This window comes from Melozone crissalis, unplaced genomic scaffold, assembly GCF_028551555.1.
Source record: "Melozone crissalis strain CALT ecotype California unplaced genomic scaffold, PUWL_Pcris_2 ptg000036l_1, whole genome shotgun sequence".
Classification (NCBI taxonomy): domain Eukaryota; kingdom Metazoa; phylum Chordata; class Aves; order Passeriformes; family Passerellidae; genus Melozone; species Melozone crissalis.
In genome coordinates this window covers 8,880,032-8,940,979 of record NW_026535814.1, presented here as the reverse complement: position 1 = coordinate 8,940,979, position 60,948 = coordinate 8,880,032, and the positions used below count along the sequence as shown (strand labels likewise).

The 60,948-nt window shown below is 43.7% G+C and overlaps 2 protein-coding genes across 3 annotated transcripts; both read left to right on the top strand.

Annotated features, from left to right (window-relative positions):
• The first annotated feature begins 6,423 nt into the window (after positions 1 to 6,423).
• Positions 6,424 to 9,886, top strand: RIMOC1 (RAB7A interacting MON1-CCZ1 complex subunit 1). Its single transcript, XM_054283509.1, has 6 exons — positions 6,424 to 6,493; positions 6,763 to 6,863; positions 7,254 to 7,397; positions 7,787 to 7,918; positions 8,107 to 8,221; positions 9,421 to 9,886. The coding sequence occupies exons 1-6, from the start codon at positions 6,424 to 6,426 to the stop codon at positions 9,708 to 9,710; spliced, it is 852 nt and encodes a 283-aa protein (XP_054139484.1). The 3' UTR covers positions 9,711 to 9,886.
• FBXO4 (F-box protein 4) lies at positions 9,536 to 18,555 on the top strand. Of its 2 annotated transcripts, XM_054283507.1 has the most exons (7): positions 9,536 to 9,613; positions 10,379 to 10,614; positions 12,270 to 12,490; positions 13,482 to 13,557; positions 14,059 to 14,237; positions 15,079 to 15,254; positions 16,283 to 18,554. In XM_054283507.1, the coding sequence occupies exons 2-7, from the start codon at positions 10,400 to 10,402 to the stop codon at positions 16,370 to 16,372; spliced, it is 957 nt and encodes a 318-aa protein (XP_054139482.1). In that variant the 5' UTR covers positions 9,536 to 9,613; positions 10,379 to 10,399; the 3' UTR covers positions 16,373 to 18,554. The 2 variants fall into 2 exon arrangements, with proteins under 2 accessions (XP_054139482.1, XP_054139483.1); XM_054283508.1 differs by lacking the exon at positions 9,536 to 9,613 and having other exon boundaries at positions 16,283 to 18,555.
• Positions 18,556 to 60,948: the final 42,393 nt, after the last annotated feature.

The window sequence follows — 60,948 nt, the reverse complement described above, 5'->3', positions numbered from 1 at the left end:
AACAGCAAGAAGTTCCTCTATGTCAGTCTTTAATGCTCCCCTCTTCTAGGAAGGTCACTTTAAAAGACAACAGTTCTAACATCAAAGTTCAGTGCATGCCACTTTAACAACCAGATATCAAACTGATAAATTACCTTCTATGTTCAGAACCTATTTCAGGTCCAGTACCACATTGTTCGAGTAACAGGCTGTAAGAAAGCAGCTGGTTCATATTTTGTCAGGGCACCACCTGAACTATAAATAAAATAGAAAGCAGGTAGGACAAAGAACAACCATATGAGATCAAGTAAACAGAAATATGACACACCTGCCATTTCTAATCATTGGCATTCATATGCCTGTCCAAAATAAATATATTTCATATCTATTGACACAAAGGTAAAATTCCATTATAGATCACCCTTATTCTCTGATGTTATGTTTGGCATGGACAATATGAATATCAAATGCTCTCACCTGGATATATTTCAGACTACACAGCCTAATTTTAAGAGGGATGAATGAATTTGATACTGTCCTTTATAATGTTATGAATAATCTCATGATATTATTCCATATGACTCTAGATTCTGGAAATCATTTCATAATCCTTAATCCCACAAACATGAAGGAAATATTTGGTAATGATTTTCCACTTCCTTAGGATTATTCTGAATAAATTCCAGTTTTACTCCCCTTCCCTGGTAATTTCAAAGCCATGAAGAAAAAGTTCCTTTTTTGAAAAGGAAAAAAGTTCCTTTTTTGAACTTGAAGAGTGTCTGAAAAGCAATTACCATACTATTGACCATCAGATATTATTAGAGATATTATTATTTACAACACACGAAGCTAACATACAGTAATAAAGACCTCTGTTTCATATTTTCAGGGCATAAGTACAAATATTTATTTTTCTTATATTCAGTAAGAGAAATATTTACTTCAAATAATACAGTGAGGAAAGACAAGTGGAGGACAAAATATTCTGCAACACATTTTAAAAAATTTAGCTTTACTCAAGTATTTTTCTAACCAAATCTTCTTGTACTCCTCAACTAATTATTCATGCTTGCAAAATAAGGGCAAATATTTATTTTTGAAATCACAGTAATTCCGTGCCATTCTAAGATGCTGTACCCTTTTATAGCTTCTGCCATTTTCTACAGGACTTGAAGCATGCTATGCTGCTTTATTTGCTACAAACTCAAACTAGCCAAATACATCTGTATTAACATCCATGATACTCCCCTTGTAGTTTAAAACACAAATTTTGACCACAGACTCTAAAACTGTTAGGCATCTGGTAGTTAAGGAATAAATCTAACAACTTTTGAGTCTTGTACGATCAGGTCTGATCTAATCTTTTTATCTTTCTAATTCCACTATATTTTTTCCATGACTTATTACTTCCACCTCCACACAATCTTTTTTTTCCCTTCTTTTTTTTTTTCCTTAACATGAGGAGTCTGTGGCAGTACCAGTTGTTGGTTTCTCTGGGTCCGGATTGAAGGCACTTGAGACAGTAATTCGTGTTCAGACTCAAGTGTTTATTATTTCTTATCAGTAAAACAGTCTCACTACTGTGGGTTCGACAGCTTTTCATTGGAAGGCACAAAATGGCCAACAATCTCTCGTTACAAGGTCTTTTAAGACTAAACTATCCAATTAAGAATTGACACCTAGATTATTTTCCCTTTTCTGCCCAATTACAAAATGCCACCCAAACCCAAGAAGAAGAAGAAGGAAGAAGCATGAAGAAGAAACACAGGATGACACCCTGTGCCCTCCATCTTGCTTCCATCCACAACATACTAAAAATCCCAAAACCAAGTGATACACCTACACTACTCTCTATAATCTACTTCACACTTTTGTGGATTCTAATCTATCTTGAAGTCTAGGAAACTTTCTCCATGAATGAGGGTCAAAGTCAGTGCTCCCCTGGGGTCAGGGCACCCCAGAGCAGACAGAGAAATATTCCTGGTGCCCTGGGTTTCCACAGGTCAATTCATAACCATAGCAAGCAGTAAGGAATCCAGTGATCCTCAGGCTTTGTATCCTCTGGTCAGAGGACTAGCTTGCTGGAAACAAATTAGCTTTTTTTCCAGAGAGCAAAAGAGTCAGCAGTCAGAAGGGGTGACTCACAGGAATCTGCTCCCTCCTAACCAGGGAGGGGAAGGTGCTGATCTCCTCTCTCTGGTGACCTGCATCAGGACATGAGGACATGGAATGAAGCTGCACCAGGGGAAGTTCAGGTTGGACATTGGGGAGTTGGACTTGCTGATTGTTATGGGTTCCTTCCAGCCTTAGGTTATTATAAATATTACCTATTTTAAGGGTCACAGTTTAAGAAAATTTGCACAATTCAAAAGTTCTTTAAACTGCTAATAATGATAAAAATTTATCAATTACTGCTTTACTTATCAAAGCTAAAGACATTTCCCTAGTTTAAATAACATTAAATACACAAAGGAACAACTCTCTTGTGTTTAAGCACTGTTTCTTTAACTTGCAATATAAATAATATATGTCCTAGAGCTACTGAAGCAGAGTAACTATGTATATCCAATACATGACTTATCCTAGTATGTTCCAAGTTTTCAGGTATTTGGAGATGTCAGGCTAGCCCAGTTTACATCAGGGCAGTTAGCAATTGTTGATGGAATACCACGGGACAAAAATAATTCCCAAGCGTATCATTACAACCAGCCTGTTCTCTAGCACCATACACATTTACGCACACACACCAGAAGGACAAGAGCATGTGCTTTGGAAGGAAAGAAACTACAGAATCCTATGTAGCAATCTACTTTAATTTGCACCATGTATATCTATATGCACATATACATAAAGACTAATTTATATACAAACCCAAAATATCAGAACTATAGCGGCAATTGCCCCTGAAGGACAAAATCATGCCAGCTTTCCCTCTTCCATCAACCACACTGTTGACACACATGAACAGTGTGCCTTCCTGTTGTTCTTCCATCAATTTAGGAACATTTGCTAAACAGCAAACACCTTACCCCATCCATACTGATAACAGTACCCTTAAAAACAGGTAGTGCTAGGCACTGAAAGAGCACAAATCCCACCTGAATTCCCTCACCAGAGATCATTTTATCTTAACTGTTCCCTGGAGTATGAAGTGAACAATTCTTCTGCCTCAACGGAATTTATGGTGTCATTCAGAGTTTCTTTTTAAACATAGAACTATTCAGAAAAATATTTGATGTCCCTTCATGTGAGGCTCTAGAAATTTGAATGCTACATTTCCCAAGCTCTAAGAAAAATGGTGAGAGGTAGCAAATCCTGAACCAGTCCACTCTCCTGGAAATAGCGGACAGAAAAGGATTTCATTCAAACAGGTTCTAAGCAAAACCAAAAAATAAGGCAAATGAGATCACCATGCCCTCAAATAAACAGACACCTTGTCTTTCACATTCAGAATGGTGCACTTTGCATGGTGTGAGGAAAAGGCTGGCACAGCAGCTCCATAAACTACAAAACAGAGCCTGGGGGTTTAGTGCCCAAGGGAATACAGCTTGGGGAAGGGATGGGCACAAGGCTGTTTCAGAGCCCAGTCCAGGCAGGAGAGAGGCAGAGGCTGCCTGGAATGAGGGCTTGCCAGCTGCAGTGAGGAGGCAGCACCCCATGCTGGCTCAGCCCCCCGACCCTTTTCCAGGCTCTGTAGTCTCTCAGTTACTTGCCCAGAACTCCTGTCCTCTCTGTTCCTCACAAACCAGCTCCCAGTGGGAGTGTGTGGAGTATGAGAGAAACAAATGTCAAGAAAATTGCCTCTAGAGATGTCTTCCACATTTCATGATAAAAATCAAGTTGGGGGAAATAAAAAACCAAACACTATAAATATCCCAAGAGAATTGTGTGTCACCACCTTTTTTAATCTTTGTAGCAGCTTTTATTTTACCAGCTTGGTATTAACAGAAACACACCTCTTTCATCTCAGCAAATGATAAGGTCAAAACCAATTTCAGTGGATATTTACACAAAGAGTGGATAACAATTTCTGGGAAAAAACAGTCACTGCACATACACACAGCTTTTAAAATGGATACAACAAAATTAAGCTGCAGCACTGTGTGAAGCAGGAAGAAAAAATGCCACTTCCTTTATCAGATGAGTCAACATACAACCATTTAGTGTTTTGTTCTGGCTTAGGTTGTTTGGGGCTCTTTATTTTTTTTTTTTACAGGAGACATCTTGAAGGCTGGGTGACATCTCCTTCATTATTAAAGACGGATGCACCTCTCCACTTGACTAGGTATGAAAAAAAGCAACACTTAAATCATAGCCAGGGATTGAAGAGGAGAGGTAAGGACCAAGCAAGCAAAGGATCTGAAGATGAGGATGTCTCAATCTCACAAGCCTTTTTAAGTCCCAAAGCTGACAACATGGAAAGTGCTGTATTTCACTTAAGCCATGAAGCACCCTCTCCTCCACTCACAGGTTAGCTACCAGAATACTTTTGGTATTCATAACATGACTGTTCCTTTGATGAAAAATTGCATCTGAGTATCAGCTGTGCAGGAATGAACAATACATATCCAATCAAAACACTGATTTCTTCTATAAATCAAACCATTTTGGGAAGAAAACACAATTTTTCTTTCTAGGTTCTACTTTTTTGTTATATTTAATCTGTTTGGAAACTCTTTCATAAGACATAAGACAGATAACAGCAAAAATAACTCTGCCTGTAAGTAGACAACTTTTCACTTCCAAAGTACTCTAGAAAGTGACACTTTCTTTTTGGGGGATGCAGGAAGAGGAAGGCTTAGTAAGTTTCTGCTTGCTTGCTTGCTTGCTTGCTTGCTTGGCTGGCTGGCTGGCTGGTTGGTTGGTTGGTTGGTTGGGTTTTTTTAGGTACTTTGGGGGAACATAGGCAATGACAGAATGAACAGCATATGACCTCAAAATGGGAAAATGTCCTTGGTCAATTATTCTTTTAAAATATTCAAGTTGACAAAATTGTCAATATTGTGTGAATTTGTTTTACGTTACTAGAATAGACAGCATTAGCTTTTTCCAGGCAGGTTAAGATATGGAGAAGGCTAGGGAAACAATATCATAAAATGTAGCACTTTTATAATTAGACAATACCAAGTATTTGATGATTGACCGTCAGATAGTAGGAAGATGTTGATAAAAATAAGAGGAAAGCGTACTGTTTTCCCCTCATATATGCAAACTCTATTATTTATGAAGTTCATTAAGAGTTTTATTAAAAGCTGAACAAAATGTTGGAGAAAGTGCTTCATTTATCTAATCAAAGATATTTAGTTTCAGGATTATTTAATGTATTTTCATGGCTGTACTTCTGCATTTTAAGTAAGTAAGTGCTAAAATGTAGTTTAAAAGAAAAAACAAAACCGTTTATTGAAAAGTAAGTGTGGGCTTGATCTTTGCTGCCTTTGTTTCAGTTTGTTTTATGGACAACACCTCTTTTGCAGTGAGGCTGGAAAGCATTCATTGCTAGGGGCAAAACTCCAGTCAAATTTTTGCGGTGGAAAAGGACCTGGGGGTGCTGGTGACAGCAGCTGAACATGAGCCAGGCTGTGCCCAGGTGGCCAAGAAGGCCAATGGCATCCTGGCCTGGATCAGCAATGGCGTGGCCAGCAGGGCCAGGCAGGGACTGTCCCCCTCTGCTGGGCACTGGTGAGGCCACACCTCAAATCTTGCTCTGGGCCCTGCAATTCAAGGAAAGATATCGAGGTGCTGGAACAAGTCCAGAGAAGGACAACGGAGCTGGGGCAGGGTCTGGGGCACAAGTCCTGTGAGGAGCAGCTGAGGGAGCTGGGAGTGTTTATCCTGGAGAAAAGGAGGCTCAGGGTGACCTTATCCCTCTCTGCAGCTGCCTGACAGGAGGCTGTGGCCAGGCGAGGGTCAGCTCCTTCTCCAGGCAACCAGCGACGGGAAGAGAGGAAATCGTTTCAATTTGTGGCATGGGAGGTCTAGGTTGGACATAGTACTGTTTCACGTAGTGTTTCACAAAACACATCACAAAACGTTGTTCCAAATTGCTTCACGGAAAGGGTGATTAAGAGCTTCGAATGGGCTGTCAGGGAGGTGGTGGAGTCATTGTCCCTGGAACTGGTCGACATGGTGATATTCGGTCACAGGCTGGAACGAGAGGTCTTTTCCGAGCTGTAAACTGGGTCTATAAATTCTGTAAACACAGGGTCTCTCCCCGGGGGACGAACAAGCCACTGCAGACGCCACACCCGTCTGTTATGAAAGACCTTTCACACCCACACAAGCCCAGAACTGCAATCCCAGCCAACAATGCGCGACGGGCGGGCGGGCCGGAGGTGTCCCGGCGGGATCGGGGGCCTGGTGTCCCGGAGCCAGGGCCGGAGCCGCTCCCCGCCCCCGGGGCCCGCGCTGCTGCGCCTGCGCGGAGGGGCCGCGCGCGGGCCCGCCATGGCGGCGGCGGCGCTGCGGCCGCGGGTGGCGGCGCTGGGCCAGCGGCTCGGCCCGCCCGGGGCCCGCGGTGAGCAGGGAGCGGGGACGGGGAAGGGGGCGGCGCGGGCGGCCCCGAGGGCGTCTTCGCAAACGGTGTGTGCGCTTGGGAGCATCAGAGCCTGGCCGCGGATGGCCTTAATTTAATCATGAAAGGTGCTGTCTGACAGATGACTGGCCTGCTTCAGTGCTGTATTATTATTATTCAGCCGCTCTTGAAGATGCCCCAAGGATGGATAGGAAAGCCATGTGGAAAAGAAGAGTGAGTAAGGCTAAGGGAGCTTTGTGTTCTTCCCTCAGATACCTTCTTAGCGAAAGGCTCTGCTAATCTGGACAAGCTGAAGGACCTATGCAACGAAGGGAAAGAAAATCCTTCCGCGCTTTTTCAGCTCTATACCCAGGTACATTGTTACGGACATCAAACTGCCTTTCAAGAAAATGCGTGTAGGGTGTGGGAGACGGTTTGGTGTAAAAAGGAGGGTGGGGCAGAAAGGCGGCTCAGTTACTTGGGGGTGTGTGGTGAGCGTCTCTGAAGCACTGAACCGCTTCGGACTTGGATAACTTGGAGTCCTTCGTGCTGTTACTTTAGGGACAGAAGGGGGTTTGGCCTGACAGTAACCATCACCAGTCCTTCAATACTTCCAACTTGCACATTTTGTAAACTAAATGTTAAAAAATACCTTCGAATTGTAGTGTTTTATAAACTAACAAGTTTTCTATGTTACAACACACATCCGCTTGATTATTTTGACAGGAGCATTTCTGCCTTGTATATGTTCTTGTTTTCATAGGCTGTCTTAGACATCACATATTTTGAGGAAAACCAGCTTGTGGATGAAGATTTTCCAGAAGAATCTGCCTTGCCAAAACTTAAAGAACTTATTTCTGTTCTTTCAGAACCAGAAGACCTAGTGAGGGAATGCGGCATAAAAGAAGTGAGTAGCCGGACGACGAATTATTTCATTGTTTAAAAACAAAAAATCTGAAATGGGACATAGTATTTGTATTTTTGATGGGCAGAATTTAAAGTGTTTTGAAGCATTTGGAAGTCTTTTTGGTATTTAAATAGGGATTCCTGAAAATATCGTTTCAAATGCCTTGTTGTGTGCTCAGAATTTCTCTTGCTATCATTTGATGATTCCACAGGCAGTTAACTCCTATTTGACCTACAGTGATAGGTTAGGCTAGCCTTGTCTCTCTGAGTGCTGCTGTCAAACACAGCCCCTGAAATAAGAGATTTACACATTTGCATGTGTGCCAGTGCATATAAGTAGTTCAGGTGGTTTATTTTTGTGTTAGACCCGTTTGTTGGATTTTATTTCAGCCCCTCAACATCCTTGGTGCAGAGTTGTTAGAATGTCTTTACTGGAGAAAAGGAGCCCTGCTTTACATGTATTGCCACACAGCAAAAGAAAGGAGTGAATGGGTACAAGAAAACATTGCCACGTTTAAAAAGGTACAGGAGATGAAAATGTTCTGTGGGCTTTAAAGTTTGACTCTTCACTTTTAAAATATGGCTGGGTTTTTTGTTCTGGTTTTTTTTTTTTCTTTAATTAGGATTTTAGGGCTTCATAGGAAGAAGTATTTCTGCGTATCATTAATTTAACGAGAACTTATCTTTTCCTCCTTTTTAACTGTACTCAGTGTCTTCATGATGGAGTTCAGTACTTGATGAAGATGCTTAGCTTTAGACGCCCTCTTCAGCTAGATGAAGATATCTCACTTCAGGATAAAGACACAGCTAGATTACTCAGTGAAGGTAAAAAAAAACCCAAAAAATAACTCCAGGAAACCTTTTAACCCACTCCTCTTAATAACTGGTTCACTTTATGAAATGCTTTTTTGCATGTGTTTATTGTTTGACCTAATTTATGTTCAAGACTTGACACTTTTTTGAACAAGAAGATAATAAATGAGGCAAATAAGCAGGCAAGAGTGTCCCCCCCTTTCTTTTTAAACTCCTGAATTTTAGGACGTGTCAGCGCTCATTTTCCTGGTGTTTTATGAGTGCACTGCAGGGAGGTGAACTGAGGCAATGAGGGTTTGATGCACAGTAGTGTTTTATGCTGGCAGTGTTTATGCACAGTATTTTATTGTGAACCATCCAGTTCACCATTGTCAGATGCTTAGGGCACAAATATGACTGCAGAGGGTGCCAGAGGTTCACATATTGATCTTCCCTTTTAGCTCTAGGACAGTAGGAGTACAAACACAATTACAGATTTCATACAGGTGTAAAAACTGGATGCAGAATTGGTTAAATTTGGCAAATGTTCTTTGTCCCCACTTTCTGTAGCTTTATGTAAGTTTCATTCCTGTTGAGCTTTTCTAGGAGGATCTGAGGCTGCATTAGTGTGATGCAGGTGGGGTGATTCCAGCTCTACTCTGACTGTAGCAGGATATGCAGCACCTTCTTGTTTAATTTCATCTGAAAGTGGCATTGCTGCTATACAGCTCCATAATGTAAAGTCAAGTTGTGGATTTATTTAGCAGGATTTTTTTTTTTTTGGTGAAAGACACACGTGTGCCTTTGAATTCAAATACTAATAAAGCTTCTCTGGTTAACCTGAGTTAAGATGACCTCAGACAGTATCTCTTAGGCTTAAACTGTGGGAGGCACAGAAATACTCCAGAGTAAATATATACAGTCATGCCTGTGCCAAAGAGGCTGTAAAGAAATACTGACACTTTATGCGATAATTAGGCAAACAAAACTATAGAAATAATATTTACATGGCAGTCTTAAAAGATTTTAACATTATGGAGGGCCAAACTGGACAGAGGAATGAGCACGGTCTTGATCCATGATTTTCTTCTGGGCATTATATATTTATATAATTATATACTTATGCTGTCTTTTTGGAATTTTCTTCCCCATTGTTACTGAAAAAGAATTAACAAGCTGTGTAATTTTCTGTAGCAGAACGATAAAGTACTTGATCTAAATTATTTTTGCAGGTATATTTAGTGACACACACTTACTGGCAATGATGTACAGTGGAGAAATGTGCTACTGGGGACTGAAACACTGTGGAGAAGGGAAGCAGGAAAGCCTTGAGTCAATAGATCCTGTGTCTAACAGTGACCCGGGCAGCAGATCACAGAGCATATCGCTGGATTTCCAAGAAACGGGGAGAAACATGTTAACAAAGTATGTGGCCGTATGTGAGGGACCCTTAAAAGGTCAAGGGTGGAACACAACAACTGCAAAACAAATGCTGCATTACTTTGTGAAATCTCACAACTAAGATCCACTGCGTCGTCTGTGCTAGAAGAAAACTCGTGACATAAGAGCAGTCTTCGTCACTGACTTATTTTCTTTTTGATTTTTTTTTTCCAACCGAAATGTATACTTCCGTTGCATTAAAAACTTGCTTTCCAAGGACTCCCGGACCGTGGTCCAAAGTGCAGTGCGGTGCTGGGGCGTGGGTGCGGCAGCCGCCGTGGGCAGCGCCGGGGCGCGGTGCCGGAGCGGGGCGCGGTGCCGGAGCGGGGCGCGGTGCCGGAGCGGTGACAGCGGTGCCGGAGCGGTGACAACGGTGCCGGAGCGGTGACAGCGGTGCCGGAGCGGTGACAACGGTGCCGGAGCGGGGCGCGGTGCCGGCGGTGCCGGAGCGTGCGCGGCGCTGCGCGGGGGCGGTGCCATGGCGGCGGCGGCGGAGCCGCGCGGTGCCGGCCTGGAGGCCGCGGTGCGGGGTGGGCTGCGCCTCCTCCGGGAGCGCTGGATGCGGAGCACCGCGCCCGCCCCGCCGCCGGCGCCCCCGGACGGCGCGGGGGGAGAGAGCGCCCTGCAAACGCTGCCGGTGAGCGGGGCCCGGTGCGGCGGGGAAGGGGGGGCAGAGCGCTGCATCCCACCCCGTCCTCCTGCACTGCTCAATTCGGGAGTTCTTAAACCGCTGCTCTCAATGGTTTTCAGATCGACGTGCAGCTGAACATCATGTCCTTCCTCTCGCCCCAAGATTTGTGCCGTTTGGGAAGCACGAGTTGTTACTGGAGGGCAGCTGTGCAAGACCCGTTGTTATGGAGGTATTTTCTCCTGCGGGATCTTCCCTCTTGGACATCTGTTGATTGGAAATCACTTCCAGATGAGGAAATTTTTAATAAAGCCTTTTCAGAGGTCAGCGACAATGAACTGTATGATTACATGGCAGTGTAAGTATCTCCATATTCTCTTACATTACTTCCAAGTGTGCCTACAGCAAGCAGTATATTCAGCCCACAGGCATGTTTCATATTTACTTTAGAAATAAAGTAAATATTTATTTTAGAAATAAAGCTCTGCTGTAAGCTGCTGTTTAAATGTTGATGTGTCTCAAATCCATTGTTTATTTTGGAAATACAATTTCCTGTTGCTCTATGGTCTGGTCAGCTCTTTCTGTTTGGAACTCAACAAGAATGTAAAACATTGTAAAAAAGACAACGGTAATGCTATAAAAAATTGCAGCTTTTTGTAAACTGTCTGTCTGCTGTGGCACAGAAATACTGCTTACTGTTGATCTTGATAAAGAAGTGTTCTTTGCTCTCAGTGCCATGGCAGTTATTTTCATAAAAGTGCCAAGAAGTCTTCAAACTACAGTGAGTGAAATGAATCTTCATTGTTTTTCATGTTATTTGGAAGACCTAATAATAAAAAAGTGCACAGAATGTGCACAGAATAACAAGTTGTATTGTTTTAGGTCTGATTGTTAAAGGCTGTAAGACGAAGACTGATTTCAGATAGTATAGGTGAAAAGCATAGCAACACAATAAATATGTTCGGATGACTGAGAAGAACTCTTAAAACAAGTTAGTTTGTGGTGATTTCTTTTCTAAACTTCATTTAGTTCCTTTGATTTGCAGTAGTGGTCTGTAGATTTGTTTGGGACTTCTGATTTATTTGCAGTTATATTTTCCAAAGGTGGTCCTTAACACGTTGCTTTGTGGTAAGTGCACTACATTCTGCCATCTCTGTGCCCTTCATTCTCTTTTAGTAGGTGGGAGCAGTACCCACAGAATTTGACCTGCAAAATATGGACTGATTTTGAAATTGGGTTTAAATCTGTTTAGGTGTGAATCACTAATTTGAAACCATTTGTCACTGATTTCCACTGTGTCTACACACACTTAGCTGTTTTGCTCATCTCAACTGAAACATTTCAGTGTGGTATAAAAGAGCCCACATATGATGCTTCCTTTAAGTGGGGTTTGTTCAGCAGCAGCCTACCATGGCTCCAGAAGCAAACTGAAACTGCTGCTCTAGGATGTCTTGTTTTTCTTCATCTCAATTACGAGTCTTTCCATGCCTTCTAGCATCCACACCAAACGAGCATCTAAGTTTGCAGACAACACTTGTGTCCTTCCACAGCTTGCATGCTTTCTGACTACAGGGAAAATGTTTATTTTCAAGTGGTTACTTACTATAAACACAAAATAATTTCATTAAGGTTTAAAATGCAATCAGCCGGCTCATTTTTAAAATTACATTTTTAATGTGACTCTTCTGCTTTGATGTTATTTTTCCTATGTTGTGTTTTCAGTGAGGTTTGAAAGTCGTGATTGTTATTTTATTTTTAAATAAACTGAAAGATTTGTAGATAGAAGTGTACTGAGGTCCAAAAAGTCAGTATTTGGACTTTAGAAGAACTGATGCTTTTGCCTGCTTTGTACTGCTGCTTGAAACCATCAGTTTGGAACTTTTTAATTTTTGACCTATGCTTTGAGTTGTACCAGTTGCAAAGCATAAGAAATGTGGGACCTAAATTAATTTGTTTGATTAATACCTCTTCTGTATTTTGTGTTTAATTTCTAGTTGCATCTATTTTAAACAGATATAAAAGGAGCTGTCCTGAGGGTAGAAGAAGTTTGAAATCGATCCGTCCCCGGTATGGGACTGTGACTTCCTTTTTGCAATCACTGGTCACTCAGGCAGAACCTCGCTTTGCTATGTTTGGGCCAGGTTTGGAAGAGCTGGACAACTCTTTAGTACAAAAGATGATGACATGCCCAGAAATTCTGCTGGTAGCTGGCCTACCTCAGAGACAAATTCATGGTAATGATGGTTTTGGCTTTTGGCCTTCTTGTTTCCTAAAAAGATATAACACAAAAAAACTTTGAGGAAGAAATGAAGAAAAGGAACAATTTTTTTGTATCCTTAAAATTCAGTAGAATCATGGTAAAAACAAACCAATTTCTGATGTGTTCAGATGGATAAATGCAGCAAACATTTGGGACAAATTAATAGCTTCAGTGAATTTATTATTAAATTTGGAACATTGTCTGAAGAATCCTTTTGCTCCTTGTACTTCTATTTTCATCCAAAATTCCGTGTCACTGCTGCTGTTGTGATCAATAAATGCAGACAAGCCTTTCTATCAGTACTGCTTGCAGTAAGTGGCTAAAAAAGACCTTTGTGACTTTACACAGGAACTCAAGGCTGATCCTTATACTATTCTGTATTCTGATATCAAATTATGTAAATTTTACTTAGAAGAGTTAGAGGAGCAGGTGGGGGATTTTCTATGTTTTAAAGAGTAGCTTTGAAAGTCTAATTTGACTTCAGTCCAAGCCAGAGACAAAAATGTGTTACTCTTTAACTAACAGTTATTTCATCACAGCAGAAGTCAAATAATTAAACTGTATTTATAGGAAGCATTACAATTATTTTTAGTGGGGTTTTTTTTCTCTCATATGTCCTTTCCATGTAGATTGTCATAAGCAGACTGGAGCCTTTTCTATGCCAGTTTCAGCTAATAAATACAAGTCTGGTTCCTTTCTGTTGTAGATTTCTAGCTCCAATTCTAATAATCAGAAATACGGAAATGGTTTTAATACCTTTGACTGGATTTTCATGAAATTAAAAGTCTGATCAATTGGAGCATGTATAAAGTTTAATTGTAAAATAGTAAATCTTCTACCCCTAAGAGTAATATCTAGGTTTGAATATATTCATTTTGTAGCACCACTGGAATTTTTGAACTACCACTTAGTTGTATTCAGTTGCCAAATAGCTGTAATCTCATAGATTCATTTTTTCCCTGTAGGAATTGGATCAGGAGTCAGTTTTCAGTTTAACAACAATCAAAAATTCAATATTGTGACATTGTATTCCACCACGAGGTAAGATAAGATCTGTTCTCCACCAAATGAACAGTACAGTTTCTAATTTATTTTAGAGTTTTCGTATTTTTGTCCTGTGACTTTTCATGTGCACTTTCTCATGCATGAATATCCTTTATAAATTGAAGTTTCAATGCATGCCTTTGATTTTCCTTTCTTTTTTCAACCACTGAGTTTTCTCATTGAAGTAAAAAGCTTTTCAAAACAGTCTATGTAGTAAAGGTGTTCAACATGCACATTACAGGTGTATCTATCCCTCTTAATACCTTGGTTGAGTCCCTTTGGAAACACTCGTATGCACTCATCCTGGAGTGTATTTTCATAAGCATCTCGCAGTTTGCCAACCATCTCTCAGAAAGAAAGGAGAGCAGGAAGGGGCAGGGAGAAATGAAACCATTTTTCTGGCTGAATCCATTTTCCTGTCCCTTTCCTGCACTGCCTAGACTTTCAAGATTCTCTTTTGGTGTTCTCAGCTAACCTGACCACTGAAATATCTTTCAGTGTGGAAAGGAGGAGAGCAAGGGAGGAGCAAGCTGTTGCTGTGAATAAGATGTTTTACCAAGAGAACAGCACAGTAGGGAACCAGCAAGCCATGCACTACAGTGTAATAGCTCAAGTGAGGAAGGTGTGCGAAGTAGTTGATGGATTCATTTATGTTGCTAATGCAGAAGCTCATAGAGGTAAGGAGTTTCTCTTTATATTTTGTGAATAACTGGTGTGTTAGGTTACAAAGAATATGCAATACATCAAAATCCATGTTCTGATCCTTTAAAAATCTGCTGTTTCTTCATGTTGAAGAGGTCTCCTACTCTAGACACTCTCATCAACATGTTAGGGATTGTGGCCCCTTGTTTTGTTTATGGCACATACTGATATGGTTGCTATCTAAATTACATGTGGGAAATCACATGGATTAAAAAACAAAAAAAACCCCATGGGTATGTATAGGAGAAACTTGAAAATGTATTGTGTGTGCTGTGGAAACAACCTTTACCTGGAAAACAGTAAAAAATGCAATTAGTCTAAATCAGTTTAGTCCTGTGAAATGAAAATCCAAATAACAATTCCGGTAGTTGTCTTTACATTCATCAGCTTTGAATGGAGGAAAAGGGCTGTCTCAGAAAAGAGACAGGCAAAAAACTTTGAAGGGACACACTAAGAGAAAAGTGCATTCAGTAGGGAAAGGCTGCTGACTGTGCAGTGTGTGGATACTTCTGAATGGCTTGTTGGAATTTTGATCTCTGTGAGGTACTCAGAAAACACTCTGATGTTAGGATTGAAATAGGCTGCTTGAAATAGGTAGAATCTATGGAGATCTTTAACATACAAATGTCATCAATATCTGTGTAACATAAGGGCAGATGAGTAAGTCTTGTGATAAGCAAAACAAGATCATTTGGCCCTTCCAGCCCTCTGTCTAAGTGCCTCTGAAATAAAAAACAAAAAAAAAAAAAAAACCAATGGAAACACCTTATTTTTTTGCATATACTTAAGACTCATATATTAAAAATTGTTTCTTAGCACATGATCGTCAGGAGGAGCTGGCTCGTATTTCGGCAATGATTGATCCAGCCCTCGGGCCTCCGAACAGACCTCTGCTGGTTTTGTCCTGTGTGTCTGACATCGGTGTGGAAAGAATTCCGTGTGTTTACGTGGCACATCAGTTGCAACTTAATCTGCTGCATCAGCCCTGGATGGTACTTGCTCTTAAACCTTTATTTTCTGTTCAACTGCAGTTTAAATTTAATTTAAGCTCTCAAGTTCCTTAACTATATCTACCTAAGCAAGAGTGCAGCTTTCAACACTAGTACATGAGCTTTCCATTCAAGTGAAAGATTTTGTTTCTCTGCTGCTCCAAAATGAATTATTAGCTTGTCTGAAAACAAGAAGCTTAAGTGACTTGCCCAAAAGCACACAACAGACTTAAGATGGAGCAAGAATGTAAGGAAGGACAAATTATGGTCTTGAAGGGAGTAAGGAAACTTCAGTTCATTTAAATCTAAATTTCCTGAGTCACAGCTTTGGACACAAGATAGATTTTTAGGACATTTTTAAAAGACTGTTTACTGTCACTCAGTTGATGTGATGTCTTAAGTTTTTGACAGATCAGTTTTCTATCTAGGATGTGAGGTCTTGAACCTGGTTTTTTATGTTTGTAAAGGACAGTATCTATCAGCATGGTTCAGCCACACAAAATGCATTTTTGTTGATGTTGTGTAGCTGAGGAATAACTTAACTAGAAAAAAATCCTAATTGAGGTAATTCCTTTGTTTTCATAAGGAAAATGTTTATAGGCTTTTTACAAAACATACCATTTATAATAGCCACTGGATGGGATATTACAAAATCTGAGTGTTAATGATGCATAGAAGTCTAAAGCTCTAAAGTGGCAGTTTTACTTTTAAGAGTAACAAGATTTTTCAAGTGGATTGCCAACTGTAAAGTAAATGTAATCTTCCAAAACAGCTGATGAAACAATTGAAAAAAAATTCACCTCTGATACTAAGAGTGAAAGCTTTCTTAACATGACGGGGTTTTTTTGTTTTCTTACTTTTATAAAACCTTTTTTTGTCTAAGGGACCTTTACACTAGTGATAAAAATTTAGATTTGATATGAGTGTTTCTGACTTAACAGATAGACACAGAGTGATATTAAAATACTGTTAGATCCTGCTAGCTGTTACCTCTAATACAATAACTTTTAATTTTAATTTTATTTTCACAGATGCAGGACACTGTAGCTGCAACTTTAGATGGACTGCTAAATGGAATTGAGTGGCTCTTGGAAGAAGCAAATTGTAAAAGTGCCCAGTAGTAGGATTAGGCTTTGTTGCCCTGTATAAACCTTTTGATGTTTTCCCTTTCGGTTAAAGTAAGAATCTTGTCCTTCCTGCCAGAGTACTGTCAGAAGGGAAAACTAATAAGGCAGACCTGTATATATTTCACTGCACATACTTAAATCCTTAACATTTTTCCAAAATTAGAAGTACAAGTAGGATTGCCTCGATTCTAGATGCAACGAAGAAGTGATTTGAAGGGACAATCTTGAGTGTTTTATTGTTTTTCTCTCCTTTCAACCAGAAGCCTTAAGAGTACAATCTTTTCCAATATATCTGATGGTCTAATATCTTCTATAAATAAATATGTAACACTACATTAGTTTATCAGTACAGCCCTATCACACATTTAGTAAATATATTCAATGGAGATCTTTACAGTGATACTTCCTGACCGAAGAAAACATACTGCAGGTTGTACAGTAGGAGGTTGACAGAAAGACAGTAACTCTTGAATTTAGAAAAGTGAGTTCCCCTGAATTTTTCTAGAAAAAATGCCTAGACAAAAAATAGTGGGGGGAATTTTCAGCCCAGACCAAATTTCTTAGAAGCAAACAAACACTGTTGCATATGAATTGTTGTTTCTTTGTCGTGATCTTACTTAAACCAACCACAATAGACTTCAGCATCTTTTTCTTTCTGTTACACTGAAAACATTACCTTGAACTGGATATTCCTCTGATTCCATGAACAAATGTTAAACAGGATCATTTGGGACTTTTTTGCATACACAGACTATCAAGTTTCCCAAATAGTTGTGGCCATTTGCAGATATGAATTATACCTGTCTTGAAATTTTCTATGCATTTGCAAATAGTTTTATGAAAAGCAAAGCAACATTTTAAAGCTGGAAATTGTGTTTTCCATATAGATGTCTTTCAGGATAATCATCATCTTCCACCTTTTCATGTTTTTACTATTGGGTGAATGTTCAGAAACTTCACTTGGATTTCTTGCAGAGCATTTATTTGCTTTATTCTGGGCTTTTTGTTTTATTTTGTCCTATCATCATGGAAATTCAAGTGTCTCATAGCTTTTTCTTGGAACCCTAGATAAATGATTACATAACACACATACAGCTGTAACTGCCCTCAGTCTGGGATACTTGAGTGATGATCAACACAACCATGTCAGAAACATTCTGTTTGAGATGATGTTTGGGATTTTTTAATGAACTAGAAAGTATCTCCTTTTTTTTCATCTTTATGCAAAATTAATCCATTTTCCCAGATTTTTTGGTGTCTCCTAATCAGGGACACATGAGAGTTTAAAAGAAAATCCAAAGGAACATTACAATGAAAATTCTGTGGTTTATACTTTTTTTTTTTTAATAGTGTATGTGTTTTGCCCTTTGAAACAGAGCAGACCCAACAGATTTAAGTGTTTGGAGTAAAATTCCATGCTTTGTGACTGGGTGTATGAGATTTTCCTCCTAATCACATTAATTTCATAGTGGTCTGTTTGTATGGGATTGAATGGAGCAACCTGATTCTGTGTTTGCAACTACAAATATGCAGGGGTTATGGAAGATCCTCTTTCTACTTTCTTCATCAGGAATAAATACTTTTTTAAAGAATGATATTTAGAGTCTTCCTGTGTGAGTTAATCCCCTTACAGGTGTGTCATCTATAGTTATTAATAAACAAGGTTATTGTATGTTACCAGTTTAATTAAGATAACTCACTGTCATTTCAAAGGATTAGGATAATGTAGAGTATGTAGTTTTTCTGAAAGATCTGTTAGATTAACTTAAAGCTAGAATACCTATCAGAATTACAGGTTTTAAGGGTGTAGTCTAGAAAACACAGTGGGCATGAGAAGTCTGTACAGTCACAGAGCTCCATGATTAAATGCTGTGGTGGATCAGCAAGGCAAGGAAGATGAGCATGGACACTGTCCAAAGGAGCAGCTGGGGTGCACAGAGATAGGCTGTGGAAGAGGCAACCAGCTTGTTGAGCATATACAGCAAATAGTTGAAGAGATGCACTGCCTTTTACATTTGACAATTTCTCCTATTTCAGTTCCTGAGTCTGCTGAATTTAGAAGCATAGAAATCATTTAAGCTTGGGACTGCCATTTTTAGAAAGTCAAAAATAGTTGGATATGGAATATTAGAACATGACTTAAGTGTATCTCAAAACTTTGTAATGTAAAAAGAAAACTACTTAAAAAAAAAACAAACTGATTGGTTTTGTATTTATCAGAGTAGATGCAACTGTGATGGGTTTGTGAAAAATCAAACCAGGACCTGGATCCCAGGAATCTTGCTTTCCTAGGGATGAAGGATTTGTACCCACTGAGGCAGGATGTTTATCTAAGCAGTGGTCACAAAATAAGAGATTAAAATTACAAAATTACAATATATGTGATTTATAAGAAAACTCAGTTACTGAGACTTCACCTGAGCTGCTTTCAAAAAAAGACAGTGGCCATGGGGATGCTAATTTTCAAATCTTTGAAAATTTAAATAACAAAAATGCCTGCTGCCAGCCCCAGAGCAGTGCCTGGTGGCACCTGTCAGGCTCTCAGACAGAGGCAGCACGCTGTCACTGGTGAGATGTCTTGCACGTTATGATGATAATGGACCAGCCCTGGATCTAAGCATGAATGTCAGGACCCTTCCAGCTGCAGCTTCAGAAGGAGCTGTGGCTCTCTGTGTGTCCTGCAGGATGGCATTGCTGATCTGCATCAGCACTGATGCTGTCCAGGCACATCCCTACACCCTTTACCAAAATTCCTCCAAGTAATCAATTGCACTCGCTGCTCAGAAATGCAGGAAGCGGGTGCAGTTATAGAAAGACCTTTGGGAAAATTGAAATGCTTTTCAAAGGCTCATAGATGGGGAATATGCTGCCTTTTAATCTGGTGGGTATTGTCAATATCACTTTGTATGGCAGCATGAATATCACAGCTGAAAAGAACAGATGTAGTTGCTGTCAGAAGACGTATGGAAATAATCATTGGCATTATTGCAAAGTGATTGGTGTCTGTAATTTATTGTGTTTTTTACGCCACTCTAGCACTAGTGGTTCTGGATAAATTCCTTGTCTCAAATACAGGAGTAGAGAAATAACATTCTTTGTTCAGTTACAGAATGTGATATAGCTAGAGCCTATACTTAAACCTCAGAGGATGTCTGAACAAAGGCTGCCCTCAGTTGTCTTAGGAGGATGAAACTGCAATCAAGAATGTAGGTAGTATATATATATGCATAGAGCAGAGACCCGCCAAACAACAAAACATGATGGGTCTGGATAAGGGGAATGTAGTGAAACATTCCTCAGCTTTAGCCAGGGCCCCGTGGAGAATCTATATAGTAGAAATGCTACACAGCAGCAAAGAAGCTTCCTGACTCCAGGGACATCCGCCCTATAACCTATCCCTACAGGCATGTAAGGCAATATCTTGTTAACCCTACCATCGGTCATTTATGATCCTTCTAACCTTTTGCCATTGGTCAGGATTGGAACCGGGCCAAGGGTATAAAAGTAGCATACTGTACCCCTTCTAACTCGGAAGAAGAAGTGCTGAGACCCTTCATGGACCCCTCCAATAAAGCCATACTCGTGGAACAGCCAGTGTCTTCTCCTTCTCCTCTCTCTACCGTCTGCTGGAGCCTCAAGCCCAGGAAAAAAGCTACCTAGCAAGCAAAGCTGAAATCATAAGAGCTGGCTAATCACTAAGAGCTGAATATCCCCCTGCTTGCTAGGTGCTGACCTGCGGCCTTGGTCTGAGTGAGCTGGCCTCTGGCACTCAGTCCCCTTGGGGGCTGAGCTCTGGAGCTGGAAATAGCTTGCCTAGGATAAGACAAATTAAGGTTCATTTAGGGGAATATCTAAGAACCAGTGAGATTAGATATCTCCTTCTCCAGCATTACCGCATCTCTGCTGAGCAGCTGTTGGCAGGTACCAGTCTGGGCATTACTGGCCAAGGTTCCTGAGCAGCCACTCTCTTAGGATTCTGTCAGGACCCAGGACATCCCTCTGGCTGTCCTGAGCAGCCACGACCCCTGCCAGGGGTCTCAGAGACCCTGGCACAGAGCCCAAAAATGCCTGTGGTTTTCATTATGACCCGTTTGCAAGTTACCAACCTTAGATGATCTGCAAGCCGTGACAAATTAAGTAGAATGATAGTGAATTTATCACTGGGTGGAAAAGTAGATTTTGGGGTTTCTAGAATGGAGGTTCAGGGGCCAAGATGGAGGGATCTGGGCATGTCCTGCCTTTATACTTCCTCTTCTTGGTCTCCATCTTCTGCTGTGATGTTGGCACTTTTAGATTGGTTTAGAGTAGAAGCTCACTGTCTAACATAGGTGATAAGTATTGGAAAGTAATTGTAAACATTGTATACATAGTTTTTAGTATAAAGACATAACATTGCTCCAGAGGCAGGCAGAGTGCCTCTGACTGTCATGGTGAGAGGACCTCAGCAGGACAGGAGAAGGAATTTTATAGATAAGGAGCAATAAGCAACCTTGAGACCAAGAAATGAAGAGCCCTGACTCCTTCTTCAAGCGCCGGGCTGGGAAAAGAGACTTTCCAACTTTTCTCGGGTCACTCTGACCAGCTAGACATCACGACAGGGTTCCTTCCTCCAGCCTCTTAAATGTCTTAGTGACACTTTGCTGGATTCTCTGCAGAGAGAGTCCAGCAAAGTGCAGGCTTAAAACTGGACACCCTCCAGATTCAGAACTACAAGTCCTGGGCAGAGGGGAATTGAGCACTTGTCCTCAGCGTAGCCTTCATCACTGTGTGGGCACACTACTGAATCCAGGTTCCCTGGTCTCCCAGGGCCTCAGGTCTCCTTTTTGGAGCTGCTCCCAAACCAGTCACCTGTCCTGCACATGTGCAGAGTGCTCTCTGCTGGGGGCAGGACTTTGCATCAGGAAGGCTCTGAATCACCTCTTAGCCCACAGGATGGGCTAACAGTATTCTCACTTGCAGTATTTCTGGCTGTCCTTGCCCAAGGAGCCTACTGTCTCTGGGAACACCAGCCTGCATGTGACAGCACACAGAATCAGTCACCTCATGGGAAAAAATAGGCATTCAGTCTTTTTCTGAAGGCTGAAATCAATCAAGCCATTTGCTCCATCAAAAGAAAGTTGAACAATACTAGTCTTAGAGTCTCAAAATTAATTCCTCCATAGTATGCAAACTACTGGTAGACAAGAGCTGTAAGTATATGAAGCTCTGATATAGTTCTAGAAATAGATTTCACCCAGTTCTGTGAAGTGTTTCACTGTGAAGTAATCCTGATGAGAACCCATAAAGACCTACTGTACTCATGAAATTATTTAATACTACTCTTTACAAAGTGATAACAAAAATTCACAGCTTTCTCACATAAGAATAAAGGAACTGCTGTCATTACACATTAACTGAGGACCGAGGGTTGTATTTCCTAATCTCTTAATCTGTGGTGCTTTGTTGATAAAGGAATATAATTTTGGTGTGGCATCTCTCATGTCTTCCCCACAAACTTAAATTATGAACACATTTCATGCCTGATACCACACTTTCCATAACTGTGAACATAAAAGGGCTACACATCAAGAACAAAAGCAAGCCTTTTTCTCTATTTGAACCAAATAACCTTTTGTAGAAGGTTTTTCACAAGTTTCCTAAATGTAACTAGAAACACCTGTTGCTTAGAACTTCCTCTCATAAGAGCAATGGTGTTAACAGCCAATTCCCTTAGACATTCAACTGGCTTAAGCTTAAATTTTGTGAAGATTTAAAACAGTGTCCATACCTTTAGTTCATATGAAAGAAATAGGTTAAATCTGATCTGCATATGTGCTGTACATTAAATTAATGGGATAAATGAAATTTTTTCTTGACCCTGAATAATGAGGATTTAAGTAATGAATTACCTGAGAATCCTCTTTTATGACTATAACACTTACACATCACACATCCAGACCTTGGGCAGTATAGCATAAGGATGCACTGACACAGCTATACATTAAGCTTCTTTGAAAAACTACAAGCTATTAATGCAAGCAAGAAAATAAATGCAAATTACACGTTTAACTGACAATATTAAAGGAATCCTATGGGGGTTTATTTTCAAAATTAGAGAGTCAAAATTTGTCAAAATATATATTATTGAAAGCAATGAACCCAGTTATCTAATTACTGCTACATTTCTCTAAAACAAGAGAGGACCCTGAGTATAATCAATACATGGTTGAATTATGTACTTGAATTCAAGCATTTTTCAGTCTTTTGTCGAAAAGAATTGCTGCTGAGCCAATATCAATATCCTTCTTTTCATCTGAGATTTGAACTGCTTTTAGGCTCACTATAACAAAAAATGTTCTACCAAAGATTTATGTTTTCCAGCTTTATTTTGCCACAACTATGGAGTTAATATAAATAAGCTGGTGTGCATACACACATTTTGATCCCCCACTATTCTCTGATCGCTTGTTCCAGTCACAAGTAGCTAATAACATAGATATAAACTGAAAAATAAATGGCTGAAAGGACATATTGCTGTGAAGAATTCTGGGGGTGTCTTGGTATGCCTGAAGGATTAAATAGTTTGAGGGTCCCAACTGAAAAGGAGGCATTGGAAACTGCTGCCACAGTACCCAGGATTCACGGCAGGCAATTAAAATCAACAACCACGGAAAATTCTGGCTAACATATAACCTGATACTGATGTTTCCACAGTGCCTATTATCTATGGGTGTCCCTGCTGCCCCCTGAGTGACATCCTCAAGCTAGCATGCTCAGCCAGCTCCTGTCTTACTTCTCCCACAGTGGTACCTTCCATGCATCTCTGGTCCCTAAGCATTCCAGCACAGCAGTTTCCTTCCTGATCTCTAGTCTGTGCATCAGAATAAATTCATTGCCCTGATCTGTGATTTGTTGAGCAGATAATTGTGAAGTTAGGGGTGGGAGAGAATGCAGAGCTGTGCTTCAGCTGAACCATGTGAGATCCTGCACTCAGAGGTGCAGCTATATGCCAGGAATCCTATCCTAACTCTAATCACTTTCTGGGCATATAAATTTACCCCATATTTGAGCACACAGAGTTGCATACACCAGGAGAAATGAAGGTCTTGGAATGTTTGAAAAACATCCGCAGAATTTCAATGGTTATGGCACAATATGCAGTGAAATCCATGAAGTCTGATCTTGTATTCTTAGTGAAAATGCTGCTTGGATATTTCTGTGTATTTATATGCTGCTAATTTGGTTTTCTTTTAAGCACATCAAAGTGGAATGAAGGTAACTGGATATTGGAATATCAGTGTTGTCACAATATTCCCTGCAATGGCAAGAAACCTCAGGTTGCTCCTGAGTAGGACTTGCAACATACCCAGGGGCTGTCAAGCTTCAAATTATCTGCATGCAGGTAGAAGCTGGCGCAGCAATTAGGGCATCACTCCTCAGAACAGATATCATTTTCCTGACACCTCGGAAATACCTAACTAGACTGCCTGAAAGTTGTCTCCAATTAGATACTGTATTCAGAAAAAATTAGCAGTTCTTGAAAAACTGTAAGAAGGTCCAATCTTATTCCAAAATAAGAGTACTTTCTTCATTTGAAGTGGGTCAAACTATGCCAGAAGGACATACCCCTTTTCTGGGAAAAGAGCATCAGCACACTGGATTTATACTCTGGGATAAAGTATTGTAAAACAGTCTCAGAGTAAATTCTCAGAAGGTAAGCCTTAAATGACAATGTCCTGTAGGATAAACAAATACTGTATTTCCAAAATAGAGATACAATTAGCTAATCATTGAATTAAGTCTTTTTATTTCTTTCTGGATCATTGTTCGATGCAGTGACAAGGCCTCTGTGAAACACACATCCTGGCCTCAGCAAGCTGTGGGCCATGCTTGCACAGGACTTTAATTGCAGCACATCCCAAAGAGATGCACGAGGGCAGTGATTGTACCTTGGCAGCGCTGTATGGTTACGGGTCACACTGTCCATCCCAGCCGGCAGCAATCCATACCAAGGAGTGCATAACAATGCAGCCTCGTCTCTTCTGAGGCTCCAGAGCACTGGACCCACCCAAATCCTGAAATTTACTCCCAGTCACATTGATAAAGAGCCAGAACCAGTTCCTAAATAGAGCATCGATGTAGCCTGAACCCACTAAAATACATTCCTGCTGTCTCAAGTCAAGAGAGGGTTGCGATCCTCTGACTCACTTAAGTAGATCAAAGAATTGCTAAAAATTCTCCCCCGTATTTGTTCCCAAGGTTTCTGAAGACAGGTTTTCATTGCACAACTACTCAAGGATACCTAAGTAGGATGTTGTTGAGAGTATCTAGAGATCCAAAGTCCCTATGCAGAGTCAAAGAGAGAGATCACCAGAGAGCCTTTTGGAGATTTTGTGCTACTCTAGCATGTTGCAGCACCACTGCTCCTAAGATTTTGGTTTATAATATTTCATTCTTTTCTTTGTTTTAGGTCTTTGAGACAGACTGAAAGTCTTGTGTAAAAAAAGTGCTCAGTTAATACTCCTAGCTTATACTCTGCCTTTGTCTGGATACTTGCAATATTCTGTTCTGCTTGTTGCTATCAATCACACACAGAAGTCACAGTGCTGTTCCCTTGGCAAATTGCCCCACAGTTTGGAGAATAATAAGAGGTTCCTGTACAGACTGTTTATTTCAAAGTTTAGGAAATCAAACTGCATTTCTGCAAAAAATATAACAAAGGCAGTGTTATTAGTCCTTTAAAATGCCTAATGTGGTGTAGAATCTGACTACTAATTCAGACTCTTCAAGTACCACATGTGTGAGAACGATCATCTAACTCAGTAGTACTCACATACCTGAAATTTAGCATGTGAGCCTTTGCAAAATGAATCTTACTTTTCCTTTAGAAAGTATGAAAGATACATATGTATATATATAGATACATATAAAAGCTCTTTTTTTTTTTTCTTATTCAGTTGAAGTATTCTAGTTAGGTGGATGCTAAAACTCTCGGTTTATTTGATTGTATGGGTAACTGACTGTATGGCTAATTCCAATGTCAGAAACTGAGCACTGCAATTCACCTAATACTGTGCTCACCACTTCCCCTCTGGGCAGAAAAAGAAACATCCTTTTCTTACTTTGGGGTTGGTGCAGTGATTTTCCCTCTAGGGAATTTCTACAAGCCTGTGGTTCTGCTATTGGCATAACTGAATCTACAGCATAATGAAGAATATCCCTAACCAGGGCAAGCTAGAAGAACTTTCTTTCATGATTAAACAAAAATGAATTAGCAGCATAATTTTCAGTCAGAAAAACAGACACCAATCAATACCAGTGACTGGGGGAAATGCTGCTATTTACTTTGATTATTTACTCTATTTACTTTGATTCAAAAACCAAATACATTTTTATTGATCTGCACCTGGACACCTCTTCCAGTAACTGTCATTCTCCTCTTCCTTGCTTCCAACCCTGCTTGCAAGGGGTTTGACCAGAATGAAGAGGGGCGTATCTCATATGCTTCATATCCTGGTTGTTTTCCAGTCCCAACAGCTGCATTTTACTCACTTTCTTTCACTACCTGTACTTCTCAAAGTTGCACCTTCCATGGGTTTTCCAGACTTTCCAGTCTCCTTTCACTTCTCTGACTGCTTCTCACATCCTTGTTTCTTCAGTATTGGTCATTTATACAAGGTCTTTGCATTGGCTGTGGTTGGTTAGTCTACCATCTCTAGCTGACAGATGTAACATGTACAGTGACTGGACATAAAATATATTTTCCTGGCCCATAACACATTTGTTTTTCAGATATTCTGAAGCAGTCATGATATCTTAGCATTTATTAGCACTAATAGTTTCTCCTCCTTGTCCTTTTTTGTGTGGCTGTCTCTTTTCTTTTTGCACATTTTAAAAGCCCAGCTCATCTATCATCTCTTTATGTAGGTGAATCTTGGTTTCTCTTTATCAAATTCTCTGTATTCTCTCAGATTTTTTTTTTTTTTTATTTCTGCAGCACCTACTGTTCTCAGCCAGAGGCATGGGAGTAACTTGAGCAAGGTACTGTTCAAACAAAAAGCAGGAAAATAGATCTTACTTCAGTGCAGTTATTTAAGGTAAGAAACACAGGCGGATAAAAGTAAGTGGGAGTGCTTGGATTGGATGAGTGGGTGACTCAGTACAGTAATACAGGCATCACAGTAAAACAAAACTTTTAAGAATTTTTCTGTATTGATGCACTTCTTTTCTGATATTGGTTTAGTTAAGCAGTGATCTTCCAAGTGTCTCAGGATTGTCCATTTCTTCCTACCCTCACAGCGGCTTCTTTAATTTCTCTAACAAAAACTGACTGTGTAAACTCTCACTGCTCATTCTTTCATTTTATTATGAAGAATCAAAGACTTTTTCCTGTTATATCAGTAACTCAAGGGAAGTGAGAAGAAGCTGCAAAATCTATCATGTGAAAATACAATTTACTTAAGTCTGGTAGCTGAAAAATATATTTAGAAATGCTCTACCTGAATAGCTCTTTTATGATTTCTAGATCCCACTCTTGATGATCCTCAGTTTCATACACTTTGAATAGTGTACTACCCTTGAAAAGGCTTTGTTTCTGGGCCATGCAGCAATTCTGTTGGCTAACAGGAAATAATAAAAATTGAAGCTGAAACCTAAAGTGAAAACATGAGCTGCGGACTGAGGAAGATTGCAGTCACTTAGCCAATGAGTATTGAGCAGCTGTTGTGTGAAACAATATATAGAAACATAAATATGACAAGCTTGCTAAATAAAAGTGGAACAACATGTAGCCATACTGGTGTGATTGTTGTTACTCAGCTGACTCTCTGCGGGACCCTCTTCAGAGGAACAGCAAACAACAGCATGGAGATGGCACCAAAGACCCCTACAGCAAAGATTAAACTGTCCCGTCACCAGATCACAGACCAGCCCGAGTGCCGCACCATACCCTAGATAACAAGGCTGCTACTTCAACAGCAAATACTAAGCAGAACTCTGAATGCTCCCTTTCTTTTACCTTTCTCCTTTCTCTGCCCCAAAATCCCCATCTCCCCCACCTGTACACCCTGGGCTGTTCCTCTCTCCCTGGTCATGGGGGACGTTTAGGTAAGTAATGCAAAGCTTCCAGCCACTAGAAAGCTGGACATGCCTCTGCAAAAAAACACATCTTAAAGACAAGAGAAACCCAGAAACATCCTCATTTTCCTTCCAGCCTGGGAACGAGCAACAAGGCCGACCTGGCCCCTGTCCTGGCTGGGGCGGGCCAGGCAGGCTGTGCCGCAGGGCAGGGCCCCTCTCTGGGGAGCCCACCAGGCCCCATCCCGGCCAGGCCGAGCCCCAGCAGCTGCCAGGCCCTGGCCTGTTGTGGTGTGCTTTTCCTTAATGGTTTGATCCTGTTCCCTCAATGTTGTTGGTTTTACCTACCAGTTATCTATCATATCCTACGATCTGCCCCTGTTCAAGAATGTTCCCTTTCTTCCCTCCTACCACTTGTTAATCCTCCCTTGTCCCAACCCCTTGCCTGGAAGTCCCCTTTGGAAATCCCTAACCTTTGACACCCCATTGTTCATGTGACCTGTTCTCATCCCTTTGTTTTCCTCATTGGTCTGTGAATTGTAAACTCCACCTTGTGTTCCTCCCCAGCTCTCTTGTTCTTGGTCCCCAACCCTAAACTCCACCCTCCTTCTGTCCCTTAAAACCCATTACCCAGCCTGTGTTCTAGGTGCTTGCCTCTGGTCAGCATTTGAGTTAATAAATCCTCAGATTTCCAAGCAAAGCCTGTCCTGTCTGTCATCCACATTGATCTGCAGTCACTAGTTGGGGATTGCAGGGCCCCGGGAGAGTGTCACCCCTTGTTCATGTGTGCATCAGAGTGTGCCACGTGACACTGGCTGAAGCAGGGCCGGTCCATGCCTGTTAACATCTTGCTGCCAAGTCCCCTCCCCACAGCGTGGCGTTGTGCAAGGCTGCATATGGCTGCGGCCAGAGGCAGCCCTGCAGCCCACACGGAGTGGCCCTGCAGCTGGAATTGAAGGCAGAGAAAAGCAAAGAGCAGCCACGGAGCCAATCCTGACACAGCCCCGGTCCCAGTTCCCACTGCAAGCACTGAGTGACCATCTGCAGGCCCTGGGCGAGATGTTAACTCTTTCAGTGCTTCAGTGGAAGAAAGGAATAAGATGCAAGCATGTAAAGGACCAACATGAAAACAGTGAAGTCAGTGAAGAAGAAGTCAAGTACCAGATGGGAGCAATGAGGAGATGCCTTGATCTTGGGGCTGAAACCCTCTTGCAGAGCTGTGGAGAAAAGACTGTTTCCCCGTAACACATGAAAGTCATTGGGAGATAAAGGGTTCAATTTGATATGAAGCAAAGGCCTCCATGCCAAAGTAAGCAGATGTTAAAATAGCTGTGATCCTATGAGAAGTTTGAAGAGAGAAAGAAAGTAGTTCTTGTGTCCCCAGCAGGAGGAGGAGGAGGAGGGGAAGGAGGAGCAGGAGGAGCAGGAGGAGCAGGAGGAGCAGGAGGAGCAGGAGCAGTACGAGAAGGAGAAGGAGAAGGAGAAGGAGAAGGAGAAGGAGAACGAGAACGAGAACGAGAACGAGAAGGAGAACAAGAAGAAGAAGAACAAGAACAAGAAAAACAAGAACAAGAACAAGACGAACAAGAACAAGAAGAACAAGAAAAACAAGAACAAGAAGAACAAGAACAAGAAGAAGAACAAGAAGAAGAACAAGAAGAAGAAGAAGAACAAGAAGAAGAAGAAGAACAACAACAAGAACAACAACAAGAACAACAACAAGAACAACAAGAACAAGAACAAGAACAAGAACAAGAAGAAAAGGAAGAACAAGAAGAGGAACAAGAACAAGAAGAGGAACAAGAAGAACAGAAGACTTCTGTTGCCAAAGATGAAGATGATTTTAGAGGTAGATAATGAGAACATTTGCCTTTGAACAGCTCGCCTTTCAAACAGTTCCCCATAGGTTGACATGGCCCGTAAACACAGCTGTGGGAAAAGCTTGTGCAAAATAGGAGGGAAATCATGGTTGCAGATGTATCCGGGTGGCCACTATTTGTGAGGGGCATTAGAGAACTGGTTCTTTCTTGTGTAGAAATCTCCATAACATTAATGAGAGGGACTTCTCTCCCTAAATGAACTGAAGAAAGGCTACTGTAGAGGTGGTATGTTGTGTTGTGCATTGGTTGTATAAGTTGTCCGATGGACAGCTCTGTTTCCCCCCTCTGTTGTAATGGTTCTGCCCTGGTTCTCTCTTCCCCACCTTGCATTGTCAATCACCCTGGCCCCTCCCCACTGGTTACCATGGAAACCAACGTATCCTTTCCCTGATCCCTCCCTGGTGCCCTGTCCCTCACTCGGTGACCCAGCCCTTCTCTCTAGAAGCTTCCAGCCAGAACGTTGAGTGATTGGTTCAGGGGCCAGATCCCCTCCCTGAAGTTATTCCTGTTGGTGTATTCCAAAAGTCAATCTTCTGTACCCCACTCCCCCCTGCAATCCTGTTCGCTTGGAGACCAACCCCACCCCCATTTCCTCCCTTCTTTATAAACCCTTGGAACCCCGTCGGTCTCGGCTTCGTCAGTTGGTTCCCTGGGGTGTTGTCTTCCTGCTGGGATTCAATAGATCCAGATTCACCCCGGCTGGAGTCCATCCTCATTTCTTCTGCTGCTTGTTGCTGGGAGCTACATCCCTGAACAAGGCGAGAGCCTTAGACGCTCTCCTGACCCGAGAGAATTGGGATAGTGTCCCACAGCTGCTAACGGTGCTGGTTGGCTAGCCAGGACATCCCAAAAGGACAATCCTTCACAGCTGCCGCTTCAGTGATAAACTGACTGAAAGTTTAGGTATTGTTTCTTTACACTGTCAGTGGGAAAGAAAATGTGATGGGGGGAGGGGGAGTATTCTCAAGGTTTTGTTCTGATTCTCATTACTCTTTCTTTTAGTTACTGTTGATAAATTTTTCTTTACACCCTTTTGAAGTTTTGAGCCTGCTTTGCCTTTCTCCTAATCCTATCTCACAGCAGGGAGTGCATTGGTGATTAGCCAGCACTGATCCCCCCACAGTCTTTGGTGGGTTGGTCGGAAAAATCTCAAAATTGGTGAACAAAAACCTATTCTTAACAACTTAACATCTGCTCTGCTAAGTGATCTCCTGTTGGACAAGGAGACTATCAGGCATGCCACACTTCAAAACTGAGCTGCCATTGACTTTCTATTGCTTGCCCGTGGACAAGCTGTGCTTCTTCAACCTAAGCACCCACAACAAAGGCATCCACACCCACATCCAGAGGATCCAAAACTTAGTCCAAGAACCAAAAACTGAAAAGGAACCCAAGTGGTTTGAAGACCTTAGACCTTTCTGGATACTGGGGACTTAAAGGATAGGTTGTCTCCATCTGAAAAATACTCTTTAGATCCTTTTAGTTGGTTGGGTTTGGTTGTTTGTGGGTTTTTTGGCTTGGTTTTTTTTTTTTTGGTGCATGTTTAGTTGTTTTAAAGCTTTACTCATAAGGTCTGTGGGGGAAGCCTTTTTGTTAAATAAAGAAGGGGGAGTTGTGAGGACTGGAAAACCAGCCAGGGAACGGCTTGCCACAATCCCCTGGAGAGCCAACCCCTAAGCCAAAACCCTTTTGGTAGTGGCAAGTAGAAAGATCACCCCCAGAATCCTTTACAATGTCGTGTTAATCCCTTGTACCCCACTGGCCTGTCTCCTTTGCTCTATCCCGGCATCCATACCCCACTGGCCCTGGTGTTTTGTCCTGCCCCTCACTTTCCTGATATAAACCCATTTTCCCTGGATCCTCAGGGTTCTTTTCCCTGGTCTCCTTCTCAGAGTGCCCTGCTCTTAATAAAGGCTAGTTCTCTGTGGAATGCCATACAATCTCCTGTCTCTCCTTTCTCCACATCGCCCAGAATAAGCCAAAGCAAAGCATCACTCGCTGGGCTGAGAGCAGGATGTGCCTGTGCCCCTGAGCCATCCCTCTTAGAACACTTCCTCAGGAAGGCTGCAGAAGGCTGCAGCACCTTTACCATCCGTCCACTGTGTCAGCCAACACCTACCCTGGCAAGGTCTTTCTTCTTGTCCCTGTCTTCTGGATACCAGTAAGAACACTGGCACTGGATGCGTGGTTAGTAGCACAGCCCAACGAGAACATCTAGGTCACCCTCGCAAAAAGTCTTCAGCAACACAACATGTGCCTGTCCATGGGCTGTGCCGGCAACCTGCTGGCCTCATGCCTGGTAGGGGTTCCGTTCAAGCCCAACGAATACTCCTTCACAGGGAAGGAACCTGACCTGGTAGACACCTGGAATGAGTGGACAAAGATTTTGCCCCATGCACCAGAGGAACCCAAGAACTGGAGCTTTTGGGATCCTCCAAGGCCACCTATTGTGTTAGATTCTACTACAGGCCTTCAGGCAAACCATGTCCAGTGTCTGAATATAAAAATCGATGTACCACAAAGATGTTTCACCTAACAACAAAATTTATAATTCAGTTAATTGGTGCAATTGCACAAGCAACACAGTATCGGTGTCCTCCTATTACGCCAGAGTGCTTCCCTGGGGAGTGTTTCCAATCTGTGGGGACAGTGTGGGCAGGAATTCCCTCCCATCTGCAGGGAGGTCCTTGCACCCTTGGCCAGCTTACCATCCTCTCCCCAAACTCAACATTAATCCACAACTGGCAAAAGAGAAATTAATTGTCCTGCCAAAAACAAGAGCTCGCTCAATTCTATGAAAAATTGTAATAGTGAAATTGTTGATTGGCCTCATAAGAAGAGGGTGGTGATGTCCCTTTTTCTACCCTGGGCTGCTGCTGCTAAAGCCCTCAGTGAGCTTTCTGATCTGGAGTGTTGGCTTAGTAAGCAGGCTAACCTAACATCTGCAGTGCTAAGTGATCTTCTGTCAGACAAGGAGACTACCAGGCAGGCCCTCTCCAAAACTGAGCGGCCTGTTAGAAAGAACTGAATTGATTTCCTGCTGCTGGACACAGCTGCAAGGAGTTCAAAGGCTGTGCTGTTTCAACCTCACTTCCCACAGCAAAAGCATCCACACCCATATCCAGAAGATCCAGAACCTTGTCAAAGAACTCAAAGAAGAACAGGACCCAAAGTGGTTCAAAGACCTTTTTAGACTCTTGGGTTGCCTCCCTTTTGAAGAACATACTTTGGATCCTTTTAGTTGTTTTTATTTTTCTGTGTATGTTTAATCAGTGTAAAACTGTGCTTGGAAGGTCTCTGGGGAAGCCTTTTTATTAAATAAAGAAGGGGGAGTTGTGGGGGCCAAAGAACCGGCCAGGGAATGATTCGCTGCGCACCCCTGCAGAACCAACTGAGGGTAATGAGAAAGATTGCCCCCAGAGGCCTTTGCTGCAGTATGTTGATTTCCCCCACCCTATTGGCCCCTCCCCCTTGCTCCACCCTTGCACCCTTACCCCATTGGCCTGTGTGTTTTGTCCCGCCCCCTGCCTTTCCTATAGAAACCCATTTTCCTTGCTTCCCCAGAACATTTGCCCCTGGCACCCTTCCCAGAGGGTCCCGCTCTAATAAAGGCTTGGTCTCTGTGGAACACCATACAAGGCTCTGGTCTCTCATTCCTCTGAGTCACCTTGAAGCTACACCACTGGAGAAAGTGTGGATGTGCCTGCACACCCAGGATGTCCTTGTCAGGATACTTCTTAGGGTAAGGTCAGCACTCCAATCAGCACCTCTGCTGCAGCATTGGGACACTCCCAAGGGTCAACAGCCAGACATTCACAGGCCTAAAGTTCTTCTCTCTAACAGAATTTTACATATAATCCTCACTACTTCTCTCTTTATGACAATAAGGGAGATTGTCACTGCTGCCTCATTAGTTCTCTGTCTGCTCCAGAAATGACAGTGAATGTATTTGTCACTAAAAAAGAGAAAGCACTGAACTGAAGAGCTGCTGCTGGAGTGACACAAAGCCATAAAATCACTGAAAATGTGGAGTTGGAAGCTAGTTCAACCTGCTTTTGAAAAGGGGATACTAATAAGCCTGAACAGTGCACACAGAAGTCTTAGTATTTCACATTGTACTGCAAAAAACAGTTCCAGCACTTAAGAAGGATCAACAGCAGTATGTTAAGAGGTAATTCCATACTATGTCTTTAATGCTCGTATCAATTATTGTCACCTGTTTGCCTCAGTGTTTACCTAAAACTAAAATGCAACTTGAAAAGTTTGAAACTGGTATGCCTTCTACTAAATGTAAAAATGGCAGAGTGTAGCAATGCTGGGAACATTTGGCTTTTTTTTATTCAGGTACAGTTGCTCTTACGTGACTTGCAGAAGAATTTGCCACAAGAAGACATTTAACTACTTTATGAATACCTAACTATTTCATGTTGATTACTAGTGGTTTAAGCCATGAGTTGCATGTGTTCCACCTGACTGAGTATTAGAGCTTTAAATAAACCGTGAGTAAACCTTGCTAACATCATTGCAAACAAATAAAGACAAAACAAGTTTTATACTGCTTTTTCTTCCCACACATAGATACCTTACACAGTATATAAACTCTGATTAGTTTAATACTATTCAGAATTTGATAAGGATATGAATAAGATCAACTGGAAGACAGAAGGGAGAAAATAATTAGTCAATCCTTCTCATGACAGAGGAAGAACTAAAGGAATATCCTACCTACACTAGGATGACTGTTTTGCATTTTGTTATTCTGCTGTTTTGTTATAACTATTTGGCATGGAGGTGCCCTACGACACTATTACCGGGAAAGAAAATATATGCAGATATCAGACAAGAAGCCTGGTGCCTTTCTGGCCTCTCAAGTAGACCCTCCTTGTTTTATGTCTTTGGATCTGTAAAGAAACTCATTACATCAATGTCAAAAGTCAGTGTACCAGTCATCCAGTTTTGTTTAATATCTTAATTGATGATGTGGACAAGGGGATGAAGTGCACCCTCAGCCCATGGACGACACCAAGCCGGGTGGGAGCACTGATGGAGGGCAGGAAAGCTCTGCAGAGGGATCTGAACAGGCTGCATCAATGGGCTACAGCCAGTGGTAAGAGAGTCAAAAAGGTGAAGTTCCAGCTCCTTGGGTAACAACAACCCTGGACAGCACCACAGGCTGGAGGCAGAGTGGTTGGAAAGATGCCCGGAACAAAAGGACCTGGGGAGCTGGTCGACAGCAGCTGAACATGAGTCAGTGTGTGCCCAGATAACCAAGAAGGGCAATGGTGCCTGGCCTGGAGCAGCAACAGGCTGGCCAGAAGGACCAAGGCAGTGATCATCCATTCCTCTGTGATGTCAGAGTTCAGAAACTTCAAGGCTCCCTTTGCCTTTCTGGAGGCCTTCAGAAATTCTGAAATAAAACTAGAAGAAAAGCTGATTTTCTGTAAGGAAAAGAATTTCCATTTAAAAATGAAAAGTAGATGTACATTACAGAAGGAAGTGATATTGTGAAGCAAAGGACCACTGCCTTTGTGAATGCTTGATACTAAAAGGAAAGGCAGAAGGCTCTTGTGAACCATAGTGTAGAACAGGTTTTATGTTCTGGATGTACTTACAGATAAACCAGTGTTTAGGAAGTGTGGTGGTGTGTTTTTTCTTTACAAGTTTGTAATGGTTTGTTCCAGGAGGATATAACTCAGAGACAAACCTATGCAAATGGTTCCCCTGTCTACCAGGATGACCCTGCCTTTGTTTCCAGAACTTACCCTGTCATTTGTGTATCCCCTGAGATCCCATTGGTTCACTCAAACTGTTCTCCTCCCCTCTTACTCCCTATTGGTCTGCACATTGTATTCCCCACCTTGCACTCCTCCGCAGGTTCCTTGCAATTGGCTAAGATTTGTATCCTCCCCTTGTACCCTCCCCCACATATAAGTTGATGTAAGCCTGTGTTCAGTGCCTTTTCATCCCTTGTGGGGTGTGATTTTTCTGTTGCAAGTTCATAATGGTTTGTTCTGGTTACCTCCATGTATATTTGGTTTATCCCACAGTTGTGGGATACCTCCCCATTTCCCTACCCATCTTCTCAGAGACCAACCCCTATCCTGGATTCTTCCCTGCCAGTTAGTGTGACCCTGCCCTCCTCCCTTGTCTGTCATTGTAGCCCCACCTTTATTCCTAGAATCTTCTATGTCAAGCCTGTATGCCATGAAATCCCATTGGTATGTCTATCCCAATGGTTCAAACCATTCTCCTCCTCTGTTGCCCCCCACTGGCTGAAACACTGTATTCCCCACCTTGTGCTCTACTCCAGGTTTCCTGCAATTGACTGAAGTTTGAGTGCCCTTGTACCCTCCCTTGTATATAAATTGTTGCAAAGCTGTGTCCTTTGTCATTTGCCTCTGGTTCCTCCCAGGATTAAATCTCTTGGAAACCCATGCAAGTGACCCCTCTCATTCCTTCACCTTGAATCCCAGATGTGATTTGGAAATAACAGCCACAGAGAGCAGCCTTGCTGCTTCTGAGTGCCAAGCTGCTCACAGCGCTACCCAGACTGGCATTTGGGCAGATAGGGAGCAGCCACTCTTGTCCCGTGCCAGGAGATAGGGCTAACCAGAGGGCATCTCCTAATGGTCAACCATGTCAGTCCCTCACCTTTTCCAGGAATAAACCATACAAAAGGTCCCTGTTCTTAACCCTGATCCTAGGTGCGGATACAGTCAGTGCTGTGGAGAGCAGCCTCGCTGCTGCGGCATTGAGCAGCCCTGCTCTACCACCACCTGAAGTGACAGAGGTCAGGGTGGCCAATCTCAGTGCAGTCTGGGAAAGGGCTAGCTGGAAGTTCACCCAGCGTTCGTGTCAAGGAAGGACTGAATTCATTCATCCTCCTTCCACTGTCAGCAATCAGAGAAGATTTGCAAGAACACTATCCCCAGGAAGAAATCCCCAGTACTGTGAAACTCTTCAAACAATGAAAGGATTTTTGGATCAGGCATCAGAGCCTTCCCAGAAGAGGGAAGTCAGACCTCATGGTCTCTCGTAGTTCCTTTTTTAAAAGATGCAAACATTTTCTGTATTTTTGCACATTGATGAAATGAAGATTTAAGATGATCAAGGCAATCTAAAAGGTACCAGAAGATTTTGATTTTCTAATTACAAAGTGCAACTTCTTACAGAGTACAGCTTCTCAGGTCGCTATTTGAAGACCTGAGTGGGGGCCAGAAATCTGGCAGAAGGAAAGCCTGTTGCATTCCCACGGAGGGCCAACTCCTAAGCTACTGACTTTGTAGTTAGGGTAAGCAAATACCATCCCCGGAGGCCTTTGCATTTCTATGTAAATCTCTTGTTACCCACTGGTCCTTCCCCTTGTTCCCAGCCCATGAACCCTTACCCCATTGGTTACTAGTTTTGTCCTGCCACTTGCCTTCCCTGTATAAACCCCTGTTTTGCCCAAGTTTGTAGAGCTTCTGTCCCTGGCTCCCTTTGCAAAGGGCTCTGCTCTTAACAGAGGCAACTACTCTGTGGAATACCATAGAGAGCTACCGTCTCCTTCTCCACATTGCCTGAAGAAGGAGGCCTAAGCTTAACACCACACACCAGGCTGGGAGAAGGACGTGCCTGTCCCTCTGAGCTGTCCTTCTTAGGACGCTCTTCAGGAAGGCCACAGCACTCTTACCACCCCCTTGTCATCGTGACAGATCTGTGCCAGGCAATCCCATCCAGAGCCCAGAGAGAAACAAAAGAGTGTCTGTGTGCCCTCTTTTCCAAGGGACCCAGTACATCACCCCATCCATGAACCCAGGGCAAAACACACAGGTTCCGTTATGTGGGTTTTTGGGTCTTAAAAACACAGTGACACAGACTGCATGTATGGACATACAGGAAATTTAATAAACATATAAATGTATCTATATAAACCACCTAGGTCACCCAGAACACCTGTGAAAAAGCACCATCAGACAAATGGCACCTGCAAGAGGCAGGCAGAGGTGGGGGGTCTGCATCTGTGATCTTGTGCAGTTGGGCAAACTTTGCCACAGAGATCTCTGGTGACAGACGGCAACTGTTGTTCAACTTGTTGGCTTGGGATCTCTTGATCCCTCCTCAGAATTCTCCTCATTCTGCTTCAACCTTTAATTTTACTATAATCATTGCTATCCCAAAAAGAGTAACTGTTGGGTTCCGTTGATGCTTCTTTGTCTCCCTGAATCCACCTGTAAAAACAGATTTCCAAGAAGACTCGTCAGATATGAGATAAAAGCACAGTTGACTGCATGGTGGAGGTTTCTGCAGAGCACTGCCAGGAGATGCCTTGGAACTCCAGTACAGTGAAAACACTTCATTACCCAAACCAGAAATAAATAACTCAAGGGAAAGGCCAACTCACATGTTTCTCTTCAGCAGCTGGTACGTGATGATGTACCCAACTACTGCTGCAAGCAGAAGCACAGCCGAGACTACAACAGATGCTAGGAGGTACTTCATTCTGAATTCCCACTGTCCAGGAGTCTCAACTTTTTGCCCAGCAGCTGACCCTGGCAGGAGAAAACACAATGTGAGAGACAATATTTGTACTCTGCACAGAGGGATAATCCCACAGTCTGCTTCACATGCCCAAGGAATATTGTCTTCAGAGATCTCTTCCTCTGGCTCTGGTGTCTCAGCATCTGGGACCAAGAGGTTCTCATGGGGAAGAGCCCAGTGTGTGCCAGGGAGCAGCACTGCCCCGTCTTTTCCTCTGGGCTGCAGGCCAGGGCTCCTGCAATTCATCCATAGGAGGGATAGAGCAGAAACGCTGTTCTTTTCCCAAAACAGCATCTCCCATGCACTCACTTCCTGAATGTCTCTCATGTTGAGCAGGTGTTCTGGTATCCATGACTCCTTCTGTTTCTTCATCTGAGCCTGGCACACTGTTACTTTCTCCCACAGGATGCATCTTCTTCTCCACACTCTTGTGATCTGCCTCTTTAGAAAGAACATGGGACATAAACAGAAGTCACTGTCCCTTACCAAGAGCACAGTGCCATGGCCTGGGCGCTTTGAGAAGTGGCAGTCAGGAATCCACGGTCCCCAAAGACAAAATGAATCCGCAACCGCATTTTCTGCAATGCAACAAGAAAATGCAGACCCAAACCACCCAAGACTTAGTCAACCAACAGAAGAAATCCCTTCAACTAAAGCATCATGATGAAGGTGCAGCTTCAACCCATCCCTGACACATAGGTCTGCCTCTAGGCTGTGCTGAGTGTGAGGTCAACCCAAATTCAGCAGAGGCCTTGTCCCAACATCTGGCTGCCAATGTCTGCACACAGCAGCTCTGGCCACTAAGGGTACATCTACAGCAGCAGCTGGAGATGCCCCTGGCAATCATCTGGAAGCACAGCTGCGAGCAGATGCTGTACTGGACCCTCTCTATGGCTCCCTCCAGGAGATGTCAAATGAAGTGTCCCTGTAGCAAGACTCTGACTGAGCACTTCTGGCTGTCCAGGGTACACCAAATCCCTACACGAATGAAAACTTCAGCTTCCCAGGTCCCAGGGTTAACAGAGTGGGATATACTAACCATATGCATCCTTCACCAATGCTTTAAGAAGCCCCTTTGGAATGACTGGTATCTTCTGGTAATCCTTCCCTATATTAAATTTATAAAAGAATATTTACATATGAAGGTAACTTTCTCTAGAATAGCACAAAGAAAAGGAGTGTTTATTCAATGAAGTCAAATACAGACTGACTACTCACGCTTGAGATACCAGCTCGGAATCAGCATGGAATCACTGGCTTGAGGAGCTGGAGGAGAACCTTCTCTGGACTGATCTACAACCAAAAACGCACAAGAATATACTATCACATCCTCTGCCCTCAAGATCATGCCACAAGGCCTGGATGTGGAAGGTACTGACAGGGCACACACAGGTGGTTCTGTATTCTCACAGCTGCACAGGGGTCTGGCTGCCCTTGGGACACTGAGCTGGCAGCTCTCACATGAACTGAAAAGCCATGGCGTGCCCACACAACCTGTGGCTAGGTCAGCTCTGGAGCCAGGCCAGGAGGCTGGATTACCAGAGGTGAGCAATGGACAACCAGAGCTGAGTGATGCATAACTGGCTGCCAGTGATGAATAACCAGTGCTGGCGATGGAGAACCGGTTCTGGGCTTGAACTGCCCCTTTCCACCTCCCTGCTCTTTAGAAACCTCTGCCCATGGTGCACCCTAAAGCAGCTGCAGCCACTCCCTCCTGCCCTGGTGTGTCTGCCCCAGTGCCCACACCGTGGTGGCCTCCTGGCTCAGCCAGCCCTAGTCCTGGCCCCGCTGCTGCCAGCCAGGGCTATGTGCTGGCCCCTGCCTGCCTACCTGCTCCCTGCCCAGCTGCTGGAGCACTCTGGGCATCCTGGGCTTGCAGGGCCAGGAGAAAGAGGAGCAGGAGGCAGTGCCTCAGGGCCATGATCCCCCCCTGCTCACAACATTCTGCTGTTGCTGCTGCTGCTGCTGCTTCCAAGCGCCCCCTTGGAGTCACCAGGCTCGCTCTGGCACAGCGAGGGGCCCAGGGCACTCTCCGGTCCCTCGGGAGGCTGGGAGAGCGGCTAAGGCTGTCACCTTGCACAGGCGAGGCTCTGTGCGGCGAAAGGTAGATGAAAGAATGGGCTTCTGTTGAGGGTTTAGTCAGGGTTTACTGAGGAAGTGCAGCAAAGGGATCCACAACCCAGGGGATCCAGTGAACAGCAAACCCAGGCCTGGGCTGTGCAATGCGCTATACAGGGGAAAGGGAACAGAGGAGGGGCTCACCCACCCAGCAATGGGGTTACAGGAGCGCATGGGGAGCAGGAAATCAGACATTTAGGAAAACCAATGGGGGCAATTCGGGGGAGAGGCCCCAGGACCTGAACCTATCAACTGATGGCCTTGGTAGAAATTTCTAGATGGAGGGGATGGGCCGTCGAGTGATGGACCGGACAGCAGGGAGGGGTTGAAGAGTGACACAGCAGTTTTTAGGGAACATGGGGAGGAGGCAGAGTGATTGACAATGAAGAGGAGGGAGGAGGCAACAGGGGCAGAACCATTTTAATGGAAAAAACTGGGACAAACTTACTGCAACTCAAACATACAAAACCACAACACAACACTGCAGTGTTGCCCAGAGCACTGAACAACACAGTGGGGCTCTGGAACCTCGCATCACACAGAGCTCTTTGATCTCTTAACATAGTGGTGTCTCTGAGCTCCCTATTGCATGCCCATGTTGCCTGTGAATTCCTGGACCTCCCCTCTATTGAATTTCCTTTTTCTGCACACTAACAAGGGGGGCAAAATGGAGAAGGGTTTATGTATTCTGGGAGGCAGCACTGTGCAGGGGAATGCAGAGGCACTCATGCCTTATTCCTCAGAAACCCTATCAGAAGCCCTCTATGAAGGCTGCTGTAAAGAACCCAGATGCAAGTGTCCTTCTTTGGCAGTATTTTTGTCTGACAGCATTGTGGCAAGAATCCTGCTTTCCCCATTTCTTCTGCTACAGTTTCATCACCTTTGATGGCAGCACTGAGAGAGAGATCAAAGAGAAAAGCAAAAGCAGAAAAAGACAAAGCTGCACTAACTAGTGTCTCTGTGTCCTGCCAGGCTGATAAGACCACCCAAACAAAACTTTCACTCTTCAGAGCAAATCTTAAAGGCACAGAACATAATATCCAGCATAAACAGAACACATGAATCGGGATACAAGCATCATAACGTCACCCTAGGACACTCACGTCCAGACTTCTGTATCGGCTCGTTGTTTTTGGGGACTTTTCGGTAAGTTTGGCAGAGTTCCTTGCCATGGCATGCTGGTCTCAAAGCTATTTTGCATTCTTCTGATGCCCCCCCCCCCCCCCATGTCCCCTCCCCTCACAGTCCGGGGAGAAGGGCAGCTTGGCCCCAGGCAGGGTCTTTACCGATAAAAAAGGAGCAATTAGATACAAGGACCAGTGATTACAATAACAAACACGTAGAACTTCACTTTAGCAGCTACTGGTTTGACTGGTTTTGCAACTCTTTTTTTTTTCCAAAAAATTCGCCAGAGATTTATTTATAAAACCTCTCGCTCTCACTATAACTAATCCTCATTTTCAAACATAAAATATTCCTCCTGGTACTGGTTGCATGGGCACCAGGAGGCTGTGGGCTGAGGAGACTCCAGGGAAATCCAGTGGTCCCGTGAAGTAGCCCCCTCAGCCAGAGCACAGTAGGGACACGTGGTCAGAGGTGACGGGTCTGCTTGCATGTTCTTGTACAGCCGGGCAAGCTCAGCTGCAAAGATCTCAGGAAACAGGCGGCAGCTGTCCCTGAACCCGTTGGCTTGGGGTCCCTCGCCGCTTCCTGGACCTTCTCCAGACTCTGTTTCATCTCTAAGCAGGCCACGGCTTTCCCAGGTAGAGTCCCAGTCCTGTCCTGATGCCTCTTTGTCTTCCTGGGCCCTCCTGTAGAAACAGATTTCCAAGAAGAGTCCTCATAGACAGGAATTTGGAGCACAGTTAAACTGCACTGCAGCGATTTCCACAGAGCTGCCTGGGCAATCCAGCATGGTGCAATCACTTCATTGCCAATGGCAACAATGAATAACTCACATGTCCCTCTTCAGCAGCTGATACATGACCATATACCAAACCACAGCTGCAAGCAGCAGCACAGCCGGGACTGCAAGAGATGCTAGGAGGTACTTCTTGCTGAATTCCCACTGTGCAGCAGCTGACCCTGGCAGGAGAAAAGAGAATGTGAGAGACAATGTTTGTACTCTGTACTAGGCATAATCCCACAGTGTGCTTCACATGCCCGAGGATGATTGTCTTCAGAGATCTCTTCCTCTGGCTCTGGTGTCTCAGCATCAGGGACCAAGAGGTCCTCATGGGGAAGAGGCCAGTGTGTGCCAGGGACCAGCACTGCCCCTGTCTTTTCCTCTGGGCTGCAGGCCAGGGCTGTGTGCTTGGCAGCTGCAATTCATCCATGGAGATCACTGCAGGGATACAGCAGAAATGCTGCTCTTCTTCCAAGACAGCATCGCCCAAGCACTCACCGGAATATTCCTCAGGCTCAGCAAGAGAGCTGGTGCCCTGTATTGGTTGGCTTTCTTCTTGTGAGCCTGGGACACTGTCATTTTCTTCCGTAGGGAGGGTCTCTGGCAAAGTCTCAGAATCTGTCTCTACACAAAACACATTGGACACTTTAACCAGAAGCCACTGCCCCTTACCACAAGCATGGTACCATGGCCTGGGAATTCCGGCAGGCGGCAATGAGGAGCCCGCTGTGCCCAAAGACAAGAGGACTCCACAGCCGAGTTTTCTGCCATGCAACATGAAATGCAGACCCAAACCACCCAAGACTTAATCAACCAAATGACCCACAGAAAGAATGCCTTCTGGTTCATACTCATACTTGAGGTCTAGTTTCAACCCATCCCTGAGCCTGAGGTTTGGCAGGGGCAGCCAAGACTGCGTGGGATATCATTTTTGCCTCCATGCTGTGCTGAGTGTTAGGTGAAAACAAATTCAGCAGAGGTCTTTCGCCAACATCTGGCTGCCAATGTCTGCACACAGCAGCTCTGGCCAGTAATGGTACATCTGCAGCAGCAGTGGAGATTCCTCTGGCAATCATCTGGAAGCACAGCTGTGAGCAGATGCTGTGCTGGACCCTCTCTATGGCTCACTCCAGGGTGTGTGAAATGGGGTGTCCCTGCAGGAAGACTCTGACTGAATGTTTCTGGCTATCCAGGATGCAGAACATACCTACAGGAATGAAAAGCTCAGCATCCCAGGTCTCACAGTTAACAGAACAGAATATACCAACCAGATGGGGCTTCATCCAAGCCTGTCAGGAGCTCCTCTGAAACATCAGGGAATCCTTCAGGGAATCCCTCAGGAACTGTGTCATAATTCTTCCCTAGTTTGATTTATAAAAGAATGTTACACTTATGAAGGTAAATTTCTCATGAATAACATGGGGAAAAAGAGTGCTCATTCTTGTGAAGGCAATAGAGACTGACTACTCACGCTTGAGGTACCAGCTTGGAATCAGCATGGTATCTTCCTCCAGCTCAGGGTCTGAAAGAGCCCTCTCTGTGTCCATAACTACAACCAAGCATACAGAAGAAGTTAGCATCATGTTTACTCCTCTCATGGTCACACCTCAAGGCCTGGATGTGGAAGGTACTGACAGGGCACACACAGGTGGTTCTGTATTCTCACAGCTGCACAGGGGTCTGGCTGCCCTTGGGACACTGAGCTGGCAGCTCTCACATGAACTGAAAAGCCATGGCGTGCCCACACGGCCCCCTCCAGCCCTGGAGCCAGGCCAGGCGGCTGGATAATGAGTGCTGAGTGATGATAACCAGAGCTGAGTGATGGAGATGGACATCTGGTGCTGACATTCTGGGCCTGAACTGCCCCTTCCTATCGCGGGCCTGGGTTATATGTACAAATCACAAACGGGCCGGACTTCTGTGCAATGTGCCTTGAGCTGATTTATCTTCCAGCATCACTCTCATTACATGGTTATGACAATGGGAAGATGCCATCAGCTCACATCCCGGGCAGCAGACAAAGAACTTAATGTTGCAACTTAGCTTCTAAGTTTTTTGACCAATCACACAAACAAAAGCGTATTGACAGTAGTTCTATCTAACCATTATAAGCACATGTACCTTTGGTTGAAACAATGTCTGCTTATTTCAAATACATTACTTGCTTGTAGGCCTTAAAACACAATGCACAGAGCTCCATTATTAAGCTTCAAACTTCCTAGTATCTTGCTAGAAAAAGTTTTTTGTAACTTAGGAAGTTATTCTAGGCAAGCGTTAATACAGAGACTATTGTTCTATTTTTCCTTGCTTTTCTACTTTTTACATAATTTTTCTGCCGACCTATCTCATGGCTACTGCTTAGCTCTAACCACAATTCTGCTGTTTCTGAGGTCTGCCTTTTGCAGCTTTCCCAAAACCCTCTGATTTTGTGGATTCCCACAATTCTCTTTCTTGGTTGACTTTAAAAGAAACTTTTATAATCGTGTCGTTTATTACTTGTGTTTCGTAGTTTTACTATAATATTTCTGCTTATTAATTACTTAAAGCATCTTTTTGCTTGCACTAAGCATTGCTATATCACAACACAGCAATTTAATGTTGCGAAAGTCTAGTCAGTTTAAAGGGCATAAATTATGCTTGACAATAGTTACGAGTTATTGTTTGAAAAAATCTCATCGGCTTTAAGGTTTTAATATAAAACTTTCTTCTATGTCTGTACCTTCATTTACTATCTCTGTGAGATTTCGAGAACTCTCTGTGAATCTATTCCTTATTTTTTTTCTTGTATGATAAAAAGTTCTTTGATAGTTTTTGTCTATCATTTGTTGCACACACTGAAGTATCCAAGGTATTACTACTAATATAACTACTAAAACACTTAATACATAGAGACTTATATTGCAAAGTTCCTTCAGCTAAGGTGCAAATACACTGACTATCGTTCTATTTGTCCTTGCTTTTCTACTTTTTAAATAATTTTCCTGCTGACCTATCTCATGGCTACAGCCTAGCTCTACTCAGAGTTCTGCTGTCTCAGAGGCCAGCCTTTTGCAGATTTCCATAACCCTCTGATTTTTGTAGATTCCCACACCTTCCCACCTTTTTGCTCTTTAGGAACCTCTGCCCATGCTGCACCCTAAAGCAGCTGCAGCCCCTCACTCCTTGCCTGGTGTGTCTGCCCCAGTGCCCACACCGTGGTGGCCTCCTGGCTCAGCCAGCCCTAGTCCTGGCCCCGCTGCTGCCAGCCAGGGCTATGTGCTGGCCCCTGCCTGCCTACCTGCTCCCTGCCCAGCTGCTGGAGCACTCTGGGCATTCTGGGCTTGCAGGGCCAGGAGAAAGAGGAGCAGGAGGCAGTGCCTCAGAGCCATGATCCCCTCCGCTCGCAACATTCTGCTGCTGCTGCTGCTGCTGACACTGCTGCTGCTGCTGCTGCTGCAGTGTTGCCCAGTGCGAGCACTGAACAACACAGTGGAGCTTTGGAACCTCACATCAACAGAGCTCTGTGACCTCATGACATGATAGTGTCTCTGAACTCCGCAATGTATGCCCACGTTGCCTGTGAATTCCTGGACCTCCTCTCTATTGAATTTCCTTATTCTGCAAAGGAGGAAAACAAAGAAGGGTCGATGTATTCAGGGAGGCAGCACTGCGCAAGGAAATGCAGAGGCACTCATATCTTCATCCTCACATATCCACTATGAGAAGCCCTCTATGAAAGCTGCTGTAGAAAACCCAGATGTAAATGTCTTTCTTCTGCTACAGTTTCATCACCTTTGATGGCAGCAGCACTGCTTACATTGTCCACTCTCATGCAAGCATGGGTGTGCAGTACCCACACTTCGCCCAAGTGAGCCTGGTTGATTCCCTTGCCACTTCCAATCCCACTTGAAGCTCACTAAAGGAGCCCCACTAAATCCTGAGCCAAGATTCTTTTTCCCTTTAAGGCCGATGTAGCCCATGTGCCAGCATCAGGCCTGGTGTCCTGTAGAGTGACCCACGGTCAAAGCCCCACACTCCTGCTGCGAACACCATGGTGCCAGGGATTCACCTCTAGAACCTTCCTGTGTCTGGGTCACTGCAAGTGGCACAAGTAAATAACACATGTGCCCCAGATTCATGAAGTCTTCAATCCAGAGGACCTGAGCTGCCTCCTGTTTGTCCTCGGACGCCATGAGGTACTGCCATGGGACACACACAAATGTGCCGGCTGCTGCAGATTACAGTTAACACGGGTGGCCTTTTGGCCGAACAGCTCTTCTGGGTAGGAAATATTCAGGATTTCTCTGTGCCAGGCACGCTATGTTCAGAATCTCTTGGAAAGCCTTAAAACAGCGTCTTTGGTATAATTGCCCCTGAAGCACCAGTTCAGGCCCAGGTGTTTAGAGCTGCAAGCACAGAGGCACTGCCACATTCCCACCCCTGGGGTGTCTCTCCAAGGCTCATAAGCAGTCTCCAGCTGACAAGCTGCAGAAACTCGGCCAATGCCCTGCTCTGGAATGAAGCAAAGATCACTGCTCCCCTTGAAGGCTGCAGCACATAATGAGCAGAGGGCCGTACCAGGCTGCAGGGTGTCTTGGTCACATCTCCTAGCCAGAAGCCAGGCAGGCTGCCCAGCTGCCTCGGCGTGGGGTCTGAGCGCCACCCCGGGCCCTCCATTCCTGCCCGAGGCGAGGCACCGATGAACGCTGCGCTTCCTTGTTCCTAACTGGCCATAGACGCAGTCTCTCCCTTAGCGCACTCCGCGGCATTGTGCTGCTCGGCGGCTCGTCAGCAGCTGTGGGAGCAGTGTCCCCAGAGCAGCTGTGGTGCTGCTGAAGCCGCCTGCCGCGTGTGGCACGGCAGGGAGGCAGCGCTGCTCGCAGCCCGCGGCCTCCTTACCCCGCGCTGCCGCCATTTCGCAGAGGGGCCGTGAGGGGCGGGCACGGGGCTGTGGGGCTGTGCCGGCCCCGCTTCCCGGGCCGCAGCTCCAGCTGCTCCCGCTGGCTCGGAGCGGCCCCGCTCCGGCCCGACGGCCGAGGCGCCTGTCCCGGGCCCGACTGGCCGCTGTCGTGCCGCTGCAGGAGAGCTCCCCGCCGTGTCCCGGCTGCAGAGAACGGCTGTCGGGGCAGTTCGCCTGGGAGCCTGAGCCGAGCGTGGCAGAGGGAGCGGAGCCGAGAAAGCGAGACAGGACGGACAGGGACAGGAAAGAGAACGGAGAGACAACGAGAGCAAAGGAGGGACAGGGAACAGGAGCAGAGCTGCGGGAAGGGGCAGCGGGGAAAGAGGAAGAGCCGCAGAATGAGCAGGAGGGAGCAGGAGAGAGCGAAGTCTGGGCTGGGGCAGGGTGGAAACTCTTGAAGATGCTTTGGAGGGACAGCAAAATAGAGAGGGAGTAGGAAAGAACAGGGATTTAGGGATCAGCCACGGGACTGACAACTGGACTGATCAACACACAAGGAGAAACCTAGGGGTGGTTTTTGCTGCAGCCCGTTGAATCCAGAGGCGTTTTCCTGCTGCAGTGGCAGGTCAGCTCCCTCGAAGCAGCTGTGGCATTTCAGAAATGGCACTGCAGAGCATAAAGATTAAGTCAACACATCCTTTTCTAGAACTTCCCTTCAGTATTACTTGTTTAATTGCTTGTTTAATGGACTATTGTTTGCCCCCCTTACTTATTCTAAGTGTGCTTCTGGAATAATGGGAAAAACGCCAATCACTTGTTTTTAAATTTTTTAAAAGTTTAATAGTAATAAAATAGTTAAAAAGAATAGTAACACAATTAGAGTAATTACAATTTGGACAAATTGAATTAGGACAATATGAGACAATAAAAACAAAGAGTTATGGACGTGCGGGTACCTTTTTCTGGGCATCATGAGCCCGAAAAAGGACACTCGTTAACCAAGGATTAACCCTTAAGAAGAATAGCCCGTTGCATATTCATACACCTCATACATGATGCATAAATTCCATTCAAACACAGGATTCTGTCTGGTCTTCATCAACTTCTCCCCTCTAATCCTAATAGCGCCTTCGAGGTGAGGCGGGAGGAAGAAGTTAGTTTCTTCTGATAAGAAGGCCATAAATTCTTTTTCTCTGATAGAACTAGGTGTCCTGTGGCTGTTATCTCGCTGCCAGTCCTTTCTTTTAAACAAAACATCTTACATAGCATAGTTTCTAGTTTAACAATTGTTATAACCTCAAACTATATTTAACACAGTACTTCAGAAAATTAATGCAGCATTGCTTTCTAACACAACACGTATTATATTCATTTTAATATTTGCGAAAAGCCGATCATAAAATACATGCATTTTTCACAATCCCCACTCTTATTCTTTGTAAATCATTTGGCTTGAGCTGTATTTTTGTATCTCCTTGCGTCTTCTGGACTATGCTGGCAAAATAAAACAGGGGATTTCACAAGTAAGAAATATAAAAACAGTTGTAACACAAAATGAAAGATCTTATTTTCTTCTAATACATTACCCCACCAGCTAGATTTTAACATTGTTTTCTAATTTTTGGACTGGTACCTGGGTTATTATATGCATATATATTTTTCTTCTATGATTTCTTTTGCTTTTGCTAAAATGACTTTTCTGTGGTCATCAATTTTCAACAATCTGACATATTGAACTTTCTACAAACACCCCCTTCTTTGGCCAATAAATAGTCTAAAGCCAACCTATTCTGATACCCTGCAGTTTTAGTTTGGCTTAGCTGACTTAATATCAACTCTAATGCCTGGGCAGCTTAATTTGCTACCATTTCTGTAACTGCTTGGAGTCTACAATTCAACAGATAATTTGAAGTCAATACAGAGTTAGATTGTTGTGCTGGTTTTAGCTTTTTGTTTATTATTTGTGTTTTACGAAATCTAGAACCGTATCTTCAAGATTGAATTTAAAACAAATCCATTTCTCTCCTTTTGGACATTCAGTTCTAAATCTATGACCACTTTTTCCTAAGTTTCTTGTAATCTAATAATTTACTTGATTTTGCCTACAGGTTCTTAATTTGAATGGGTTATAACAGTGGCTGTTGACATAGGTGTGTGTAATAAAAGAGGAATTTTGGTTTCTTTCTATGTGATGCTTTATGTAGCATTTGTGACACGATCTTGCTGGTATCCCGAAAGGGGAAAAGACAACAAATGAGTGCCAGAAACAGGAATGACAGAGGTCCAGTATGGCTTATACTCCCACCTCCCATGCCTGTGAGGTTGCAACTCACAGCACGTTTATTTGATCTTCTCGGTGGCGAAATACAGAGGCCATCTGGTCTTGCCCTCTATTTTCTTGTCACTTTCTCTTAACTAATTTCTAGGCAAATTGTTTTTGACACCCTTTAACTGTGGTCTCCTTCCGTTCCTCAGGTATCTCTCATTCAACCGGCACTAATAATTCCCATCCACAAAACCAAGTCAGTACTTCAACACTTTTTGCAATAAGAGCATAAATTTTGCGAATCACAACACTAATTACTCTCACAATTTAAGCATTTACTTATAACTCAGCTAGCATGTCCAGTATTGGAATGAATCAAATAAAGTTTATTAATGAAAATGGCAATTCCCCTTCTCCCCGGTACAATGCTCAGGCTAAGGTCAGAATACAAAAACAGTCTTGATCCTTCTATCTGAGGTATTCCACCCCCAAGGAGATGTTTTATTCAGATAGTGCTCAAAACTAGTGATATAAGCATTATCTTATTTCTTAATTCAGTGTTATTCTTTGTATATTTCTTGGATCATTTGGGTTTTCTCAAACTATTACCACTTGGTCCCCATTGGAAAGTCAGTTCGGTATCACGCGGTTTAAATGTGATAGTCCATTTTTCAGGTTTCTTCACAAGTCTTTTGATTCTGCTGGCATGAAATTCACCTTCTTTCTGTGTTTCTGATTGTTGCTTCAGTAGTACCTGGAAAGGACTTCTTAATAGCATAGTAATAAAAGAAAGATAATACTGCATTAACTTTTACTATTCGCTTTCCTTCTAAACTTTCTGGGTTTAGCTAAAAAGCTTTTTCTACAGCCGCCTCTTCTTCTTCAGGAACAAAACCTTCTTGTTAACAGCAAGCAGAACACACAAAAGAAAAAACAAAAACCCCTTCTTACTGAAGAAAAACAAACCACTTTGTGAGGTTTGGAGAGTCATCAAATCTCTGCTTTGATTTCATCTTTTAGTCCCCCCCCGCCCCCGCCCCCGCCTCTCTTCACGGCCTTGCTGTCTGTGCTGTTCTTCGCCCTTCCCCCAGTGCTGCCCCTTGGCTGCAGGGCTGGAGCAGGGGAGAACAGCCACGGGCATGGGGACCCTGGGGGCTGCCCTGGGTCCCTTCTGCCCTCTCTCTCTCTTCTCTCTCTTTCTCCTTCCTTCTCTCTCTCGGCGCACTTCCCGGGCCGACGCTGCCATCCTGGACTCGGGACCCCGACAGTCTGGGAGCCCTCCCCCGGCAGTTCCGCCACGGAGCCAGCCCGCTCCTGGCCGGCAAACCTGCTGCGTCCTCTGCTGCCAGCACCACCGCGAGTCACCTCTATGGATCGGTCCCTGCCGCAGCCCCCGAGATCCCGCCGCTCGTAGGGAGCGGTCAGACACCTCCCAACCTTGACAACCCCAAACCTGGTGTCCCCAGGTGCTCCTGACATTCTTTTTCTTTCTCTAGTCAACTTACCCTCTTTTCCTTTCAAGCAAGGCCCGTTCTGCTAAGGCTTTTCCAGACCCCAGTGTGGCATTGAATAACCTCTTAACAACCATGTGTTAAGATAGTTCTCTGCCTTTCATGCAAAAACCTTCATTCACACTTCTACTCTCTTCTAGCACCAAGACGTCATCACTTCACATTCTAACATCTCAGAGTTTCTCAACTACCTCTCTACTTCAACTTCTCTCTTTCTTCTCTCTCAATTCTAACCCTTATGGGGTCGATATTTAATCTTCCCCTATTTCTTTCTTCTGCCCAAACTTCTTTGTTGATTTTTTTTTCCTTCATACTCTTGGCCTAATTTCAAAACTCTACCTGTCATTTTGCTATTTTCTGATATAACTCTTATTCTTAATTGCACTTGTAAGACTCTTCCCAATAAATTGCTACCTACCCCTGGGACCAAACACACATCTCCCACCTAAATTTTAGTTTCTTCCTTCGATTACCACATTTTTAATGACTAGAAATGTAAAACTTTGTCTTTTTGCCCCTGTTACTTTCACTATATGTTTGCTTACACTATAACCTTTTGGAACATTTAACAGGCGGGTTCTCTTTGCCCCTGTGTCTATTACAAATTCCAATTCTCCCACTTGTAAAGTTATCACAGGCTCCAGATGGTATTTGTCTCCAAAAAAATTAGAACCTATGACTTAATTTCTTTTATGTGCCCATTTCTTTAAAGATTTTCAGATCTTCCGCTTACTTAGGACCATTTTCCTTTTTCTCTCAAGTTTGTTTATCTATTTAGTTGGAGTTTCTTCTTTCCCCTCTAAATGCTGCCCTTCAAAAACCTTTTGTTTTGGCATTTTGCCTTTGATATGCTGTCTCATTTATTCTCTTGGTTATGTAATTACGATAACAATTCATGTGTTTACTCCCCTCCTCACTGTTTTAACCCCACTCAACATAAACAACTTAAACACCACTTTACTTTCAACTACTTACACCCAAAAAAACCCCCCTTTTTCTCACACTGCTTTTCAATACAATCCACCTCCCTCCAAGGAGATATGGTAAGGCTTAAAATGCACAATCTACACATGGCCTATACTTTCATTCGTCTACGTTCACTCACTTTGATTTCTCATTCACTTTCACACATTCCTTCACACTCTCAAGACACAAAGTGGATCCTTATTGCTAGGAAATCACATGTCCTTGTGGCCCCCTCTTTTGCTTTGGGGTTTACCTCCAGGTCTCAGTGTCACCAGGCCCCCTAGAAGGGCCCTGACTCTGGCTGCCTCCGGTGTCTGTTCACCTGTGAGGCTGTCTGCATGTCTTTGACACTCTTCAGCTACGGCCCCCTCACATGCCCAGGGAACGCTAGCTTGGTTCGCAGGTCACTCACTCCTCTTCGGCCCAGAAGCCCCCACCTACCTGGGAGCTACGGCCTGATGTGCGGGTCACTCACTCCTCTTTCCACTGCCTCCCCCTTCCCACCCGCCCGGGAAGTTGAGGCTGACTTTGTGTGTGTCTCACTCTCACACACCACAAAACAACACCTTTTACTTTCACATCACCTATTACAAGTTTAGGTGTTACTGGCCAGTCCCGGTGCTATTGGATATCAGAGCATCAAGGAGCTCTGTAGGGCAAAAAAAGTATTTGGTCAGGAAAATTAATTTTTCCGGAGCATTTTAAAAGGAACATTTGCGTAGAAGACACTCATCCCTGCTAATTTAAAACAGCTGTTTAGTTGCCTGCTGCCCCTGGGCAGAATACAAATTATGGGAAAGAACAAGGAAGAGGTTAGCAGGGGACCTTCTTCCAGAGCTCCTGCAGAGTTCCGACTGCTCCACCGATGCAGAGGAAAATGGTATTACCTTAGATCATTTAGTTGGTGAAGGTGACTGGGAATAAGCCTGAAAACAGGCTAGGGGGGATCCTTAAAGAAGTTTTAGATAGGGTAAAAGAAGTAGCAGAGAGAGCCTTTTTTAGCATGCCTTCATAGCAGCCCATTCTATCTTATATGGCTTTGAGACAGTCTTTTTCAGAACTGTTTATCAATTTTGTCGATTGGGTGTGGACAGCAGTCAAAAGAAGAGCCAATGATCCAAGTGTTCAGGAACAACTAACTTTAGAAATAGTCACCACCAATGCTAATGACACAAGCCCCAGAGTTATTTTAGCCCTTCCCATGTCTCCACCACCTACCCTTGACCAGCTGATCGAAGAATGTACACCTGTAAGGCAGTGCTAATGACTGAGAACATTTCAAAGAAGATCCCACCACAGGAGAGGATGGCAGCTCCAGCTGCCCTGACGTCAAGTAACCTGCCTCTGAGAGTTGTATGCAAGTGTTTCCACTGCAGCCAAGAAGGAAATTTCATTAGCCAACGTCCCTTCTTGGGGAGGGTACTCCCGCCAAGAGGAGGAACAGGAGAAGCAGGGAAAGGAGAAGCCCCTCAGGTTTCAAAAAGCTAAATACTGAGCATGGACCTGCCCCGGGTGTAGATAAAAATGGAGCAGGCCACAAGGAAACTACTGGCAAAGACGTTAATACCTAAATAATGACAACCGATCAAAGAGAACCATATCAGCTCAAACTTAGTAATTCTGTTTATTTCCCCAATCAGGAGATCCCTGCAGAACCTGGACTTCTCCCACACATCCAACAGGCAAAGAGAAAGTCCTCCACCACCAAAGAGGAGATGTCCATGTTTTGCCACCACATTTGAGGCTCTGTAAAGCCCTCTTTACTATTGACTTCTTAAATCGCTCCTTCAACAACTTAAATCCACCAGTCCTGTGGCATTTCCAACAACATCATCAGCTGCACCCTGAAGAGACACCCCCAGTATTAGCAAAAGACCCTGAGTCGGGGGAAATCCAGGGTCCTTTTCAGCCTGTGACCTGGGGTCGTGGGTACACGTGCATATCCACGCCCTCAGGAATCAAGTGGATACCCAGAAGGTGGATGAAACCCTGTACCCCCACTGGAAAGGTAGTAGAGCCAAAGGTGGTCATTCCAACACCCCCAGGAACACCCTGCCACCGAGGCCATTACCTCAAACTGTTAGCACCATAAACGGAGAAGAGAACCCTAACCCCTCTCTCTCTGACGCCGTTTCCAATCAGACAAATGGTATGTTGTTATGTTACTCACTCATTTTATGTTATTATTTTATTTTCCCTTAGGCATCCTCCTAAGTGAGCATGATCCTCTGCCTGTTCCAAGCTGTGCTCCTGCTCCAGCTGTCGGATGTGTGGATTGTGCTGCAGCCCTGCAAAAACGTTTGGGTGACCCTGGCCCATGCTCTCCAACAAGACCACTTGTGCCTCTCCAGCTCAGCAGCAGAAAATCCTATGTCCACCTGCCTGGTGGGAATTCCTGCAAAGTTAGGTGAGTACCCCAGCACCATCCTCAACATCCAAGATGAGCTTAACAAAAAGAATCCACCTGATCAATGGGTCAAGATTTATAGGTACTGGGGAATGGTAAATTATGTCAAAACACCAATTGTGAATCCCTTGGCAATCTGCCACAAGTGGGTGTATAACCTACCTTATACTGAGCAAGAGCCCCGAGAATTCGAGCTCCTGGGCTTGGCAAAAGTGGAATTTTGTGTCCAGTTCGAGTTTAAACCTAATTCTTGTCCCGATCTCTATGAAAATATCAAGCAACATAAAGTACAATTTCAGGCAAACAATGGTGCACACATATTACCAAAATTGGGGCTCCCTCAACAGATGACTCGTATGCTCAAAAACTTGATAAGGGAATGTTTTCAATCTGCGGAGATCGAGCATACCCAGGAATCCCTTCTTGTCTTCTAGGAGGTCCATGCACCCTGGGGCGTCTTTCCCTCACTTCCCCCAACATGACCCAAATTCCAATTTGGCATTCCAAAGCTAAAGCAAAAATACCAAAAATGGGTGCAAGCCAATTCAGTGAACATTGCGACTCTGAAATTTACCATTGGGCAAAATCTATAAGGGTTGCTGTCTCCATGTTTCTTCCATGGGTGGCAGCAGCCAAAGCGTTGAGTGAATTAGGAAACCTAGAATGTTGGGTTACAAAGCAGGCAAACTCAACATTGACTGCCTTGAGTAACCTCCTCGAAGACAAGGAAATCACCAGGAAGGCAACCCTTCAAAATCGGGCTGCCTTTGATTTTCTGCTGCTGGCACACGGGCATGAGTGCTAGGAATTTGAGGGGCTGTGTTGCTTCAATTTGTTCACCAGAAAACAAAGCATCCACGCACCCATCCGAGAAATGAAAGACCTAATTGGCAGTGTAAGACAGGAGAGTGATGATTGGTTTAAAGATATGTTCAAGAACTGGGACTTATCTGGATGGATGCTTTCTATAATCAAAGACATTGGTTATTTTATTATCATTTAGTTTCTACTTTCTTTGGGTTTTGGAATTCTAGAGCGCTTCATTTCCACTGCTGCCGCTAAGCCATCCTCACCTGCAACGATTGTCGTTGCCACCACCACCACCACCAACCAAGAATGGTTGGAAGGAGATCAACGGGACAGCACCGAAGTTTAAAGAAGGAGTTGTACCCCTCCCCGATTTTGCATCGAAAATTATAAAACAAAAAAGGGGGCGATGTGGTAGTTTGATGTTTGGCTGCTGCTTTAATATAAAAGTTAAGAGTTTCTATGTTAGTCACAATGGTTTCTCCCATGTACCCTGTTCTATTCCCTCAAATTGGTTCAGTCCTAAGTTGTTTACCTCAAAGTTTTCCCATCAATTGTTTGTCCCTCACTGTGTCAGTCTCCCTGCTCCTCCCCTCATTCCCTTATATGCCCCTGCCAATCCTGGTTACCCTGCCCCTTGCTCCTGTCAATTACTGTTACCACTCCCCTTGTGTTCCAGAATGTTCCCTGTCAGTTAGCCCTGCTTCAATGATTTATAGGTTTAAGAGGCTTCTTCCTTCCCCTGAGTGCTCTCTATTGGCTGAGTTATGTGATGTTATCCTCCCCTAAGATCCCCCCATTGGTTAAGAGTTATATCTACCCTTGTACCCTCCCCTCTTTCAAAAGGCTGGCCCAGACCTCCTTTTCTCTGGCATTTGCTCGTGACTCCCTTCAGGAAATAAACTTTCTTTGGAGACTCAGGCAAGTGTCCTTTTCCTGCTTCCTTCACTTCTGGTTCCTCATGCTGAGCCCCTGCAGTGTCACCCACGCCGCTGCAATCACTGCCTCCTGGGGATGATCTCAGCAGAGATCCAGGGGCAGCCATCCTCGGGTTGTGCCCTCTGGCCACTAAGGGTGAGCTAGCTGGCGGACCTCCACCCCCTGTGGCCGCAGAGTGCTCTCACACCCCCCCCTTTTAGAGTGTGTTAACTCTTCATTTGTATCCAGTGTGCTAAAATTAGACCTGTACCCTGATTGTTATTCAGTTCTGTTAAATATCAATCCTTCTCTCTATCACTCGGCCACTCCCTGTCGATTCCCTATTGGCTCCCATGCATTTATCTTCTCCCTAATCTCCTCCCCTCCCAAGCTGTCAATCCTCCCTATCCCTACCCTTTTCTCCAGAACCTTCTCTGCCAATCTCTTGGTACTCAATGCCCCATTTGTTTATTTGTATTATTCCCCTGCCCTAGGGGCAGGTTTGTAGGATGGGCTTCTGGAATGTTAGTCCCACCTCAGACTCCTCCCCAGCCATGCCCTCATTGGTTAGTTGCCCTACACCACTACTCCTGACTTGTGATATAAAATACCCCCTAGTTTGGGTCTTGGGATCCTGGGCTCTGGGAGCTTGAAGTGTTGTCATCCGCCTAATAAATCCTCCCAGTTCTGCCCCAAGATCCGTGTCGCTGTTCCCTGTTCCTGCACTGGACCAGTGGTATGTGGGATCTGCAGGGCTCACAGGGGGTATGTAGCACCCCTGTTGTCACACAGCTGGGAAACTATAAAATCACGCACCATGAAAGAAACTGGTAAGAGCACAAGCATAGGCGGCAAGCCCAGATCAGGTAACAATACTCTTACCATATTGAGAAGACCATGAAAATCAAGAAAGTAAACTGTACTGGACCCCCATGGGTGTTGATAGCAACAATGGCTGTGAGCCTCCAAGGGAGCTCACCAATCCCCTGTGATAAGTGCTACAATACTGTCTATACTGCAAATGTGCAAAGCGCAGTTCTCAGACTCCACACTAATCCTAACCCTGAGTTTGTTGATTTCTCACGCTTAAAAACCTGTGTAGAAGATGGGAAAACTTACCGGCTACTTGAAAATAGAGAGACTCATAAACAAAAATTAGTGGGGGAATGCCCTTTAAGAGAAAGAGGGTTATGCACTGAGAAAAAAACAGGAAAAAAAGATCATTAAAGGATCGGACTTAACAAAGGAAGAGGAAATAAAAGGAGTAATTAAACCAGGGGTAGAGATAAAATTAACAAATGGAAAGAATTTGGTTTTAGATCTAGTAGAAAGAAAAAGCCATGAGTTCAACGTGTCGAATTGTTGGATATACGGAGATACCACGACAGCAGAAATATGGCCTTGGGAGGGTATCACACTTAGCCCTCAAGAAACTCTAAAATTAATAAAAGATCTAGAAGGAGACCGAAGACCAGACAGATGAAATGAAGAAAAGGTTTGAAACTTAAAGTCTGAGGTAATCAGGGAAGAGTGTATATGGAGAAGGGGATTGGAATTTCTTTCTTATGTAGGTGAGCTGTCTTGTAAGAGGTATCTAACACCCAATGACACCCATGAGTGGTGGATTCCCTAGAGTAAACATCCCTCTCATCCCAATCAATTGAGAGAACAATTGTTTGAGTGTATAACAAACCAAATCCCTACCAAGATGAGCCCCAGCTGTCTAAATTTTGGAACAAAAATGAAATTACAAAATACAAAATCACCAAAATTCTGGAAAACCCTGAAAGGATTGTTTTGGATCTGTGGAAAGATGACTTATGTTATGGTACCAAAAGACTGGGAGGGGAGTTGTACATTAGGTGTGATAAAACCATCATTCTTTTTACTCCCTTTACTTTACAAAAGATGACAGTCAGTATTTAGGGATACCCCTTGATGATGAATTAAAATGTAGAAAAAGAGATCTAATTGGAGGAACACCGAGATGGGGGGGATGAAGAGTGGGCTCCAGAGAGAATTATTGAAACCTATGGCCTCGCCACCGGGGCACAGTCCTTCACTGAATCCCTGAGCTTAGGCTTTGCAGTCAGGCTACATAGCTCTGTTTCAAACTACAGACTTAACTCAAAGATGTACCTTTCACCTAAATTAAAATGGATTTCTACTCTGGGGGATTTTTACTCTGTCTCATTCCCCCCTTTCCTTAGAAAATAAGTAAATTCTTTTACTTAATGCAAACCCTTAAGACAATAAGTGTCTCTTAATGCGTTACCATGTACGTCTGATAAAGTTAACATAGCTACTCGTTGTAGTATTCTCCAATTCTAAATTAGCAATATAATGGATAATCTTAAACTTATTCTAACTATTATTAAAACTACAATGGGATGACACAACTTATTAAAGATTCCATTTGCAGGTGGTGACTACTCAAAGATCACATCCCACCAGTGATGATCTGCATTTTGTTTTATTTTCTGTAGAATTCTGGTTATTTCTTTTGTATCATTTTGGACAGTAATTAAGGTTTTCTTTCTGCTTTCTTGGATTTCTTTCAAGATCTCCAGTAGGTCTTGGTGCTTAATTCATTGTTTTACTAATGTAAGGTCCATCCCAATAGCGGTAGGTGATAGTCTGTGTTACATTGTATAATTTGTTTTAACCAGCTGGTGGGATGTCACTTGGGCTAAGTACGAAAAATCATACTCGATAATCTTAACAGAATTACAAATACAGAAATTAGAATGATTTCTATTAGACAAAATAACATAGTTGCTATTAATTTTTACAGCAGCACAAGCAGTTCTCAGGCATACACACCCTTTTCTAGTATATACGAGCACAGTTTTCTGGTCAGTGACTGGATGAATTTCAAAGTGGCAAATACTCTGTTCAGTGTTTAAACACACATCCTGGGCATTAATAGTATTGCTTTCACAAATGAATCTCATCTGTTCTCTAGTAATGCAGGATTCTAAGTTTACTGTTTGCCACTTTTCATTTATCTTTCGTGCCCACACTCTATGTTCTGAAGGGTATTGTTTTATCATGGTTTAATCTTAGTGCAATGATGGGATGGATAACGTAAACAATGGCATTACATATGGTAAGCACAAAGGCAGTGGCCACATTAGAAGCAGGATCATAGGTGAAATTTACCATAGTCCACCAGGATTGAAACTTCCTTTCAAAATCAATTGCATTATTCAGACAATTTTCTGAATTTCAGCTAGAAAACTATGTTCACCCCCTTCCTGTATGATCGGAGCTGCTGTTGCCTGCATCCATAACTGTGCTTGTATACAACTAAAAGCTAAAGACACATTATCTTGAACTGTACTAAGTGTTCTACTATTAACTTGTGGTCTTGGTCCCCGGCCTTTTCTCACTTTGGCAGTACTTTTGAAATCTGCCATTGGCTAGTTTCTACTGCCAACAGAGATGACTGTAAAGGCTGCTTCCATTTTGTTAGGCTACCTGCTGCAGTGGCCAGTCTATTCATCAGTATTTCTGAATCAATTCCATTTAAAACTCCTAATCCTGTCCTTAATATCCCAGTTAGATCCTTCCTTATTCTGCTCCTGAGATACACCTGTCTTTGTAACCACATTGTCCAGCCCTCAAAGGATGTTTTTAGGAAAGATGAGCAGGCTGGTTGGATTTTTGAGATGTTAATTTGCATTAGCCCTGTTCTTGCCATTCCTGCTCCTCATATACCTGATTCTCGTGGATTACTGCACTGGATAGGTTTGATCTTTTATCTCAGAAATTTCTCCCATGGATCCAGTATATTGATTAAAAGCCTGGGACCCAGGCCATTCAGAATTGCTTTGGATAGAGGTACTCTCTAGTTCTAAAACTTCAGTTATAATTACATACAAAACAATTCTGTAAATCAAAGTATGAACTACCCCCGACCGCAGTATACTCATTTTGCCCGAGTAAGTTTTAGTCTCAGTTCATTGTCTTCTGGTATCACTCTCCAAAGGGCTTCTGGGGCCTTCTTCACTCGAGAGTGATGGATCCAGGCATTCGGCTCCTTGATCTTGATTGCAGTGAAGGTGGTGAGAAGTACTTGCAGTGGTCTCTCTCACTGTGGTTCTAAAGTCTTTTCTGCAAAAGGCTTAACATATACATAATCTCCAGACTGTATGTTACGTACTGGTCTATCTAGCTCCCTGCTCCAAGTTCCAGCCACGTGTTTCTCAATTTCTCTGAGCTGTTTGCCATGTAGGTGGCCAGTGTTACCTCCCCAATGTGGGTGGACATTCCCTTTTGTATTCCATATGGTCTTTCATAAAGCATTTCAAAGGGACTCAGCTTTCCTTTAGCCCAAGGTTTTGTTCGAATTTGCAATAGTGTCAGTGGAAGAGCTTGGGGCCAGGGTAGATTAACTTCCTGCCCCAGTCTTACAATCTGCTGCTTAATCAAATGATTCATTTTCTCTACCTGGCTGCTTGATTGGGGGCAGTATGGAGTGTGAAGTTCCCAATCTATGCTACTAATCTGTTGCACTATTTTGGAAACTAAATGTGATCCTCTATCTGAGGATATTGTGGCTGGAACTCTGAAGCATGGTATTATTTCTTGTAATAATACCCTGGTCACCTCTCGAGCTTTGACAGTTCTGGTGGGGAATGCTTCTGGCCACTCTGAAAATGTATCTGTCAATACCAGTAAATACCGATACCCCCCTGTTGTAGTGTGTTGTTAAGTTTATTGTATTACTCCCCTATTTTATGTATTGTTTCCCCCCTGTTTAATGTAAGTGGTTCTGCCCTCCCCCAGTTTAGCCCTGCCAATTATGTTGTCCCCATGGCAACTCCCGCCATTGGGGTTGTCAGTTTTTTCGGTTATATAATTTCTCCTCCCTCTCCTTCCCTTATATGTAGACTTTCTCTCCTCCATGGGCCCAGTCAATCACCCCCCACTCCTCCCAACTTTCCAGAATCTTCTTGTCTCTGGGGGTTGTGGTTGGCTGTGGTCCTGGGGCCCCTCCTTTACTTTGTATTTATTGGTTTCCCCTTTATGTCAGTTATGTTAAGTTCATCCCTTCACCCTTCCCGATTGGTTCCCTGTAAATCCCACCCATATACATCCCCTTCCTTTAAAATCCCACTTCACCCTCCCCTTGGGGCCACTCCCGGTTGGTTGCTCCTCAGTTGGTTGCTCGGGAACATCAATAAACCGACTTAACCCCCGGTGAGTGTCCTGCTCCTTTCCTCGTCTAACCATCAGCGAGAGCCTGTCCGCAGCCAGCACAGCCTGAGGCCATCTGACACCAAGGGGTGCTGGCAGGGAATTGCAGCTGGGTGTCGGCCCCTACCCTCAGCT

What these genes read in the sequence shown, in the direction of transcription:
- RIMOC1 (XM_054283509.1), top strand. Translation starts at nt 6,424, where the DNA reads ATGGCGGCGGCGGCGCTGCGGCCGCGGGTGGCGGCGCTGGGCCAGCGG. An exon ending in GGGAATGCGGCATAAAAGAA is followed by an intron (nt 7,398 to 7,786) that starts GTGAGTAGCCGG and finishes ATTTTATTTCAG; the next exon opens with CCCCTCAACATCCTTGGTGC. An exon ending in ACATTGCCACGTTTAAAAAG is followed by an intron (nt 7,919 to 8,106) that starts GTACAGGAGATG and finishes AACTGTACTCAG; the next exon opens with TGTCTTCATGATGGAGTTCA.
- FBXO4 (XM_054283508.1), top strand. Translation starts at nt 10,400, where the DNA reads ATGTCCTTCCTCTCGCCCCAAGATTTGTGCCGTTTGGGAAGCACGAGT. An exon ending in CTGTATGATTACATGGCAGT is followed by an intron (nt 10,615 to 12,269) that starts GTAAGTATCTCC and finishes TATTTTAAACAG; the next exon opens with ATATAAAAGGAGCTGTCCTG. An exon ending in ACCTCAGAGACAAATTCATG is followed by an intron (nt 12,491 to 13,481) that starts GTAATGATGGTT and finishes TTTTCCCTGTAG; the next exon opens with GAATTGGATCAGGAGTCAGT.